The sequence below is a fragment of the Aegilops tauschii genome, chromosome 2, assembly GCF_002575655.3.
Source record: "Aegilops tauschii subsp. strangulata cultivar AL8/78 chromosome 2, Aet v6.0, whole genome shotgun sequence".
NCBI lineage: Eukaryota > Viridiplantae > Streptophyta > Magnoliopsida > Poales > Poaceae > Aegilops > Aegilops tauschii.
The window spans coordinates 635,471,788-635,543,876 of NC_053036.3; the positions used below are offsets into that span (position 1 = coordinate 635,471,788).

At 47.2% G+C, this 72,089-nt stretch overlaps 1 protein-coding gene across 6 annotated transcripts; it reads right to left on the bottom strand.

The window, feature by feature from the left end:
* Positions 1 to 23,675: 23,675 nt before the first annotated feature.
* On the bottom strand, positions 23,676 to 30,478 carry LOC109754507 (uncharacterized). Of its 6 annotated transcripts, none has more exons than XM_020313409.4 (13): positions 30,283 to 30,444; positions 29,354 to 29,451; positions 29,042 to 29,219; positions 28,733 to 28,924; positions 27,953 to 28,030; positions 27,228 to 27,529; positions 26,996 to 27,106; positions 26,433 to 26,923; positions 26,175 to 26,343; positions 25,727 to 25,966; positions 25,471 to 25,605; positions 25,264 to 25,383; positions 23,676 to 23,965 (listed from the first exon to the last, which is right to left on the bottom strand). In XM_020313409.4, exons 2-13 carry the CDS (start codon positions 29,354 to 29,356, stop codon positions 23,804 to 23,806), a joined length of 2,181 nt encoding a protein of 726 aa, XP_020168998.1. In that variant the 5' UTR covers positions 29,357 to 29,451; positions 30,283 to 30,444; the 3' UTR covers positions 23,676 to 23,803. The 6 variants fall into 6 exon arrangements, with proteins under 6 accessions (XP_020168998.1, XP_020169002.1, XP_020169001.1 ...); XM_020313413.4 differs by having other exon boundaries at positions 23,677 to 23,965; positions 28,733 to 28,914; positions 29,042 to 29,203; positions 30,283 to 30,478; XM_020313412.4 differs by having other exon boundaries at positions 23,677 to 23,965; positions 28,733 to 28,914.
* Between the last annotated feature and the right edge of the window lie 41,611 nt (positions 30,479 to 72,089).

The window sequence follows — 72,089 nt, forward strand, 5'->3', positions numbered from 1 at the left end:
CCCCTAGCTAGGCATAAAAGCAAGAATAAATCTAGGTATTATCGTCTTTGGTATGCAATCCATAATGTCTCTCACAATAGATTCATAAGGTAATTTAGTTTTATTTCTAGGAAAGTGTTCCATGCCTTTCCTTAATGGGAATTGGAATCTATTATTTCCTTCTTTCATATCAATAATTGCACCAATCGTTCTAAGTAAAGGTCTACCAAGAATAATAGGACAGGTAGGATTGCAATCTATATCAAGAACAATGAAATATACGGGCACATAATTCCTATTTGCAACAATAAGAACATCATTAATCCTTCCCATAGGTTTCTTAATGGTGGAGTCCGCAAGATGCAAATTTAAAGAACAATCATCAAATTCACGGAAACCTAACACATCACACAAAGTTTTTGGAATCGTGGAAACACTAGCACCCAAATCACACAAAGCATAGCATTCATGATCTTTAATTTTAATTTTAATAGTAGGTTCCCACTCATCATAAAGTTTCTAGGGACAGAAACTTCTAATTCAAGCTTTTCTTCATAGGATTGCATTAAAGCATCAACGATATGTTTAGTAAAAGCTTTATTTTGATCATAAGCATGAGGAGAATTTAACACAGATTGCAACAAGGAAATACAATCTATCAAAGAACAATTATCACAATTAAATTCCTTGAAATCCAAAATAGTGGGTTCATTGCTATGTAAAGTTTTGACCTCTTCAATCCCACTTTTACCAATTTTTGCATCAAGATCTAGAAACTCCGAATCATTGGGACGCCTTTTAACTAAAGTTGACTCATCTCCAGTCCCATCTTTATCAAGATTCATATTGGAAAACAAAGATTTAATAGGAGACACATTAATCACTTTTAGATCTTCATCATTATTACCTTCTAGCTCTTGCGGTTTGGTGGCCATCTTATTAACTAAGGTGGCCTGCTTATCCAAAATTTCGGCTATTAAGTTTTCAAGATGAGCAAACTGAGATTTAAAACCATAAAATTCCTTAGACCTATCATCGAGCTCTTTATTCATGTACTCCATAAAACCTTTTTGTTCTTTAAGCTCATTTCTGAAGAAATTATTATGCTCAAATTGCAAGGAGATAAAACTTCTAACGTTGTTTTCAATTTCTTCCACCTTCTATGGTGAGGATCAACACTTTTTGGAAGAGCCATCGCGACAATCAATCCAACACACAAGCAAACAAGAAGCAAGTGGAAAGAGACGGGCGGAAAAAGTGGGCGAATAAAACAGCAAAGGTGAAGTGGGGGAGAGGAAAACGAGAGGCAAATGGCAAATAATGTAATGCGAGGGAGAAGAGTTTGTGATGGGTACTTGGTACGTCTTGACTTGTGCGTAGATCTCCCCGGCAACGGCGCCAGAAATCGCACGTTGGCGGGAGATTAAATCTTGACTTGACTTGGCGTAAGCCTCCCCGGCAACGGCGGCAGAAATCCTTCTTGCTACCTCTTGAGCATGCGTTGGTTTTCCCTTGAAGAGGAAAGGGTGATGCAGCAAAGTAGCGTAAGTATTTCCCTCAGTTTTTGAGAACCAAGGTATCAATCCAGTAGGAGACTACACGCAAATCCCTCGTACCTGCACAAACAATCAAGAACCTTGCAACCAACGCGATAAAGGGGTTGTCAATCCCTTCACGGCCACTTGCAAAAGCTAGATCTGATAAAGGTAATAAGATAAATATTTTTGGTATTTTTGTTGTATAGAGTGGAAAGTAAAGATTGCAAAATAAACGGCGGTAAAAATAGCAAATTGATAAGATAATAATATGATGGAAGATAGACCTGGGGGCCGTAGGTTTCACTAGTGGCTTCTCTCAAGATAGCATAATCTACGGTGGGTGAACAAATTACTGTCGAGCAATTGATAGAAAAGTGCATAGTTATGAGAATATCTAGGCATGATCATGTATATAGGCATCACGTCCGTGATAAGTAGACTGAAACGATTCTGCATCTACTACTATTACTCCACACATCCACCGCTATCCAGCATGCATCTAGAGTATTAAGTTCATAAGAACAGAGTAATGCGTTAGGCAAGATGACATGGTGTAGAGGGATAAACTCAAGCAATATGATATAAACCCCATCATTTTATCCTCGATGGCAACAATACAATACATGCCTTGTTGCCCCTGCTGTCACTGGGAAAGGACACCGGAAGATTGAACCCAAAGCTAAGCACTTCTCCCATTGCAAGAAAGATCAATCTAGTAGGCCAAACCAAACTGATAATTCGAAGAGACTTGCAAAGATATTAAATCATGCATATAAGAATTCAGAGAAGAATCAAATATTGTTCATAGATAATCTTGATCATAAACCCACACTTCATCGGATCTCGACAAACACACCACAAAAAGAATTACATCAAATAGATCTCCAAGAAGATCAAGGAGAACTTTGTATTGAGATCCAAAGAGAGAGAAGAAGCCATCTAGCTAATAACTATGGACCCGAAGGTCAGTGGTAAACTACTCACACATCATCGGAGAGGCTATGGTGTTGATGTAGAAGCCCTCCATGATCGATCCCCCCTCCGGCGGAGCGCCGGAAAAGGCCCCAAGATGGGATCTCACGGGTACAGAAGGTTGTGGCAGTGGAAATAGGGTTTCGTCATGCTCCTGGATGTTTTCATGGTATATGAGTAATTGAGTATATATAGGCAAAAGAAGTAGGTCGGTGGAGCCACGAGGGGCCCACGAGGGTGGGGGGCGCGCCTCCCTACCTCGTGGCCGCCTCGTTGGTTCCTTGATGTACACTCCAAGTCTCCTGGATTGCGTTTGTTCCAAAAAGATCTTCGCGAAGGTTTCATTCCGTTTGGATTCCGTTTGATATTCCTTTTCTGCGAAACACTGAAATAGGCAAAAATCAGCAATTTGCACCGGGCCTTCGGTTAATAGGTTAGTCCCCAAAATAATATAAAAGTGCATAATAAAGCCCATTAAACATCCAAAACAGATAATATAATAGCATGGAACAATCAAAAATTATAGATACGTTGGAGACGTATCAGTAAGCGAGTGAAATCTGGATGCAAGACAAGGTGGACTAATTTTTCAAAGATGACACTTCATCAATGCATTAAAGTGATTTTAAGTGAATGAAATACAAGTTATGGCTAATACTTGAGACACAAAAGATGCATTTTTATGGGATCCCAAAACCACCAGATAACCGACCTAATTCCCCTATTCTACTTTGATGGGATGGGGGCCCTCGCCGGCGGCTTTTGGCGACGGGTGAGAAAATAATCAGGTATGACGAAAGTGGGCCTCTATCTACAGGTCATGGATACCTATGTGCCAGAAAGGTTACCAAACCATGGTTAATTGAGGAGGTTCAAAATTCACGACCGATAGCTTGACCAAAACCAGCCCATATCAAAGAACTTCGAGGGTTGCAGGGAAGTACACTTGGCCTCTGCAACACAGAATGGTGTCAGGAGCATGAGTGGAGGCACACGTCCAATAACAAAATTAACATGATGATCAATCGCCATGCCGAGAACACCGTCACACAACAATGTGATTCAACGTCAATCCCCTCTATTTGATAAACACCCAAACATAACGAAATCAAGTATGATCCTCTAAGAAAACTAATATCAACGAAGAAAGACAAGTGAATCCACCAGTTGCAGCTTTAGACTGACTAAATCCAAGTAACTAACCACGAACCACGAACATACAAGACATGTTTGTTTGTTTGTTTTGGTGGGGAAAATATATCACGTTTGTTATTGGAGACGATGTGCTATCTAATTAAGAACATGTGTTTTTCTCTCTCTTTGTCCCAAAATTGTTTTATGTACAGTTTGTGGCTTAAGGTAAGGTTTTAGTTTGCTCGTTCACTCGAGGCTAATTTAAATTAGTCCTTTTCAGTTACTGACACTTCCGTGCTAGAAAAGTGCAGTAGAGTGCGAAAGTACCTTTTTAATCTCGAGCTTAAATGCTCCTTGTGTGAACAGTAAAATCGAAAAAGAATAGAAATAAAATTTAAAAAATTCTGAATTTATTTTGTGGCAAACTTTAACGAATGTTTGAAGAGCATGCAAGGTTTCATCAAGAAATCACATTGGTGGAAGTCGTGGCCAAAAGAACAAAATCAGAGCTTCAAAATACGTTTGAAAGTAACATTTTCAAAGCATCAATTTTATTTTTTTACCAGCCCTCCACTAATGTGATTTAGTGATGAATTTATGCATGCACTCCAAAAAATCCTTAAAGTTTGCCACAAAAAACCATAACCTTTTGAATTTTGTTTATATTTTTATGATTTTACTATTCATCTAGGAGCATTTGAGCTCGTGATTAGAAACTCTACGTCCGGTAGAGCGTGCACTCTTTGAGGAAGCAAACATATGCACTTGTTGTCTTGTCATGCTGGGACTAAATGCTGGAGAATACAAGCATTAATTACAAAGCTAAATTCTCACGTACTCTGTATATGGTGTATATTAACATATACATTACTGGGTTTAATGAGATAGCTAACTGGGCTTACCACCCAGTGACAATATACTAAATAGTACCCTCAAAATTACACTACTATTATCTTGATAACAGGGAACCGGCTATGTGGGTTTGATGATTAGTAGTGGTTAATTAAGCACTTTGGTTAGCACAATGGTGACGGGATCCCATAACATTGTCCGCTGGCGTTCTCACCGATTTGTCCGATCAAATCTCCCAATGATAGTCCATAGATCGAACATCAAGATACAAAAACATGTGAGGATTCTAACCCTCGTGTTTATGTCTTCGAAAGAAGCAAAGCTTGAAGTGCATGCATGACCTTCTACTGATTGATTGAAAAATAGCACACCACATTGAAAAAATACAACAAAGATGAACAATAAAAGTCCACGATAAAACTAAAAGTTACGTAAACGTTCTTCGAGGTCGTCGTCTCTAGTTTCATATTTTACATATTGAGTTTTTGACTTTCCACGGGACTCAAAAGTAGACGACCAAACTGTGGTCACGGACACAACCCTCGCATGTGTAAGGGCATATTTATCCCTAAAGTGTTTTGGTGATTGATGACAATGCTTTTGCGGACTAATCTTGTGCGTTAAGTATCTTAGAGATTCATCCTTTGGCACGAGACGATTCCCTCCCCTCGGAGTTTGAAGCGAAGACGGTATAGCCCTTTCGGTTCAGTTTTGGTGGACTTGTGTCGTATGAGTCACCATACTATCAATAAGGGGTCCGCTTTGGTTAGGCTAGGGTGGAATCAACACGTACACATCCTTTTCACACCCTCTGAGTCTTCCCACTTCGATGGAGGTTCCATTCCCTTTTCTCTTGAGTTCGTTTTGGTCCCAGCGGTAGTACCGCGGTGCCAGCGGCAGTACCGTGTAGGAGTCACAGGCGGCAGTACTGCTCGGCAGCGGTAGTACCGCCGGTGGGTCCTCAGCCGTAGTACCGCTGCGGTACCAGGCCCCTACCGTGTCGACTCGAGGGGGTCGCTTCTCGTGTCGGATTGTGCGGCACTAAGCAGCGGCAGTAGAGCGGTAGTGCCGCTCATGAGCGGTAGTACCGCCCTACCACCGCGGCAGTACCGCACTGGGTCCAACTCCTGCTCTCTCGCCAGCCCTCATAGACTGCACGGTAGTACCGCGAGGGGGAGCGGTAGTACCGCTGGCCACAACGGTAGTACCGCCCCCACCTGCGGTAGTACCGCCCTCTGCGGGGCTGTTTAGGGGGTAACGGTTGGATTGTTCCCCCCTCTATAAAAGGGGTCTTCTTCTCCAAAGTTGACCTACCTCTTCCCCCAAAAGCTCCATTGTTGCTCCAAGCTCCATTTTTGCCCGATCTCTCTCCCTAGCCAATCAAACTTGTTGATTTGCTCGAGATTGGTTGAGAAGGCCCCGATCTACACTTCGACCAAGAGAAATTTGATTCCCCCCACTAATCCCTAGTGGATCTTGTTACTCTTGGGTGTTTGAGCACCCTAGACGGTTGAGGTCACCGCGGAGCCATAGTCCATTGTGGTGAAGCTTCGTGGTGTCGTTGGGAGCCTCCAATTAAGTTGTGGAGATTGCCCCAACCTTGTTTGTAAAGTTCCGGTCGCGGCCTTCAAGGGCACCAATAGTGGAATCACGGCATCTCGCATTGTGTGAGGGCGTGAGGAGAACACGGTGGCCCTAGTGGCTTCTTGGGGAGCATTGTGCCTCCACACCGCTCCAACGGAGACGTACTTCCCCTCAAAAGGAAGGAACTTCGGTAACACATCCTCGTCTTCACCGGCTCCACTCTTGGTTATCTCGTCCCTTTACTTGTGCAAGTTTCTTGTGTTATATCCCTTGCTTGCTTGTGTGCTTGTTGTTGTTGCATCATATAGGTTGCTCACCTAGTTGCATATCTAGACAACCTACTTTGATGCAATGTTTAAATTGATAAAGAAAAGGCTAAAAATTGTTAGTTGCCTATTCACCCCCCTCTAGTCAACTATATCGATCCTTTCAATTGGTATCAGAGCCTCATCTCTTTATTAAGGACTTTGCCGTCCGAAGAGTATGGTTGACACTGTAGATGGTGCGGAGGAGAACTCCGGTGTGAATCCATTCTCGTCTACAGCCGATGGGGGAACCACGCTCTCTCATGAGGAATTCAATGTGGCTTTGGACACATTGAAGACCTCCATGACGACCGAGGTTGAAAGCATGTTTAATAAATTCATAGAAGGGATTAAACTATCCACCACACCGTTGAAAGTGGGTGATCCCGCTAACAAGGTGACGGATGCTAACTCCGACAAGGGGGAAGCTACTAGTGAGAAAGCTCCTCCTTCTAGTGGTAAAAATGGCACCGGCATCTTTTCCCATGTGGAACCTCCACTTGTCTATGGTGGACCGCTTCCCTCCACTCATTTAAATCATGTCGGCCCTGCGCCTAAGGTTGAGAAGAATGTGGACTTTGATTCTTGGGTCTATCGCTTTAAACGTCATTTAAATCATGTGAATACTAATCTTTGGAGAATCATTGAAGAAGGTTTCTATCCGCATGACCGAAGCAACTTCACTCCTAGAGAAGCCGTGGATAATCAATTCAATGAGAATTCTCTCTTCATCATCCAAGAAGCAATTCCACCCGAAGATCTTCCTCATCTCCGGCCCTACTCCACGGCCAAATATGCTTGGCACCAAGTTGTTTCTCTCTACCGGGAAAGTGCAACCATTCAATGCTCAAACTATGAAGTGGTGCAAGATGAAGCCGATGAGTTTGCAATGAAAGAAGATGAAGAACCTCGTGAACTTTATCGGAGAGTAACCAAACTCGCGGTTTCACTCCGAGATCATGGAAGCAAGGACACGGATGACAATTGGATCAAACGCAAATTCCTCAAGGCAATGATGCCTTACCACAAAGCCATGTCCTCCGTCATTCGTCCAAGGCCGGACTTCCACACCTTGTCCTCAAGTGAAGTGTTGGATGAGTTCGTTGCTATGAGCATCTTGGACAAGACCGCCGACAATGCGGTACTACGCTCTCAACGAGTAAAGAAGCCCAACCTTGCACTAAAGGCCAAGGTTAATGTGGAGGAAGAGGACGAAGAGGAAGAAGAGGAGAGCAACCCCGAAGATACAAAGTATGCCTATCATGAACACATGGCTCTTGCTTCAAGGCAATTTTGGAGCAAGAAGAACTCAAGGCCCAACTTCAACAAGAACAATTCTAGTGGCACAAAGGTCAAGCAACGTGTGAGGACTTGCTATAATTGTGGCAATGTGAGCCACTTTGTTGCGGAGTGCCCTTATGAGAAGAGGGAAGACAATGGTGGCAAGCTCATCCGAAAGGACAAGGCCAAGTCTTTCCCCAACAAGAGCAACTTCACCAAGAAGACTCCTCCCAAGGCATTGGTGGTACAAGAAGAGTACAATGAGGATGATGGCGATGATGATGAAGATGGTGAATCGGTTGCCATGGCCTCCGTTGCCACTGCGACGACACCACGGGTGTCTCTCTTCGACTTACCCAATGAGAGAATCACCGCCAAGTGCCTCATGGCTAAAGCCACCAACAAGGTAACCCCCAACATCAAAACTACCATCATTAATCATCCTTCTTTGACGGATTGCATTGATGAACACGAGGGATCTATTGTGGAGGAGAATGAGTTTGAGTCCTTTATGAGTAAACTCAAGGGTAAATCCAAGAAGCACTTCGTTGCTCTCTTGGAACAACTTGGTGAAGCCAATGACATGATCGAGGCTCACGAAGATACCATCTCTAAGATGGAGGGGCATAGTAGTGACTATGCCGATGAGATTTCGGATCTTTCCAATGCTCTTGAGGAAGAGCGTGGTCTTCGTTTGGCTCTTGAGGAGTCACACAACGATGATCATGCTAAGTTAATAAAAGATCTTGATCATGCACTTGTTGTATCTCGTGTGCTAAATTCCGAGAAGGCCAAACTTGGGGTTGATCTTGCTAGACTCAAGGAGGAGTTTGATATACTTGACAAGGCTCACAAGGCCTTGAAAGGTGTTCATGCTAGCCTCAAGGAGTCTCATGATCAACTCCAAGTGAAGCTAACCAAGGAGAAAGCCACCTTTCCTCATATGGTGCTAATTGATAATGCAAATGCTACTAACCCTTGTTGTGAGCATGTGCATCTTGTTGAGGAGAATGCTAAGTTGAAGGAGCAACTTGAGAAAGGCCTTGTGTCATGCATTCAAGGTGAGAAGAACCTCAACGACCTTTTGAGCAATCAAAAGGAAGTTGTGGCCAAGGAAGTGATTGGGTTCGCACCCATGCCCAAGAACAAGAAGAAGAATGACAAGACCAAACGACCTCCCCCTCTCAAGCAAACCTTTGTGAAGGAGGGTGAGGGTGTTTCCAAGGAGAAGAAGAACAATGAGAAGGGTGGTGGTGTCAAGAAAGGCAATGCCACCCCTTCCAACAAAGCCGGCGACTTTAACCCTTCTTATGTGTTGTGCCGTGCTAGTGATGGGCATGTTTATGCCAAATTTGTTGGTTCTCCTTATGAGTACATTGAATGGTCTATTTGGGTGCTAAGACCCTTGTTACTAACATCAAAGGACCCATTACAAAATGGGTACCTAAAACCAAGCATTGATTTCTTGTAGGTGTTTGCTTCCGGTGGGGGATCATGGTTGCTCGATAGTGGAGCAACTAATCATATGACCGGGAGCAAGGACTTGGTGGTGGATGTTCACAAGATTCCATCTATGTCCACCAATGTCGAGTGGGGTGACGCCTCGTCCTCTAAGGTATTGGGACTTGGCAAGGTTGTCATTTCTCATGATCTCACGATCGAGAAGGTCATGCTTGTTGAGTCCCTTGCATACAATTTACTTTCCGTTCATCAACTTGCACTCATGGGTTTTGCCACTTTATTTGATATTGATACCATGGCCCTCTTGTGGAGCAAGACTCTTAAAGTAGCCTTTGTTGGGCATGTCGAGAACGGTCTCTATGTGATTAACTTTTCGGAGCGACCCACTAAGACCGCGACATGCCTAATGGCTAAAGCTGACGTGGGATGGCTTTGGCATCGCCGTTTAGCCCATGTCAATATGAGATCTTTGCAAAGTCTTCTCAAGGGGGACCATGTCCGTGGACTAATGAATGTTAGTTTTGCTAAAGATCGTGCTTGCAGTGCTTTTATCGAAGGAAAGCTACATGAGAAGGCTCACCCTCCCACGACTATCATTTACTCGAAGAGGCCTTTGGAGCTCCTTCATTTGGATCTCTTTGGGCGTCCATCCTTTGATAGTCTTGGGGGTAGGAAGTATTGCTTGGTGATTGTGGATGACTATTCAAGATACACTTGGGTATATTTCTTCAAGAGGAAGAGCGAGACCCAACAAACCGTCATTGACTTTGCAAATGAAGCCCAACGTCAACACAATGCAAAGATCTTGACTATTAGAAGTGACAACGGCACCGAGTTCAAGAACTACACCTTGGATGAGTTTCTTAGTGATGAGGGGATCAAGCATCAATATTCCGCACCGTACACCCCTCAACAAAATGGTGTTGCGGAGAGGATGAACCGGACGTTGATGGATGCGGCAAGGACCATGATGGCGGAGTTCAAGTCTCCCTACAACTTTTGGGCCGAAGCCATCAACACCGCGTGGCATGCATCAAATCGTCTCTATCTCCGCAAAGGCTTGAACAAGACTCCATATGAGATACTCACCGGTAACAAGCCCAACCTCAAGTACTTCCGGGTGTCGGGTGTAAGTGTTTCATTCTCAAGAAAGGTGTGCGTTTGTCTAAATTTGAGGCTAGAGCTTATGAGGGCATATTTGTTGGTTATGCTTCAAACTCTCATGCGTACCGTGTCCTCAATAAGTCCACGGGGCTTTTTGAGGAGACGTGTAACGTGGAGTTTGATGAGAATAATGGCTCCCAAGTGGAGCAAAGTGGCACTTGTGATGTAGGTGATGAAATTCCTCCTCAAGCCATAAGAAGAATGGGTGTTGGTTTTATCCTACCCATTGAGGAACCCCTTGTGGCCGAAGGAGAAGGACAATGCTCCACTCAAGTGGAGCCATCACCAACCCAAGGCCCACACGTTTTTGAAGGACAAAGTGAAGGCCCTCAACCTCAAGAACAAGACCAAGGGCAAGATCAATCCCAAGATGGTGTTGTAACATCAAGTGATGTCCAAGGTCAAGTTCTCTCCTCCGAGCAAGTTCAAGATCAAGAGATTCCTCAAGATCAAGAACAAGCTCAAGACGGCGCTAAAGATGATCAAGTGACTGCTCCTCGACTCACCCCCGAGGAGGAATTGGAGCGTCGTGCCGCCAAGATTGCTTCCAAGCTCTCCACCAAGGGTCATCTCATGAAGAATGTGCTTGGAAGCATCCAAAAGGGGGTAAGCACTCGCAGACAATTGGCAAACTATTGTGAACATCACGCGTTTGTCTCTTGTGCTGAACCCCAAAAAGTATATAAGGCGCTCGAAGATCCGGATTGGCTTAATGCCATGCATGAAGAACTCAACAACTTCGAGTACAACAAGGTGTGGATATTGGTCCCAAGGCCAACGGGGAACCACAATGTCATTAGAACCAAGTGGATATTCAAGAACAAGCAAGATGCCCGTTGGACCATCGTTCGCAACAAGGCAAGATTGGTGGCACAAGGCTACTCCCAAGTCGAGGGTATCGACTACGGTGAAACCTTTGCTCCTGTTGCTCGCCTTGAATCCATTCGTTTGTTGATTGCTTATGCTTCTCATCACAACTTTAAGTTGCAACAAATGGATGTGAAGAGTGCTTTTCTTAATGGTCCTATTAATGAGTTGGTGTATGTCAAGCAACCCCCGGGTTCGAGGATCCCTACTTTCCCGATCATGTGTATCAACTCGATAAGGCACTCTATGGCCTTAAACAAGCCCCACGTGCGTGGTATGACCACCTTACCGAGTTGTTACAAGATCGTGGATTTGAAGTTGGGCTAATCGACCCCACTCTTTTTACTAAGAAGGTCAAAGGGGAGTTGTTTGTGTGCCAACTATATGTTGATGATATTATCTTTGGTTCCCCTAACAAAGCTTTCAATGAGGAAGTTGCCGCACTCATGACCTCAAAGTTCAAGATGTCTTCCATGGGAGAGTTGAAGTTCTTTCTCGGGTTCGAAGTGAAGCAAAGAAGAGAAGGAACCTTCATCAACCAAGCCAAATACACTCAAGACATGCTCAAGAGATTTAAGCTAAGTGATGTCAAGCCGGCTTCCACTCCAATGCCCACCAAGTGCCAACTTGACATTGATCCCAATGGTAAAGCGGTGGATCAAAAGGTATATCGCTCCATGATTGGCTCCTTGCTTTACCTTTGTGCATCTAGACCGGATATCATGTTGAGTGTGGGAATTTGTGCACGGTTTCAAGCCGCACCTAAGGAAAGCCACTTTGTGGCGGTCAAGCGAATCTTTCGATATTTGGCTCATACCACAAACTTTGGCTTATGGTACCCAAGAGGAGCAAACTTCAAGCTTGTAGTATATTCGGACTCGGATTGGGCGAGAGACAAAGTGGATAGGAAGTCCACTTCCGGAGGGTGCCAATTCCTTGGTTGCTCTTTGGTAAGTTGGTCTTCTAAGAAGCAAAGTTGTGTGTCTCTCTCGTCCACCGAAGCGGAGTATGTGGTGGCCGGTAGTTGTTGTGCACAACTCCTATGGATGGGGCAAACTCTAAAGGACTACGGTGTCATTTGTGACAAAGTGCCTCTTTGGTGTGACAATGAAAGTGCCATCAAGATTTCTCTCAACCCGGTGCAACACTTCAAGACGAAGCATATTGAGATTCGGTATCACTTCATCCGGGATCACATTAGGCGAGGGGAGATCGAGCTCAACTACGTCAACACTCATGATAACCTTGCAGATATTTTCACGAAGCCCTTGGATGAAGCAAGATTTCGCGAGTTAAGGCATGAGCTAAATATCATTGATTCGAGCAATGTTGCTTGAACCCTTGCACACCCCACCATACTCAACTTGTTGTCTTGTTTAGGTGTAGGCATGGACATAGGGGGAGTGTTGTTCTCTCAATGAACTTTCCCCCCCCCCATTATGCATAAACTAATCAACCTCTTTCACATTAGCCATTTTTGATGGTACTTGTGCTTCAAAGATGAGTTTTGGTCATGGGCCCAAGGTTAAAATCTTCGCGGCACCATACCTTCGGACTCAAACATAGGTGGCCTCGGCCACCGCCCTCTCTTGGAGAGGTGTGTGCTTCTCGTCCCCTTGTGTTGGTTTTGCGTGTGTGTTTGCCCTCGTTTTATTTTTGTCGGTTTCTTTTCTTGAGCATAGCCGTGTTGGCCAGTCTTTTTGTGGCTGAGCGGTACTACCGCTGGGTGTGCGGTACTGCCGCTTATGATCGTCAAGCGGTACTACCGCCGACCCCAACGGTACTACCGCTGCGGGGCGGGCGACGGGGGGTTATGTCGGGGCAGGCGGAGTTGTTTTTCTCCCCCATACCCATTCGCTCCACTCGCCCGTCCTCTTCGTCGCTCCAGCGACGTCTCGCCGCGGGAGGGCTTCGGCCGGCCGCCGTCCTCGTGCCGTCCCTCTCCATTTCTTCCGGTGGAGTCGATCCCCACCGCGTCCTCTTGCCATGGATGCCGGTATTGCCCCCTTTCCCGTTCTCTCTTCGCCTAGATCTCACATCTAGTTGTTAGGGGCAATAGGCATTGTTCTTCTCGATTTTTGGCTAAGTCGAGGCTTGAGTAGGATGGAGAGGGCTTCTAGGCCGGTTGGGTTAAGGTTTGGTAGGTTTATTTTTGAATTTGGCATACCCGGTAGTGCCGGATCTATTCACGGCAGTAGGGAACCGCCGTTCCTTGTCTAGAGCGGTACTACCGCTCACCTCGCGCGGTACTACCGCTCGCGCGGTACTGCCGCGGTTAGGTCGCGGTACTACCGCTGCATGCCCAATTCCATCCTTTTCCTACCACTTTTTGATCGATGTTGTTTTGTTTTGAGGCTTATGCTCTTCCTTTCGTGTTGTTTCTTCTGCTTGTGTGTTTGGCTCCAGGTGATGAACATCCTGAGCAGCAAGTCCGCCGTGTCAACCCCGGACGTGCAACGTCAAAGCGCTACCGCACCTCTAAGTCAGCGGGTGCTTCCTCAAGTGCGCCACCTCCGCCTCAACTCCAGAAGAAACCTGCCAACAGGCCGAAGCCAAGGAGCAAGACTGTGACTGAGTTGACTGCCAAGGAGTTCTGGGAAAGGCGTCGCCGCAACCCCTATGCAGAAGACCAAGAACCCAATTTGGTCAACCGCCCGTTCTGGAACCGCTTTCAGTTTGCCATCTACTTTGATGTGATCAAGGCCAAGAAGAATCTCTATGTTGATGTACGCTCCATCGACACAGATGCCATGGAAAAGGACCCTGAGTACTTTGGCGAAGCCCTTCAGATGTGTTCTCAGCTGAACATTCTCAGAATCATGCAGTTCAACAAGGACTTTGATGCAGATTTGGTGGCTCAATTCGATGCTACTGTCCATCTTGGAACTGATGAAGAAAGGACTCTGACTTGGATGACAAATTGCAAGTTACTTTCTGTCAAGTGGAAGGCCTTGATGGAGTTACTTGAGGTGGAAGATCACGGGCTTGAGACTCCTGTCGGCTTCCGCCCTCACCGCAATGCAAACTCCACTCACAAGAAAGCCCTCTGGCCCTACTGTACTGTGAAGGTTCACCCTGTGACTAAGAAGGAAACCTATGAGCTGTCTGCCTTTCTGGATATCCTTCATCGCGTCTTCCGTGAGACTCTCTTCCCTCGTATCGGGAATCTGGATATGGTCCACTCCTATCTCGTGGACATGCTTCTCTTCTGCCAGCATGAGAAGGAAGCAAACACTGGCGAGTCCCTGGACATTTCTCATGTTATGTGGTCTGAACTTCTATCGGCCGTTTCTGAGCGCAAGTGCCCGATCTATGGTCCGTTCATCATGTTGCTCATTGAGAAGGCCTGGGCTCATGTCTATCCCAAGGTTATGCTGGAAACTCGAGAATTGGTTTCTCATGAGATCAAGCGTTGGAGGAAGAAGGACAATTGGGGCATCCCGGCTCCTAAATCTGGGGGTCCATCTACTGCTGCTGACATGGAGCCCGAGGGCAAGGCTGAGGCCGATGATGATGAGGACTATGAGCCCTCCGGAGTGGAGCCCCCTTGGGCGAAGAAGATTAAGCGCAAGATGAATAAACTTTTCTGCATGGAGTCTCATGGCCAGTACATGTCTCATGTCTCTGAGAAGAAGGCCCGCAGCCGTCACCAGGAGCTCATGCGTCAGTTGGGTGCGACCGTTGCCAGTGGTTCTGGGCCAGATCACTGAGGAGGAGGAGTGGATTCAGCAGCACTGCCCGTGGACCGATTCAGACACCGAGCAGTTTCCGACCGATGACGGCGGTGCAGACAATCCCGCTGGGCTATGATGTTTGAGATCCTCAGTTTGCTATCACCTGGAGCCGTAGCTTCGCTCTTTGCCTTTTTGGTGTCTCGATGCCAAAGGGGGAGAGAGTTTAGGGATTTGTCGTTGTCGAGTTGCGAGCGTGTGTTTGTGTGGCGTGTTTGTGTTTGCCTTGCTTGTCTTTCTCGCAAACTCTTTTCTAGTGTTGTTCCTTGCTTGCTCTGGGTTGGTTTGTGCTCGTGAGACCTTTCTTTCATATGGTGTAAGACATATGCACTCTATCGCATCGTATTAAGCTTATGTTATCCTGTGCTATTTTCTTTGTCTCTATTTACTATTGCTTAATTAGTGTTAGCCTAATTATTGCAAGATATGCATGGTCCATAAAATATAGGGGGAGTGTTGATCCTAGTATGTGTGCCGTGCAGTCCAAAGCACCTATCTAGATAGCACACATCTAGGGGGAGCCCGTCTATATTTTAGAGATGTGGGGTTTGCTTATGTCCTATTATTCCCTTTTGTGCAAATCCCGTATTGTCATCAATCCACCAAAAAGGGGGAGATTGTAAGGGCATATTTATCCCTAAAGTGTTTTGGTGATTGATGACAATGCTTTTGCGGACTAATCTTGTGCGTTAAGTATCTCAGAGATTCATCCTTTGGCACGAGACGATTCCCTCCCCTCGGAGTTTGAAGCGAAGACGGTGTAGCCCTTTCGGTTCAGTTTTGGTGGACTTGTGTCGTAGAAGTCACCGTACTATCAAGAGGGGGTCCGCTTTGGTTAGGCTAGGGTGGAATCAACACGTACACATCCTTTTCACACCCTCTGAGCCTTCCCGCTTCGATGGAGGTTCCATTCCCTTTTCTCTTGAGTTCGTTTTGGTCCCAGCGGTAGCACTGCGGTGCCAGCGGTAGTACCGCTTAGGAGTCACAGGCGGTAGTACCGCTCGGCAGCGGTAGTACCGCCGGTGGGTCCTCAGTCGTAGTACTGCTGCGGTACCAGGCCCCTACCGCGTCGACTCGAGGGGGTCGCTTCTCGTGTCGGATTATGCGACACTAAGCAGCGGCAGTAGAGCGGTAGTGCCGCTCATGAGCGGTAGTACCGCCCTACCACCGCGGCAGTACCGCACTGGGTCCAACTCCTGCTCTCTCACCAGCCCTCCCAGACTGCACGGCAGTACCGCGAGGGGGAGCGGTAGTACCGCCCCCACCTGCGGTAGTACTGCCCTCTGCGGGGCTGTTTAGGGGGTAACGGTTGGATTGTTCCCCCTCTATAAAAGGGGCCTTCTTCTCCAAAGTTGACCTACCTCTTCCCCCAAAAGCTCCATTGTTGCTCCAAGCTCCATTTTCGCCCGATCTCTCTCCCTAGCCAATCAAACTTGTTGATGTGCTCGGGATTGGTTGAGAAGGCCCCGATCTATACTTCCACCAAGAGAAATTTGATTCCCCCCACTAATCCCTAGCGGATCTTGTTACTCTTGGGTGTTTGAGCACCCTAGATGGTTGAGGTCACCGTGGAGCCATAGTCCATTGTGGTGAAGCTTCGTGGTGTCGTTGGGAGCCTCCAATTAAGTTGTGGAGATTGCCCCAACCTTGTTTGTAAAGTTCCGGTCGCGGCCTTCAAGGGCACCAATAGTGGAATCACGGCATCTCGCATTGTGTGAGGGCGTGAGGAGAACACGGTGGCCCTAGTGGCTTCTTGGGGATCATTGTGCCTCCACACCGCTCCAACGGAGACGTACTTCCCCTCAAAAGGAAGGAACTTCGGTAACACATCCTCGTCTTTACTGGCTCCACTCTTGGTTATCTCGTCCCTTTACTTGTGCAAACTTACTTGTGTTATATTCCTTGCTTGCTTGTGTGCTTGTTGTTGTTGCATTATATAGGTTGCTCACCTAGTTGCATATCTAGACAACCTACTTTGATGCAAAGTTTAAATTGATAAAGAAAAGGCTAAAAATTGTTAGTTGCCTATTCACCCCCCCTCTAGTCAACTATATCGATCCTTTCAGCATGGGAAGCGGCAAACCGCTGATTGGCCGCCACATTTGTCGATGAAGAAGATTGTGATCACATAACATTGAAACTGTTCAGCCCCTGACAAAAACTCACTCGGCACTGTCATTGTCATCACCACCACCATGACATACGACTGCATTAGCAAGGACAGAAGATGAAGCCGTGCAGACTTGTATTCTGTGCAACACTGCCCTGACCATCGAGACGTTGTCGCTAAGAACACTCAAGTCTAGCATAGAGGAACTGAAGTTGCACTTCAATGTTGGTCTTTATGTTTCCCCCACCTCTCGGTGGCAACACTAAGGCATCTCTCCTCATCCTACAGTGATCATTGTACCTCTAGGTCGGTGAGATACAATGGTGGCAATGCTAATGTTCGTCGACAATGATCATTGTACCTCTAACTCGGCGTCTGCATTGAGCTACATTTTGAACTACATGTCATTTTTTAGAGTATGGGTTAATTACTTGAGCATGGAGGATAAGCTATCCGTGAATTTCGAAGGCAGGAGCAGAAGGGGCTCTTCTAGCAGTGTGTGCATGATTCATTTCACGCGTGAAAGCACATTGTGTCCTACGACATGCACATCATCCATGAACGCAATATGAAGTCATTAGCATATCGGTGGTACACCATCTAGACCACCGTCGCCAAGTTTTGTGGCACGGTTGATTGGCTGGAGTCAAGGTGGCCATTGCGTGCGGCAGCCGTGGAGATCGTAAGTTTTGCTTCTTCTTGCTCAACTGTTTGATTGATTCATTCATTCACTCAATGTTGATCTATATATTTGTAGCCTACATGCGCTTCCGTGATGTACCACAGGATAGATGGCTGACCATTTATGCACATACACTGTTGGATGAAGCCCAAGGGGCAGTATGAGTGGGACGACATGATACATTTATAATAAACTTATTAAACATCCGGTTAATCTCGTTGAATTTGAACTATTTCTCATTGAATTTGAACTATTGTTGTACTAGACTTATTTCCATGCTATGCATGGATAATTTGTGCTATTTTTTATCTGAATTTTTATGAATTCCGTCATGTCTGATGAATTTCGCCCGAATTGTTGAAATGTATGCGACTAGCATTGGATGGCCGGCTCCCGTATTCGTGTCCGCGAACTTATCCCCCACTATCCGTGGATGGATGCGGTGTCTGGTTTACGAGTCAACGTTAGAGATGCCCTAAACACCTATTACCTTTGTTCCTAGCAAAGTGCTTAAAAGCTTGTATAAGTGAGATATGTATAACTTACGGAATAGAAGCTGACCTACTAGCTCCAAGTGTTTGACATTCATTATTTTCAGTTTGAAAATACTACAATACCCCATACTTTTCAGGGAGAAAAGCACTGGATCTTACTGGCTAGCACCATGAGGTGGTGGGCTAGCCAGCCTGGATTCGATCTAACTTTTTTGAATCAGATGTATATAGACATTTTTAGTGTGTTTGTTCATTCATTTCAGTCTGTATTTATTTTATATTAAAATATCCAAAATATTTTATATTTGTGAATAGATAGAGTAATAAACTAGTGCCTTGTTCCTCCTAGGACCAAGTAGATTTTTTCAATTTACACTTAAGGGAGTCACCCACCAGGCACGCATTTACAGTCGTCGTCGTCGCTAGCCTCCATACCTCAAGCCTGGACCACATCATCGGTGCTGTTGTTGAACATTAACACATGGCTATTTGTTTTTCTCCGCATGGTCACGGTACACCCATGCCGTGATGCACGTCTGGCCCCGCCTCCAAACCTCTCCACCACTGAATGGTCAATCTGTCAGTTGGGAAAAGAGAAGGAAATCACAGGTTGTAACTACTTGATTTCACTTCATGCATCAAACATAACAAAGCAAATGATCAGATAGAGTTTGCCATGATTTTTTATTACCAATGTTCTGAGGGATATGTTCCTTGATGTCCATGTCCACCATAGGCGGAGCTTAGCGCAACTCGGGGGAGGGGGGGGGGCGCCCCCCCCCCCCCCCAAAGTTTGCACATCTGCGAATAACTTCTTTTCTGTGAGATCATAGATTAAAGAGAGTAGCGCCCCCACCCCCTGACAGCTTATTCTAGGATCAACAAGCTGGCTAGGAGCGCGGAACTCGCCGCCGAGGATGTCGTCTAGGTGCGTGATGACCGGGTTGTAGGCGGGCTTCACCCACTAGCGCAACAGCGGGTCGGCAGGGTTCTTTGGGAAGGCGATTTTCTGCACCTACACCTTGTGGGTGTCGATACCGGTGTAGAGGTTGGGATGCCGCCCAGGAGAATCATGGCGGAGCATGACCAACAACCATTGGTGTCGAAGGAGGGCAATGGGGTCGAGCGCAGTGTGAAGGGCGACCCAGTTGACGAGGTTGTGGGAGACAGAGTGACCCCATGAGAGGTTTCCGATGCCCCCACGTCGCGCCCAATATGTTGTACTGGTAGAACAAGTGATACAGACTCTTGTGGTACTTTGGCCTTGTCGGTACATGCAACAGAAATGACTAACCGTAAGTTCCAACAAAGTTAGATCTACCAGAATAATCCTTCCCTACACAATGATGTGGTGTGCATGCATGGAACCACGGAGAAATTTTCCCCCTAGGCATAGCACTATTGCGTTAAAACACATGATGAAATAGAGTTTCGGTTTGCCAAAACCTCCCAAAAAGAAATTTTTGGAGAATTTTTTCCCGTGGGCGTAGCACTATTGCGTTAAAACACATGATGAAATAGAGTTTCGGTTTGCCAAAACCTCCCAAAAACATTGGCAATAATAATGTTCGGAGTGTCTATTAGCCAGGCACCTGAAAAAAATGTTTTGCATCTATCACTTTTCACCAGGACCATCATATGTTCATCCAACGGCCCCAAAAAGATAACAATATTCATCTTCTTCCCTTTCTTATTTCTCAGGCCCTAGCCTACCCCGCCCCGACCGCCGGCCTCCACCAGCTGTGATGTTGTAGCTCGCTACCGCTCACAGCGTCCACTACTAGGAAAATGGTTTTAATGATGGTATATGTTAGCGTTAAAAGTTGGATTGTGGTCATTAAAGACCTTTAATGACCATAATCTGGTGATCGTTGTAGGCTTCATCATTAAAATTAATAACGATCACATACCTTTTATGGTCGTTATTGTTGGAACGACGGGATGGTGTGTCATCGTTAATTCTAAGGAAAGAACGACCATAATTGTAGTACTAACGACCACCTTTTGTCATTGTTAATAATGTTCTAATGGTGATCGAAGAATTATTAATGACCACTTTATAGTATTAACGACCACTACTTTCACCATTTTGATATACTTCAGGACACTTATATTTAGTATAAATTTTCAGTCAACCACCTATAAATTGAAAACGACCACTTTATGCAACATTTGGCATTTCAATATTAACATCCACATTACAAATGAATCTAAAATGAAAGTAGCATAGCCTGTTTTATTAAGAGAAATCAGATAAATTAACGAAATTTTGACATACAATTCTGGAATTAAAATCCAATTTAAGAAATTTGAGTCAAATGCACTCCTTAGACTACTCCTAGTGGGAGTAACATAAGAAGTAACATGCATACCATATAAGCATAATAAGTGATGTGACAAATAATTAAAAGAGGAGAGCGAGAAATGGATTAACATAATATGTTACCATCACATAACACTTCAAAAATTATTCTACAAAGTAATAAATGAAGTTCTCTCTATGTGATCATACATACGACACTACTCACTATGGAGTAGTAACATAAACTAGTAACATATACATGATAATAGTCTAAGTTACTCTCCACTATGACTAGCCTTACTAACAATTTACATGCTCATGTCTAACTAAAAAACAAGACAGCTAGAAAAGATAAGTAAAATTTATTTATCTTCAATTGAGGGACGCCATTCTTGTTTGAATGGATATCATTCTTCATCGGTGATTACAATGCCTCCCGATGGTTCTATATATTACAGTGGACCATCAATCCTACGACATGTTGAGTAATTTATGAAAGTCAATACAGGTAAATAAATTGGCACTATAAAATCATATAAATTGGCGCTATAATAACAATTAATAGAAAAGAAGAACAAGGACTGCGATGTTACTATAATAACTATTCACCATAAAAAACATTAATTTGTTCTAAGTTGGCAAAGCATCTAACATTAGTAGTCATCGAAATGCAACCATCTACACTTACAGAACATATAACGACAGGGCAGATTCTGCTGCAATCTCTTACATATTCCTTGATAGTTTCTCTGATATAATAATAAACAAATTCATTAGGCAGTGAACTTACAAAGTGCAGATGAACTTACTGATGGCGGTAAAGAAACATCTTTTCCACTTAGAATTTTTCGCGATAAAGGGCGGCTTGGTGATACATTTATGAGAGGACAAGTGGTTAGACAATGCCACTCTCTGGGAACGGTATCCAGCCTTGTACCACATTGTACGCGATAAGAATGATACTCTTGCGCATGTGTTGAGCTCTTCCCCACCAAATATATCATTTAGGAGGGATTTGATTGCCCCCCGCCTTGTGTCATGGCAACATCTTCTATCCCGTTTGGATTCAATTAACTTGACACAAGGGCGGGATGCGTTTCGCTGCAATCTCACTACGTTTGGGTCCATCGCAGTTGACTATATGTACCTTGCACTCTCGCACACAGACATTCCAGTGGACAGTAACAAACTAATCTAAGAATCTAAAATGCCACTAAAAGTTAATTTTCATGCGTATCTTCGGAGAGAAGTTGTGCTAACTAAATACAATCTCCCTAGTCGCAACATGGATGGCAGCATAATCTCATGATCGGTCCACGTTCTCCGTCGACATAGGCATAATTTTGATCTCATATGTATTTATTGTTGCCACTTTTTATATTCTTTGTCAGACGGTTCGTTTGATGGATGTGTGCATCTTAGCTATGCAGAGACCGAGTATCGCTCTTTATACTTTGTATCCGATGCTATATTTTGATTTAATAAAAGCACCCTTTGTCGGAAAAAAAACACATCAAGGTTCACGCAACCTAGGCCTGCTTCTCGCTTCTCCTATGCCTGCATGATGTGGGTCACGATGCCGACCGCTACAGTGCTCCCTTGCGACCAAAGGAATGCCCGGCCCAGGGCCTTGAGGGTTGAGAGCTTCTCCACGCACATCAATCGACCAACTGACATGCTGACATGGCCAAGCTAGCAACCAAGTGATCAACGGCCTCAACAAACACGTGGATCGGGAAGCCAGTGTGGCATATGTGTGTATGGATTTACGGCTGGAGAAGAGTTTTTTTTGTTTGCATAAATCAGGGAGCTTTATTCCATAGCAACAGAGTTAATACAAGATCAAGAAAGGCGGCGATGCAACCAACAAATGGTGCCACGGGCTGTGCGAGCATAATTGACAAGATAATGAAAAACCCTGTTATGAGACCTACCTATTTTAAGTAGTTTAAACTCCCGCTCTACCATGAAGTTCTTGATTTTCTTTACCAGATTTCCAAACTGTGATTCGACGAGGGAAGCATTCGACATAGAAGATAGACCGACCACCGACTCCAATTGCACCAGAATAAAAAGGCTAGCCCAATGCAGGGCTAGCTGACCTTCTCATTATTATTACTTGAATCTCAGCTTCCAAGGTGTTATCGCAATAAAATAGAATTTGTTAGGCAGCAAAGACAACCTCACCCTTGTTGTTTCTTTGATCATGCTTGTCGCTGCCGAGCCATCTTCCAATGTGAAAGATCCGTCCATCAAAAGCGCAAGCCAATCCCGCGTCCTCTCATTAACAATTGGAGCAGACATATGAGAATTCTAACCCTCGTGTTTATGTCTTCGAAAGAAGGTAAACTTGAAGTGCATGCACAACTTTTTAGTGACTGATTCAAAATAGCACACCAGCTTGACAAATTACAACGAAGATGAACAATAAATTTCCACGATAAAACTAAAAGTTACATCAACGTTCTTCGAGGTCGCCATCTCTAGTTTCATACTATTTCACATCTTGAGTTTTTCGACTTTCCACGTTGACTCAAAAGCAGAAGACCAAACTGTGGCCGGGGACACAACCCTGGCATGGGAAGTTGACAAACCGCTGATTTGCCGCCACATTTGTCGACGAAGAAGATGATCGTGATCACATAACATTGAAACGGGTGAGCCCCTGACAAAAACTCACTCGGCACTATCATCGTCATCTCCGTAGCAAGGATGGAAGATGCAGCCGTGCGGACTTCTGTTCCGTGCAATGCCGCCCTCATACCGTCGGAGACGTTGTCGCTAAGAACACGCAAATCTATCATGGCAGAGCTGAAGTTGTGCCTCAGTGTTGATCTGTATGTTTCCCCCACCTCTCAGTGGCTGAGATAGAACTTGGTGAAGCGCGTGCACGTCGACATCAAGGGCATGATTACATACGCATAGGCCGTCTTAGATCGATCGACGGGTCCACTATTCCGTCCATTCCATCCGATACCGACTGCATACGGTCGGTTGGATGGTCCAAATCCCAGGGTCCAACACCCCAACACTCCAACTGCTGCGAGCCAACGACCTTCCGTTTTTTTGACACCGCGGACGCAGCCATCGTACTACTCCCGGGGATCATTATACACCTATCTCGGTGAGATCACGAGCTCTATCATTTTTTTACGGGTACATCACGAGCTCCTTGAAGGTGACTGATCACAAGTAGTAGCTAGCAGTGAACAAGTGAGCTCTGCTGCCGCCTTGAAGTGTTAAACAAATGTATGTATGCAGACGCCGAGTTAACTAATCCCGAACACCGGTGAAGCTGTTACAATATGTACGTATGGATGGTTGGTTCAATCGAATGGATGGTCTCATTATGCGCGCCGCAGGCTAGTGTATCTATAACTCGAGAGTTTGAGTTGAAGCAGCTCGATCGGCGGACGTGCTGACATGGGCAAGCAAATCAACGACGACCTCGACGGACGGGGACGGCCGGACGGGACGGAAGGTGGAGCTCGCAACGTGGACATGTCGACCTGACCAGTGAGCACGGCCCAATCAGATTAATAATAAAGTAAGATAAGGTAACGAGGAGAATAATGGTTCAATTTCAGAGGAGACGTCCATCGATCATTTTGTACGGCTCAATTATTTGGAGCTCTAGCTCTCTTTCTATATATGGATAGAGATAGATAAGTATATGGACGTGGTAGCAGCTAAGCTGGGGTGCATAATGGTGCCCGCGCCACATGCCCGGCGACGGTTACCCATGATTGTGTCGTCGTGAAAACCCATGTGAGCCATGGCCCTCCGACAAACGGAAATATCCTCAGGCCAGGCCAGCGCTCAACCGTTCATCGGTCACAACTCACAAGTGCCTATGTGCTTGCCAAAAAGAAAGACAGGCATTCACCGACTGGATCATGTCGTTTTGCATTGCACTGATGAGGTGCAGCTAGCACTCCCGTTTTGTTATGCTAGCATTCTACTGTGATGCGAATCGCGAAGGACCACGCGTTGAGATGCCGCTGCACTTGTCCAACTCACAAGTGCTACATGCTCGCGATAAAAGAGGATGTGTCGTTGAATCATACACTGACCGGATCATGTTACAGAGACAGAATGCACTGCGCTGATGAGGGACAGCTAGCCCTCCCACTGTGTCATACTCCTACATCATTGCTGGTACTGTAGTGCACGTGCCGCGTACCGTCAGCATGTGTGTCGGTGCGCGTGTAGCCGCCGAGGAGGATCGCAACGCGCGAGCTGCCACGCGGTCCACGCCCAACAGCAGCAGGAGGAATTCATGAGTGCCTGCGTACAGGAGATGCGGACGCGGCAGCAGCGCCAACGCCCAACCCAACAGCAACAGGAGGACCTCCTCATCTGTGCCTACAGCTACAGGGACATGCGGCGACGCGGACGGACGCATCCGGTTCGGGGATGCACATCGGATTCCCCAGAATTCGACGCGCCAACCACCAGCCGGCCGCGCACACTCACGCACGCACGAGCGCCCAGCCGCGTCCGACCGACCCAAAAGCAAACCGCACGGGTCACCTCCCGCGCGTGGCGCCCATAAACCCGCCGCCGTCCACGCGCGCGCGCACGGGGAGCGGCATTGCCAGTGCGCGAACAGTGAGCGAGTGGGTGCCGCTGCTTCGAGTTCGACCAGATCCTCCAACCAAGTAAACTGGTCTGCTCCGCCAAAAACATTCAGGCTCACGCACCCCTGACGACGAGTATGCGTGTGTCTGTCTATACAACTCTGCTCCTACAGGATGGACCTAACCAACGCGCCCTAAGAAGCCTGCTCTGCTCGCTCCCCCTGTACCTGCACGACGCGGGTCACGACGCCGACCGCCACGGTGCTCCCCTGCGACCGCAGGAACGCGCGGCCGAGGGCCTTGAGTGTTCCAAACTCCTCCACGCACACCTCCCTCTCCAGCCTCACCTGAACAAAACAGGCACCACAGACGATCACCACTAGGCACTCATTCAGTCTCATCTGCTGTAAGGGCGCACACGCAACGCAACGTACCTCGACGACAGCGGCCTGCCTTGCGGTCAGCATCCGCGGCTTCCTCGCCGAGGCCTTGCCGGTCTTCTGGTCCAGCAGCGACACGATCCTCACCAGGGACGCCGACACCTTCGCGTGGTGTGCGTGGAGCTCAAACTGGGGAGGAATTTTGGGCGGGTAGCGACCAGCACGTCAGTGCGTTGGGCGATGGCACGGCATTAGTAACTCTATGAGTTCTCTCACAATGCATGGTCAGTGGTTGGTTGCTACTACATACCTGAAGGCCCGGCAGTATGGGTACGGTGATGTCTAGCACCAGGATCTTCAGCTCCAGGGAAGACGCCACCGACACGGGGTAATCTGGATGGCACAGGACTCCACCCGACATCACATGGATAGGGTCGATCCCTTGCAGCCCAATCGCAATGTTGTCGCCGGCTCTTGCCGAGCTGAGACGAGAGGAGTCCCGCTCGATGATTTTCACTGTAGCTAGCTCTCCAGAAGGCATCACAAGAACCTGAAACAAGAGTCTTTTCAGATCACACAACAGCTCCAGAAGAAAAAGCAAGATAAGTAACTGCAATTATTGAGCAGAGTACATTTGTTTGGCAGCGCATATCGATATTGTCTAGCAGGCACTCTGCTCCGAAACAAACGCGATGGAATTCATAGTTCAGAAACCAACAAGTATGACTAACTGTGAGGACATAAATTCAGAGTTTTACCTTGGAATCGCTTCGGATTGCTCCACACACTACTTTACCGCAAACCGCCACTTGCCCCAGCACATGGGATGAAATAACATCACAAATTGGAAGCCGTAGTGGCTTTGAAACATCACGGTGAGGTGCTGCTGACGAGTCAATTGCTTCCAGAAGGCAAGTCCCATGAAACCTGACCAACATATATTGATTATACAAATGACCATAAGTTGGCGAAATAGAGATAAGCGATGAGGTCTACCATGCGGAATATTTTATTACCATGATGAGAGACGAGTATCTGAAGCTGCTGTCACCAGATTCTCATTTTCCATTGCACTCAAAGGAACCCAGGTTATCGCTGACTCTTTATAGCCACATGATCGGAGAAAAATGCCAAGTTGTGATTTCACATAATTGAAGCGTTCCGCCGAATATTCCACTGAATCCATCTTATTAACAGCAACTATCAAGTTCTCAACACCGAAACTTCGAATAAGCTGTGAGTGCTCCTTTGTCTGTCCAACCCCATTAACGCCCATACCCGACTCAAATGATCCTAGAGAGGCATCAACAACTAGGACAGCTGCATCAGCTTGTGTCACTCCAGATATCATGTTAGGAACGAAATCTTTGTGACCAGGGGAGTCGAGCATAACAACTTGGTAGTTTTTGGTGTCAAAGTATGCTACACCGACATTCATCGTGATACCACGTGCCCTTTCGTCAGCACTCTCATCCATGGCCCAAGCATATGCAAACGACCCTTTTCCCTGAAAACAAAGGTTATAAATACAGAGATGTGTACACATACGAAAACAGAGGCTGAAAATATTGATCATTACCTTTTCTTTCGCTTCTTTCTCATTCTTATGCATTTGCTTTTTTGAAATTCTACCCAGGGCATGCAGCAACCGACCACATAATGTTGATTTGCCAGAATCAACGTGACCAACCTAGCAATAAGTTCCAATTTAAGGCATCCAAAGAGATTAAGCACAGGACAAGACCAACTAAATACCTTTTAGGAAAAAAATACTAGAACAGCAAGTATGTAATGCATAGGTGGTCACTTACAATAGCAAGATTTAGTTGCCTAGGCATTTCTTGATCTTCTCCCTGTAGCATCCACGGTTCTGGCTTGTACTGTGAAACAGGAACTGGCTTCTTAATCTTGGCTTTACTGTTTTTTGGCTTCCTCTCTAAACTCAAATGTTGTAGCTCATTGTCCAAAATAAGAGTTTCGTTCCGAGTATTGGCGGCAACACTGCTACTATTTCCACCAAGTTCATCCAACTTCACTGATGAACTTGGGTCTGTACTTGTATCCTTCTCAGCTACAAGATCATCATCACCCATCACCATCTTTCCGGGGATATCTACACATGGAACAGATGTATCAGCTGGTATGAATGAGTCAATATGCAACACTACCAAGTACAAATAACACCAAAACTTGCAGTGTGGAAATTAACTTTAATTTAGAATATTAAAAGCAGATTAGAGACAGTAGATTGACACATTGATAGCAACATTGGACCAAATGTTATCTGTGCCAAGGTCCACAAACCAGTGCACGGTTCTTTGGTCACACTGGCACATAGTTGCTCTCTACATGATAACCAGATTCACTGGTTATGCTTAAAGATGTGAGATTAGTCATCCTTATCAACTACAAAAGTTCCACATGAGCTTGCAAACAAAAATATACAAAATAAAGTTCTCTTGATTCTCTTGAACTAAATGTTTAGATGCATCTTTTAAGTAGTCAAGAGAATAAGAGAAAATGCTACAAAGATTACCTTTTCGCAAATGTCTGGACGATTTTAAGCCTATAGAGACCATGTCATCAGGAGATGGTATATCAAACTTGAAAGGCACTGTCAATATCAACATAATGCAGTCATGTTCCAGGTGTCTCCACTAGTCTATCCAGGAAACAGAATGATATCAAGGAAACAGGTAATAATTAAGTATATTCCTAATACACATTATAAAACTATAAGATATGAACCTCCTATGAAAGAACAGCTAGTCCATCATATGAATGTTTACCTAAACTCCAAGCAATAGAATTAAACATTCGCATTGATATTGAAATTATTCTGAAGGCCTAGAGGAAGCATATTTCATAAGCCATGTATTAGACATAAAGCTCATATGTTCATGCTAAGTTACTGTGTACCCTCTGAAGAAGTTTTGGCAAATCTATCAAAAGACCCATAATCCACCAACCACTTTCTTGCTACAACTCTTGTGTAGAAGAGGTAAGAAGGTCTGGCTTGAGCTGCTAGCTATAATCCAGAGCACATGACAGTTAGTTTCCTTCACCATATATATTTTTGAATATAATCCTTCACCATATCTTGTAATGAATTAATGATAAGCAAAAGTTACCATCATTGTGGCTTAGTCAACATATGCTAATATTGCCTGCATTGAGGATTTAAACTAGCTAATGACATGTCTAGTTATGAATACACATTGATTTCTGTACATATTAGATGGAACATAAAGCTGCAAGAGTATGGATGATACGCTGCAGAGAGTAAATACTTGCTTTGTGTAGAGGTGTAATGTACCTATGTTATGGCGCTGCTTATGTGTCATGAATGTTTTGTGGAGGGTACCCAAGGAAGCTTGCATATGTCCTGTTGCGTTTTTGTTGCCTCGAAATCCATCGGAGAAAACAATGGCTTTTGATTTTGGACTGGATGGTGTGAAAAGAGATCTTGCCAGTACAGACACACCAGAATGCTTGTTTCTGCGTTTAGCTATATTTCAGGAGAGGAACTCAACTAAATTAACAGGCTAAACAACAACAGTTATACTATACCACAGGAATAAAAGCAAAATGAACCAGGGAATGCAACAATAATTATGTTACATACCTCCACCTTCAGGTTCATTGGTGTTATTGAAATACAGCGACAAATCCCGAAGAACGCCGCATACCTCACAGGACATACAACTCGTATCATTTTGCTGCGAGCAAATGGAGCACAGCCACGGCCCAGCATTTCTATGCGGCCCCTCGAGATCAGATTGGTTATCTGTTTTAGGTACAAACTGAAGAGGAGTTAGTTAGTGAGTAACTACCAATCCCCTGACGGTCTGGTTATATGAACATACTTCTCGTAGATGTGAAAAAAAAAGAGACACCATGTGTTTCCCCAGCCCAATTAGGCAATGTGGTAACTTACCATCTTTTGTTTTCAGAAAGCCAATTTTGCTGTCTCTGTGGTCACCACACGTATCATCAGAGTGCAGGTTTATATAACACAACCACGTGAGGCACGTCCTGGTTAGGAAACAGCAAGAAACATAAGCCTAACCACAGCTTATCAATGCAGAAACACAATGTGATCAATGATAAGTTATAAACAGTAAGCTAATAATTTGCTCCCGGTGGACTGAATCAGTTCCAAGGAAAGCAAACACGATAATGCTAACGGTTCCGCCTTTTGATGAAACGACACACAAATGCACCATCCACCAACAGTCCTGCCAATGTCCAATGTCCAAACATATTGACGAAAAAGGGGGTCATGACCCGGAACTACTGCTAACATCCATAGCTGAAGAATGAATGAAACACTATCGTACAGTGAGCCAAACATCCCATAGTTATATGCAACAGCCCTAAAAAAGATTGGCCGAAGGGGTCACAGAGGACTCGGAAATCAGAGGTCGGAACTACTGCTAACATGGATAACTGAAGAATGAACACTGTCGGACAGTGAGCATATCACTCATATGGGTCTGCAAACCAAACCAAAATTGACAAAATGGAGCGAAGGTGGCACGCGAACCGAGCATCGAAACTGGCCTGGCCACGACCAAACAGCCAGCCTCCGAGCACCATCACAAACTGCTCCAGAGGAACTCGCCCAGACGCCGCTGCCCAGGAGCCCAGCGCCAAGCCAAGACCTAACCCAGAGCTAACTAACCGCGGCGTCCCCCTCCTGCCCCGCGAGCTCCATCCACAGCTACTACAAAGCCACGCGTCTGAGCCCGCATCGGCGGAGCGTCTCCGTCGCACGCCCCGCTAATCAGCGCCCCGACGCAGCATCCCGCGCACGATACGAGAGGAACGGCGACGACAGGAACCGTCGGGGAGCGGGGCGCTTACCGGCTCCGGCCGAGCAGGGTCCGCCGGGGCGGTAGCGCGTCGAATCGCTCGCGGGCGCGCACCACGAATCCGAGGTTGGGTGCGGGAAGGTGCTTGATGAAAGTGGGTAAGAGAAGAAAGGGGATCGTTTTTTTTTCTCGCTCGGTGCTCTCTGTTGGACCTGAGCAATCCCGAAGCCGGAGCGACATGTTCCTCCATCCTCTCCGTTGGTCTGGCCCACAGTCATATCATCCGCTGAGCCCAACCTTGACGCGCTCCCTAAAAAAACAAGTTTGGCCCAATGTTGCCATCGAGAAAAAAAAAGTGTTTTTATTTGTTTCATTTTTCTAAAACTGTACAGATGCAAGCACTCATATATACGCGCATACACTCGACCTATAAACGCGCACACGCACAACCTACCCTATGAGAACTTCCGAGAGACCGAGCCAGTATATCATCTTGAGATTTACGAATTCACCGTAGACGCCTCGTAGTCGACGGGTACGTCTCCTCCCACTGAAAGCGTATCGCTGGAAATTCTGAAATAAATCTAAGAATAAATACGAGCACCATGACTTAAATCCTGGTGGACTGAAGATACCACTATTATCCTAACCATTCAATCACAGGTTGGTAAATAATTGTGTCCGCCTATTTGCCTTTGTCTATTTACCATTTTGCTAAATCAATCTATTTTTAAATGTTCTTTCTTCTCTGATTAATTTTTTTTAACATGACACATTTCAGTAACCAGAAACAGAGCCGCGACAGTTTTGCAACCTTATGGCATCTCCAAGGCGGACCCTCAAACCTTCACTATATGTCCGGACCGTAGTGTCTGACCCACTTTTGCCATCCAATGGGAACCTATATATGTCTGCTTAGGACATGTATTATGCTCCAGCGTGAACGGGTGCCTCATGAGTCCACGTCAGAAAAAATTGCCTATGTGGAAGAAAGAGAAAGAAAAGCAAATGATGTCAGAGGGAAGCGAGCTTTTGCAGAAGAGGCTGCTGCCTCGCCCAAAAGCAGAGGGAGAGCTGTGATGCATGTGTGATGGCCCACTGAAAAAGTAAGAGAGAGAATCAAGAAACAAAATGTGGTCCGGTGATTGCATCGTTGGCAGCCGGGGCAGCACCAAGGTGTAGCCTCCATAAATCACGCCCTTAGGGCATCTGCAACAACTTGTATGTTCGATCGTTGGTAAAAGTGTCCACGTCAACAGCCAACAACACATCATACAAACTCTTCAATGAGACGTATGTTAAGCGTATGTTAAAAATCCAGGCGGGTCCACTAAATGTTGAAGAAATGAACAGACTTGCCTCGGAGCTTGTGCATGGAGGGTTGCTTCAGGATCATACGATTTCATTCGCTCTCTTCTTTTATTACATGCCATGTCATCAAAACAGTCTATGTGGCAATTTTATCAACGATGATCATACAACCATTGAAAATGCCCTTAGCTGTCCGGACGTATGGATTTTGGTATCCAAGAGACAAACGTCATGGAGCTTTGTTGGAGTCCGAACATGCACGGTCTCCACCTACATGGAAAATAGTGGTATCCAAGAGACAAACGTCAGACACTGCGGTCCGGAAAATAGTGGAAATCCATGACGGTCTCCACCTACATGCACGGTCTCCCCCCACGTTTGAGGGCAAGAACTAGTGGAGATTGTTTTCCCGTGGAGTTTTTCTCCTCCCAACCGGATACTTTATGATTGGCATTGAATAACTCCCTCCCGTAGCATGTCCGCGGACCACGTCGGGACATAAAAACAGATATATACCGGAGGAATTTGCGGGTTGGCGTCGGAGATGCCCTTATGGTATATATAAATTCAAGACAACACATCTCAGTAATATGTATGGGTGAAGAGCACACCACAAATAATGGTGGACACCTTATAGCACGTATTGTCATCATTCATCAATGCAGTAAACTTTTGATGGGATTTTGGATGTTGGGCACTCGGTGTAGGGATGCCACATTAGTTAAGCATGGTTTATTACACAAAATAGTTCCCCTCATGCTTCAAGCATGAGCATTCAGCTGATTCACCAATCATGATAATAAGATGAACCCAAGAATAGATGGGAAAGTGAAGGAGCTTGCATATCATGCCTTTTACGCTTGCATGCTCCCTCTATATAATCTCACCAGGTATTTCTTGCCACGGGAAAACAATCTCCAATTCTCCAGGAGAAAAACTCCACGGTTCCATTTGAGATATTGCAGTAAACCAAAGTGAATGCTACGTCGTTGTACATGTGTGTTCCAATACACAAAAAATGCTTTAGATTCCCACAAAGTGCTCGTAGGTGACTACTGATTGGTAAGGGCTATGTGTTTGTATGATTGCGTTGCCGAGCATCTCACCGCGGGGGACGACGGCGACGGAACAGATGGCCATGGCAAAGCTCGGCCCACACGTCAGGATCTCTTCCTGTTACCCCATGAATAGTCATCCCATGTGTCCAAAACGACGCATGTACATGGCAATTGATGTCTACTACCCACTTCTATTTTTGTAACTTTCTTAGGCCTCCAAGAACAGAAAATTTAGAACAACATCAATTTCCCTCAACCGGATGACCTAAAATTTATCAATCTATAGGAGGCATAGGCATAGGTAGAAAGTGTTCTACTCTCAAGCAACCGTGCAATCAAGATACAAATAGTCGCTGGTGTCTCCAACACACCTCATACAGTTGTTAATTGTATCGCCCCCGAGATTGATAATTTGTATGATAGATTGATAGTTTAGATGGTAACAATATTTTTATTTTTGTATTTCGGCCCATGTAGCCATCGAGAAAATAAATGTGTTTTCTATTTGATTTAGCCATATGTCTAAACAAACGGCTGCTCTAAAACGAGTTTCAATTATAATAGTGTTTTTCCATCCATATTTTTCCGAACGGCGTGTACCACACAGAGTATTAAAAGTAAGAACTTTACAAGAAAACCCTTGTCAAAACAAAAATGACGATAGGGCCCAAGGGGAATTCATCCCCGTCTCCGACCTGCAAGAATTGATAGTGTGGCGTGTGCATGCTCGATGTCGCACATGCTTTGCATCACCAGATCCAGAGAGTCAATATAATTGTGGTCGAGAAGTCACGAGACTTGCTAGGAGACGCCAGTGATGATGTAAAACGCAGACACTTGACCCGGAGAAGAATGTCAAAGTTGGGCAAGGACACTCAACCACATTTCGATGCCAAAAGTGTTGTTGCAGGATCTTATCGAAGACCACCAGCACCATCGCAAACCGAGGTGGAAGCAACATAGTCAACGACTCTCCCAGGAAAAATGACACCGGAGCAAGCATCATCACACGTCTCTCCCAGGAAAAATGACACCGGAGCAAGCATCATCGCACCGACGGAGCTACATCATGGCTGGATGGGCGGCCATGGTCCGCCCAGCCCAGAGCAAAAACAGTGGGGCCAATAGCTCCTGTGCGACGTTTTTCATGCGAATTGAAAGGAGTGCGACGTTGTTGGAATGAATGGCTGTGATGCGATGTTTTAGAAGCAAACAATAGCTCCAATGCGACATGGCTCTGTTTAACCATGAAATGAAAAACAGGAGGGGTTAGCGATTCGAGTTATGACACGCGGGCCCTAGCAGTTACTCGCATGCGGGTGGGACCCACAACTTATCCACGCAAGCATGCCCGTGCTCATCAGCGTGCCCCGACCCAAGCCAGCCACGAGCCCGAGCCAGCCCACCCACCCCCCCCCCCCCCCCCGCCCTCCATTGCTTGCCCTGCCCCTTTCCTTTCCCACCTTCTTCTTCCTCTGCTCCGGCAACGAAGCGCGCCGCCGGCGAGTGATGTCTAGCTCGACTTCGGCCTCCCGCCAATCATGGACGCAGTACGGTCCACCGCCGTTGACAAGATGCCCCGATTGCCCGCGCATGGAGCCTCTGAAGCGTTTGACTTGTGTGAGGGAAGAAAATGGCAATCGTGGGCGCGAGTTTGTGAAATGCTTGAGCAAGCCACAGCCGGGGCAGGTTAGATCTGTGTTCTTGACCAATCCTATGGTCTAATTTCTCCCGATTTCTTTATTTTTTCCTCGAATTAGGGCGGTGGATCTGGGTGGTGGATCTAGGATTCATGCGCCGCCGGCCCCCTGTTTTTCAGGTTCTGAATAAATGTGGGCATTTTGAGTGGCTCGATGACTATGTTGAAAGGTTGAAATTGGAGGGATCAACCGGAAGCCAAGAGCTCAATTTTGGGGGGCGGCTTGCCGTGGAACAAGCCCCCAATTTGGCGGCCAGAGCCGATCCGATGATGCACAGTGCAGAACTGAAGTGTGAATTGAAGAAAATTGGCAAGCAACTAAAGCATCTGATCGATTTGAAGCAGCAAGCAAATATGATGGCTGGAGCATTTTATGGTTGTGTCATTGCTATGGGTTTATTTTACTTGATGTTCATCAATCGCTAGAATTTGTTATAGTTTCAGTTAGTGTGTCAACTAGTTTCAGGGGTGCCCAGTAGTTTGAGTTAGCCAGGGATCATTTGTTAGATGAATTTGAATTAGTGTGAAGCAAAACTTGCTTGAATTATTGTAATGATATTCTCAGGGGCCCTATTCAGTGTTCATGCTCTGTTTCCTCTGTTTTTGTTCTTCAGTTAACAAAGTACACACCCAAATTCAGTTTCTAGTAAAAAACAAAACTGGGCTGCCGAATAGATGTTGGGCCGTGAGAAAATGGGCCCTGAGAAAATAACCATGGCCAAGACCAGCCCACCCGCGTAGGGGCACCAGCCCACCTCTAACTTCGGCAAATAAAATGGGGCCCAATAAAATGTTACTTGTTTTTATTTTGGCCTTTTTCTTGCACTAAATTTTGTGATGGATCATTTTTTGATGCACTAAAACTAAATGTTAATTGTTTTTATGCATGTCTACGGTTCCATGAACTAAATGAGTTGCATGCTTGCATGAAGTGCCCGAAGTAAATTAGTTTGCATTTCCTAGTTGCACCCATGTCCATATATAGTGGATTTGCATGGGGCTCCTAGTTGCATGTCCATGGTTTGGCCAATATTTTGAAGATGGTGTGTGTGGTGATTGGGGTGTAGCAACCCATAGCAATACACGAATAATAAGCAAGAACAACCCATAGCAATCCACAAATAATAGCACGAAACACACAATATATATAGTAGCATAACGATTATATAGAAGCATAACGATTGCAACCCATAGTTCCACGATAGCCTTACAACTCCATGATAGCCTTACAACTTAAAGTACTAATAAAACTTAATATAGTAGCATAACGATTACAACTTAAAAAAACTAATACGATAGATCTATAGCAAGCTAGATAGATCGGGGGGCACCAAACGCAACGCGGGTTCTTCTTCGGGTTCTTCTTCTCCTCCTCCTCCAGGCCACCTCGCTCCTCCGGGTGCCTCCCTTCACTCCTCCCCGTTGTTGGGGAAGATGCCGTTGAAGTCAGTGAAGATATTGTAGGTTGTGAAAGCTATGAACTCACAACCAACCCAATACGCTCGCCCGAGGAGATGGAAAGCATCGAAAGGGTTAGTGAACGTGGTGAGGAGCCCAACCACAACGCCGCTGTGGTTGACCTCCTCAAGATGGTACATCCGAGGAGAGCCGCGGGGGAGGTGGCGGAAGCCGGCCGCAAGGAAGAACTCCGTTAACTCCCTTGCGCCCCTCCACCTCGAGGTCGCCCAAACCCTAAGGGTTCTCTCTACATACACTCCGGCCGGGTAGAGCCTTTCCGGCACGGTTGGGGGGAAGCGGTAGGTGGGGCCGTTGTACTGCATGGTGGCGGGGTGGCTCGAGGGCTCGATCGGGTTTGATGGAGAAGAAGGAAGAAGGAGGGCAGAGGAGGCAGAGGATGGGGTGTGGATGAGGAGGGAGAGGAAGACGATAGTGCCCGGCTTAAATAGCCCAAGTGCGACGTGGTTTCACCCCGTAGAATTAATGGGCGGGCGGCGTTTGGTGGCGCCCCATGAAAGTGTGTACACGAGCGTGGGAAACGGGCTGCGATCCTTGTCGCGGGTCAAGGGGGACGGGCTCACGGACGCGTCTGTGCCGTCATGGGTCAAGGGGACACGCCTGCATGAAGTTCTCTGCGTGTGCCGCCCGTGCATTCATGCCGTAGCCCATTAATTTGCACATCTTTGCTAGGGCCTGGCTAGAGGGCAACGTTTGGTCGATGGGAGACGTGACAATAATGGACGCCTTCATTTGCCCATCTTGTAATGAGCAGCACGCCGTTTGAACTGGGCATCGATACCCACATCGATACCCCATGCCAGTATTGCGTCCTCAAAGAGGAGCACGCCATGTACAACACGCAATGCAACGTTGGCTTTTTGGTTGTCTTCATCGGGCTGCTGCGTTGTGGCTGGGTGCATGCTTTCATGCGACGATGCATCAATTGTAATGGTAGGCATGCGACAGGTTACTGCGTCGATAGGGGTGGCGGAGCAGGGCTACGTCGAGGGCATGCATGCAACGCACGGGCGCAGTTCTGCGGGTGGGCATGCATGCTGCGGGTAGGCACGGGCACGCATGCAACGATGGAAAGGGCACTGCGTAGGCTTGGTCCATGCACCGCGATAACTCTTGCCGTTGGATTCAAATGAACGGTCCTGATGCCCCAACGAGAGAGGCTGATCCAAACCCCACTGATTCAACCAATCAGCGCGTCTCATGCGGATCGATGCACACTGTAGCTAACCCTAGCGCCTGATCTCAACCGTCCACGCACAACGATCGACGACCCGGTAGTGTGCGGGGTTTTGAGGGGTTTTGAGAGGGGTTTTGAGGGGTTTTGACTGATTAGGGTTGAGCATAACTAATTAAAAAAATCAAAAAAATATAAAACTTGCGCACATAGTCTTATTATGTCGTATAGTAACGAGAAAAAAAATATAAATATGGTTTACATACATTTTTACGAAAAATCCTTCACAAAATTGTCATTCCTCGAACAATGTAGTATGGAGTTCAAGGGAGAGAGTAGTGGGAACCCGAGAGTAGGTGGCGTTTTGAAAATGAAAAGTGTGAAAACCTCACCAAAACTTCATTTTGGATTGACTAAGAAAGATCTTAACTTACTTTTCTCATTTTCATGTTTTAAACTTGTTTTATATATAATTTTCTATTAAACCTTGTTTTTTCAAAAAAAAGAAAATAATAGAAAATTAATTCAATAAATAGTGAGACTTTAGATTTACACTATATAGGTAGAATAGATGTGTAGAAAAATTATTTGGCTGGTTTAGATAAGGTGCCAAAAAAACTTGCTTAAATATGAGGCCGTTTATCCTACCTTTGGAGGTCATTTGAGACACACTTTTCATGACTATGAGTTCAACTTACCAAAAGGGCTCGGAATGATCAGCAAGCAAACATATTTCAGTTGAGGTACTTTAGATAGCATTAAAACATCAATATCCTATCCCTAATTCAAATTTGAGTCCAAATTTGAATTTAAATTTTAATTTTATTTGGCTGGTTTAGACAAGGTACCAACAAACAAGTTTGAATAGAAATACGGGGATACATAGTGACTACCAGTACGCACCAAGTTACAAATATTATTACATGCCCCAAATTTTCAAACTGTTCTCTGTTCTACCTCTTCCTACCACGTCGCGTGCCCTTCTTCGCCTTAGCACTTCTTGTTTTTGGTTCTACTACACACACAAGTTCACTGATCATCTTGGTTTTCTTCACTGGTCTTTCCAACACCTCGCCAACACCCTCATGATCAGTGTCTTCAGTCTCAATGTTGACAGCAGTTTCAGTTTCTTTGGTGTGTACCCCAATATGGGTTTCTTCAGTCTGAACCTCGACACGCTCAGGTTCAGTTTCTTCGGTGTGTACCTCAACATGGGTTTCTTCAGTCTGAACCTCGACACACTCAGGTTCAGTTTCAACCTCGAGAGCAGTTTCTTCAGTCTGAATGTTGACTGCAGCAAGATTTTCTTCAGTCTGCTCAGGCTCAGGCACACTTCTCTTCTTTCTACCGCCATTGACTCTTGCTTTTTTTGTTGGCCAACACTGTTCAACAACAAGGGGCTGACTTGCTCGCTTCCTCCTGGGCATTGGGAAAATGTTATAGATATAGTAATTGGAAAAAAGCACCAAATCAAAACACAAAAAATACACAAGAACATACTTTGGCTTATCAGGAGTGTAACGGCATTTGACAGACCCCACTCTGTGCCCAAGTTCCTGGCACAACTTGCATCTGTTTTTGTTACCTTTTTGGGCCCTTTTTGGCTTTCCATCTTCCTTTCCCTTCTTACTACTCCCACCTTTCTCAAACCATGCCTTGAATCTACTCTGTTTAGGCCTGCCAGCCTTTCTTTTCGTCAAGGGAGGACACATGGAAAATTCAATGTCCACTTCAGGCCACTGAGACTGATCTGTAAGTGCTGGAATTGGAGTAGCATATGCAGCTTTGAATCTTGCTACCGAATAATATTCATGCAAATATGGGTGCATGTTTATCTTCGGTTGGGATGCTAAGAAGAGAATGGCATGCTCACATGGTTTACCAGTGTGTTGCCACTCGAGGCAAGTGCAATCATGCAATTCAGTGTTAACAACATGTCTCCTTCCAGTTTTGTTATCTCTAACTTCAGCACCCCAAGGTGAAGATTTTTCAACAAACAAATGTGAAAGACATCTGCTCCTATTGACCACCTGTTGTACCACTGCTGGAAGCTTATCACCTTGCAGACAATCACCTATCCTTCTTCTCAATTCCCACAACCGCATGAGCATGATCCTGATTTGGTCAACCATGTCATGCACAGGCAAATCTTTTAACTCCTTCACCTTGTTGTTGAAACTCTCTGCCAAATTGTTGTTGATGTGGTCACACTTGATGGCAGTGTTGAATGCTGACCTGTACCATAACAAAGAATGGTAGTTGTTCAACCATGGACCAAACTCATCACATGCTGCCATTATCTTATCAAGATGATATTTGTGTGTCTGTCTAGTGTAAGATCTTGCTGCTGGCCACATGCGCCCAAATTCTTCTCCTCTAAATTTTTTGATCAAATTCATCCACAAATGACTGAAGCACTCCCTCTGCTCAGCATGTGGGAAAACATTTTTCACTGAATTTTCAAGCCCCTTACATGCATCTGTGTGTATAGCCAAAGGTGACACTGGCCCTAGGCATCTTTTCAACTGGATCATGAACCATGTCCATGAAGCCTCTGTTTCTGACTGAAACAAGCCAACAGCAATAGGAAACATCCAGTTGTGTCCATCTAGAGCATTGCATGCTGCCAACTGACCATTCCACTTGCCTGTCAAAAATGATGAGTCTATGCTCAAATATGGACGGCACCCTGCTTTGAACCCATCGATGCAAGGCTTCAAAGCCATAAAAAACTTGGAGAACTTGACTTCACCTTCGGCTGATACCTCTGTATCTATCTCCACAACACTACCAGGTGACCTCTTTTCCACCTCTGCTTTGAAGTTGTAAAGCATCCTAAATGTATTTGCCCAATCACCATATAAATTTTTCATTGCCCTTTGTTTTGCCTTCCACACTGTGGTATATTTCAGTTTAATGGGGTACATCTTTTCCAAGTCTACTTTAAGTTTCTTGGCAGTAGTGTTTGGTGTTTTGGCTAAAATTGGGGTGATCTTTTCTGCAACCCAAAGTTGTGATGTCATGGTTGATACTCTCTGTGAACTTGTAATACAAGTATGTTGATTGGGGATTTGGTTAACCCTGACAGTACTTCCATCAGGTTGCAGTCTAGCAGATATGTACCACTTGCAAGGCTTCACACTACCATCAAATCCTCTGCACCTCGCATAAAACTTCTTTCTATCAGTCCAAACAGTCTTGGCATCAAACTCATGTTTCACTGCATAAGTAATGAAACACATCCTAAACTCCTTCATGCTTGGGAACAACTTGCCTACTTCAATGACAGGGTTTTCTTTGTCATACACATGCACCAGCTCATCATCATGTGCATCATCTACTTCATCCGCAGCTTGTTCCATCAACTGTCCATCTACTTCTTCATCAGCATTAGCAGGCAAACTAGATTCGCCCCTCTCCTGCTTATCTCTGTCATCGACTGGAATGCCAAAAAGTTTGGCCATCTCAATGTCAGGCATTGGTGCAATGACCAAATCAGTAGGCTCATCTAATTCAACTACATTCCAATCAACAGTTGCTGCAGTTTCAGTTTCAGTTCCAGTCACCTGTCCCTCTTCGGCTATTACTGTAAGTTCAGTACACATGGGAATCAATGGCCTCTGTGTAGCCCAATCATCATCTACCATCTGCGCAGCCAATTGTGATGGCACATATCCAATCTTCGAAAAAATGTTCAGATCAACGAGCTCAGCGAAAAAATTAGCCCGTTTGCTTGTCCAGCCATTTTGCCGATCGATTTCTTCAACAATCTGTTCACCATCTTCTATTCTCACATACTCTCCTTTCCAATCATCAAACCGCAACAGTGATACTTCTTGCTCTGGACCCCAAACTATATTCTCCCCAATTTTTTCCACCCATTTCTTCACTGCCGTCTCTCCCATGTTCTGTAGAACTTGTGGATCAATCTCTGTAAACTCAACCTCCCATTTAACAATTGTGTCTCTCTCAATGTTCTGTATGCTACCATCAACTAATTTTGCCTTTGATGGAAAGAAATTGACTATCAATTTGAAGGTCCGAGCGGCAGCATCCCCTCTGTCAGTGGCGGACAGTGTGAGCCCGTGAGAAAGAGCAGACGAGGCTACCCCCTAATTGCATGCAAAATTGGATCGGAGAGAGGCGCATTACCTATTCGAAGTTGAATCTGGCGGCTCCATCTCAGTATGCTCACGGGCTCCCCTCACAGCCTATCGATTCCGCAAGCGAAAACAGAGGAAACGAGCTGAGATCTACGGGCCCGAGAGAGGAACGGGAGGGCGACTAGGGTTTGAATTCACTCACCATTTTCTGAGGACGAAGGCTCCGCCGCCGTTGAGAACGAGGGCTCCGCCGCCGCCACCGAGAACGCAAGATCCGCCGCCACCGGAGAAGAAGGGGGGCAGAGTGGCGGGCCCGGCACGATCGGGCGGCAGGGCACGGTCAGCTGTTTTGAGGAACAATTAAGTTGGACCCACATGTCCTAACATAAACGGGCGGGCTTGGTTGACGACCAATTTAACCACATTTAACACCCCATGTGGCCCTGGGCTATTTACACGCTCAAATGTGTCGCACCATAGCCATTCGCTCGAACAACGTTGCACTCCTGCCAATTCACCTCAAAAACGTCGCACAGGAGCTATTGGCCCAAAACAGTGGGGGTTTGATATTAGACTGGGCCAATTTGAGGAAAATGGCGGGCTGTTCTGTGTATCGGCCCGCCCATATTTGGCACTGTAGCTCCGCTACTGACCATCGTGCTGGGAGCGAGTCCGGTAGGTACTTATTCCATAGCGTCCTCCCTATCAAGAACGGAGCAGTTACCGGCTCCGGCCAAGCAGGGTCCGCCGGGGCGGCAGGGCGCCGAATCGCCTGCGGGCCCGTGCCACGAATCCGAGGTTGGTGCGGGAAGGTGCTTGAGGAGAGTGGGGAAGAGAAGAGAGAAAGGGATCGTTTTTTTTTTTTGCTCGCTCGATACTCTCTGTTAGATCTGGGCAATCCCGAAGCCGAAGCGACATGTTCCTCCATCTTCTCCGTTGGCCCAGCCCACAATCATGTCACCTGATGAGCCCAAGCTTGACGCGTTCCCTAGAAAAACAAGTTTGGCCCATGTTGCCGTCGAGAAAAAAAAAGTGTTTTTATTTGTTTCAGTTCTAATAACAGTGCCCACCTATTTGCTTTGTATATTTTATCATTTTGCTAAAAAGTCAATCCTTTTTAAATGTTCTTTCTCGTCCGATTTAAAAATAAATTAGCATAGCGCATTTCAGTAACCACAAACCCGCGAATAGGGCCATGACAATTTTGTAACCTTATGGTATGAATTTGAGACACCTTATAGCATGTATTATCATCAATGCAGCAAACTTTTGACGGAATTTTAGATGTTGACCACGCTCAGTGTAACATTTGTACAGATAAGACATAAGTTAAGCATGGTCGCCAATGCATCAGTGTGCAGATGATTCACCAGTGCACGCTTTTTAGCCTGGAAAAGATGAACACCGGTTAATCATGATTGTAAGATGAACCCATCAGTAGATAAGAAGTGAAAGAGGCTGCACGTCATGCATTTTACGCTTGCATGCTCCCTCTATATAATCTCACCACGTATTTTCCTCTCGTTCCTGCCATGGGAAGCCAATCTCCACTTCTCTAGGAGAAAAACTCCGCAGTTCTATTTGAGATTCCAGGAGTAAACCAAAACGAATGCTACATCGTTGTACATGTGTGTTCCGATACGCAAAAAATGCTTTGGATTGCCACAAAGTGCTCCTGGGTGATTACTGATAGTGAGGGCTATGTGGGAGGCGGACGTTTGGGACATATGGTGGTAAATGCTCATGGAATCTGCCCCGCTGTCGTGGACCTTGTTGTTAGATAGGAAATATGGGATTGCATGCATGGATAATTCATTAATTAGGTGCATGGTGCACATATATAGGAACAAGGGATGTCGACCTCTACTTGTCTCCCAAGATGTACAAATATACGGGGAAGAGAGGAGGTATGACATAATAAATACAATGCCCCAGTCCTATACATGTATACATGTTCAACACCGCCCGCAATCGAAGCGTCGCCGGAGACATAGAGACTGGACCGAACTCCTCAAAGGTTGATGTCGGTAGGCCCTTCGTCATAACATCGGCGAACTGCTGAGCGGTAGGCGCATACAAAACTCGAATCTGCCCAGGCGCTACCTGTTCACGAACAGAGTGAATGTCCAGCTCAATGTGCTTTGTTCATCGGTGATGCAGGGGGTTGGCGGAGAGGTAGACGGCAGAGACGTTGTCACAGTAGACAATCATGGCCTTGTGAATCTCACAAAGCAACTCCTGGAGCAACTGACGGAGCCAAGAGCACTCGGCAATGGCGTTAGCCACTGCTCGGTACTCCGCCTCAGCACTCGAGCGAGAGACCATGGGTTGTTGCTTGGATGACCATGAAATCAGCGAGGACCCGAGGTAGACACAATATCCAAATTTAGAGCGACGATTGTCGGGGCAGCCAGCCCAGTTTGCATCTGAATAGGTAACGATGTCGGTGGAGGAGGAAACCGTCAAGGTGAGTCCCATGGTCATAGTGCCGCGTATATGCCGAAGAATACACTTCACCAGAGTCCAATGGGACTCGCGTGGAGAGTGCATGTGGAGGCACACCTGCTGGACAACATACTGCAAGTCCAGTCGTGTGATCGTCAAGTACCGCAAGGCGTCGACGATGGAGCGATAGAACGCGGTGTCAGGCGCAAGAGAGTCCTCCAAAGCAGCCACCTTGGCCTTTGTGCAACGGGCGTGGCAGCGGGCTTGCAGTTATGCATGCTAGCCCGTTCAAGTAGGTCATGGGCGTACTTCTGCTGATGCAGAAAGAACCCATCGGCGTGCCAGATGACCTCGATGCCGACAAAGTAATACGGAGGCAGCAACATGGGGTACCCGCCGGTTGGGGTGGGTGGCAGGAAGAACCCCGCATGCGGCGGCGATAGCTGGACCGCCGAATAAGCCTGATGGCTAGCCGATCGGGGGTCACGGAGACCAGGAGCTGCCGGCCGCGGCACCGGCATGGACGACGCCGGTCCACAGATTGGTGCCATAGGTCCAAGGTGGGGAGGGCTGGTGTTGGTGAGGCGCCCCCTGTACCCCTGCTGCGGGTTGGAGTTGCTGGAGAATGAAGATGCCGGGGACCCTATGGCGGTTGCATGGAGAGGAAGGTAGGGTTTTGGCGGCGGCTGGAGAGAAAGAGGGGCGGCGGCCGGGTAGGGAGATGGGTTAGGGTTTGTGGTAGGATGAAGAGGAAGGGAGCAACAGTGGCAAGAGAGGCAAGTGGCTGCGGTGGGAGGAGGTAGGGCGGCAGCGGCAGGAGATCGCGGAAGTAAGAGGTGAGGGTTTGTGTAGGAGGGAGAGGGAAGGAGCAACGATGGCAAGAGAGGCGGGCGGCTGCGGTGGGAGAAGGTAGGGCGGCAGCGGCGACAGGGTGTAGCGGTGACATGAGATCTTGGAAGCAAATGAGGGATCGACTTGCTAAACTGACACCCTGTTAGATGGGAAAGATAGGATTGCGTGCATCAATAATTTATTAATCAGATCCATGGTGCAGATATATAGGTACAAAGTGTGCCGGCCTCTATTTGTCTCCAGGATATAGAAATATATGGGGAAGAGAGGAGGTAGGTATAATAAATACAATTCCTTGGTCCTATACTATACATGTACGACACTCGTGATATGAGTATTACCTATACGGAAGGAGGGAAACGTTAGGGTATGAACTGGTAATGTATATTGACGCATAAACAGTATGTAGCGCGCCCAAGTTAGCACAGAATATTTCGGCGTGTGGGCAGATCTTGCATTTAACTGATTCAGCCCAATAATAACTTGGGTTCTGTTCCCCATGATGCCGTCCCCCCTGTAACGAAGCTTCCGTTCTGTTCTGCCGCCATGGAAAGGAGTAGGTGGCTCGAGCAGAGTTTTTTTTAGGGCAATTTTAGTGCCCGTTGTTGCTGATCTATGTATCTTGTTTGATTGTCGACGCGCGCACGCTGACTGAAGGTTATCCCCTAAATTCAGATTCTTTGAAGAGGGGGCGCCAGATTCTTCCTCCGAGCCTGTTTTGGATCATGAAAACGTGGGATTTCTAAAAACTGCTCTCGAGGAATCCAAAAGCATGCCACAATGAACAAATTTCGTCCCTCAAACACTTGCGGACGTGCCCGGTCAGCTTTCGGGTGTGTACGTTTTTTTTTCAAGAGTACGCCAACGACATACCTTAACTTTATAGAAGAGGGAGAAACCAATTACAAGAGAAGGAAGGATGCACACAACCACCCTCGGCCACACCCATTACACCCCACACAAACTAAAGCCTACTCTCTTGTACGTTTTAACCCCTCATTTTGCTTACACCCAGCCACGATCCCTCACCTTTTTTAGACATTTCAGCTAACATGTTATGGGCGACACCACTAGAGCACGCCCACGCACGCAGAGGATGCCCTCGCCAATGAAACGGACGAGCTGGGCAGCCGCGATGGCCAGCACACGCGGCTGCACGCACACAATAGCGGCAGCCAGCCCCGCCAGCACGCGGCGGCGGCTCCACGCGTTTGTTGCTCCACGCAGGCACGCAGCGGCGGCCAGCATGCGCACGCACAGCCAACGTGAACGAGGCGGCTGCATGCGCGCACACGGCCAGCACGCACGAGGCGATGCACGCACGGCTGCGGCCGGCCAGCATGCGCGCGCACAGCACAGCAGCAGCCCGAGCAGCACGCACGCTGCACACGCTGGACTAGCAGGCGCGCGAGAGCACCATCCCCAGGCCGCGGCGCGCGAGTCTGGCCCCGGCTACTGCGCGCGCGGCGGCCCGTCAGCACGCCCGCTGGTGCACGCGGCCGTGCGAGGTCGTTAGTCGCCTCCCTCCTCTTCGTCCATGTCGTCTCCAGGAGCCTCCTCCGGCCACCCGGCCCGTCGTCGTCGCGAGGCACCACCGGCGTCGTTGCGTGCTCTACGTGAGAGAGATCAGTGAGGAAAAAGGCTTGGGTGGCTGCAGGTGGACCTGAGCGAGGTGCCAGGCCGCGTCCGGGCGCGTCAGGTCGCCCTCATATCGTCCCTATATTTGGTTCCAATTTGAGGGGTGCCGATCAATCTGGACATTTAGAGACAAAGTGAGGAATTTAGTTAGATCACTTTTTTTGACCGGGCACTGACCGGACGAATGTTTCGGACGTTTGAGGGAATAGAGGGTTTGGCTGTAGATGTTCTAAGCTGGGCCTTAACCTAGTATGTGTAACTGGATCCGTGGAGGCCAGTAAAAATCAAGCTGTCCTGGACAGGCGTTTTGACAGTTGATCTGCAAGTGGTTCAGTTCTTTGTCGTATGGACGGACTGCTCGAATCACCTGTAAAAGAAGGAGTCAACATGGTCAAGATGGCGAACTGCCGAATTTGAGAGCAGTTCATGTCGACAGACAGTCAAGCGACAGACAGATCAGGGATGGTACATTTGTGAGAGCAGGACACCACAGTCCACACAACTATACTCTGCTTAGTACTCCCTTCATAAAGAAATATAACAGCATTTTAGATCACTATTTTACGGAGGGAGTACATGCGCCCCCAAATTACATTTTCCATCTCACAGACACATCGATCTGTACACTCGAGAATTTATTAGTATCTTGTCAAGCCGATTCCAGGAATCATGGGCTAGGTTCGCTGCGTATTGCGCATCGTGGTCTCTGCCTGGGGGTGAGCGTCGTGCCTGGGCTGGACTTGTCCCTCATCCCTGTTTCCGCCATTATGCCTGGAAGGTTGTGAATGCACCGATTTTTCGCATTGTGCTAGAGGCACATATCCGCTTCCTTGACTAGGTGGCTGGGGAGGTGGCATATCGCGATTCCGACGTGGCACGTTTTCATGGCTCCACCTTGGCTGCTCGTTATGGCTACGGTCTCGACGTGGCTCGTCGTAGTTCCGCCTTTGTTGCTCATGTTGGCTGTCCTCTCGACACGGGTCATTATCGCAGTTCCGTCGTGGCTCTGGATCATGGCTACGGTCCCTGTTGCGATTGGCTCCATCGTCTTGCTTCCTGTATGGTGCAACGCCATTTTTGCGGTGTTCCCTCTTTTCTCTGCCATGGTCGCGGTTTCGAGTAGACCCTGTCCTAGACTTGTCTCGTCCCCTGGGAGACGATTTTCTCCTTGGGCCCTGATACGTTTCAAATGTATCTATAACTTTTTATTATTTCATGCTTATTTTATACCATTGCAATATGTTTCCACTACATTTTCCTCGCTGGATCTGGTTGGCGGCGGTGGCTGGCCGGCTGGTGATGTGGGCATGGTCACCTAGGAGCTCTCCCCAACCTGCGTGGTTGTCCCCCTGTGCACAGTGCTCGGTTGTCAGGATTCGCCTTTCCCTGTTGAGGTGGGCGTTGGTGGTAGGTGGGTGGTGGCTTGGAGGTCCGGCGGGGTGGCCGTAGGTGGTTGCATGGGTCGCTAGTGCAGCCGTGGCTGCCCTGGTGGTGAAGGTTTGTGGTCGCTCGCGGGGTGCAGTTAGTGGTAGTGCCTTGTCTTCTCTTGGGTCTGAACGAGCGGCCCGCGGGTTGCCGACGCGATGGGGATGGCGATGATCTGGGGCTCGTGCTCGGGCGGGCCAGCTTTGGCTCCGAGGCGGGTCGAAGGTTCTGCTCCAGGTAGATGGGGTAGGCTCGGTCTGGGTGGTGGCCGCGGAGGGTCCGTTGCTCCTCCCGCGGGCACAGTGGGTTGCGGTGGTGGTCATAGCATCGGTGCGTCGTTGCTCAGATCGATGTTGGTGACCATGGACATGGCTTCGTTCGAGTTTGCCATGGACGTGATCGGCCGCGGCCGTCGGCAGTCACGGAGTTGCCCCCCTCCCCCCAGTACACCTGGATTGGCTGGGGACTCAAGCATGAGTACCTCCTATGGTGGAGGCGCTCACCCAAACTCGGTGGCTGATGCCGGGCTAGGATTAGAGGGCTGTCTCTGCTCGTTCTACCGTGGTTAGGTGTGCTGAGAAGTGGGCGGTGTATGGCGTTTCGCGACAGGGGGTTTCACGGGTGGCTTTCCGGCGGGTTCCATGGTAGCGATGGTGACTCCACCTCTTGGTCGTGTGGGCGGTAAGGGGTGTACTAGCGAAAGGCTCTGGCTTTGCCCAGATCTAGTGCGGATGGATCAACTCTCGTTGTGGTGGTGATTGGGACTTCTCTCAGTGGTGGTGGTGAGTGTCCGAGCAAAAGCTCACGTTTTTGGCGCCCGCGACGGTGGCGCCTGTGGGTGCTGCTTGCTTCCTGAAGATTTCATCGTGGGGCTTGCCCTTGTGCGAGAGTTCCGGGTGAAAACCTCTGTCTGGTCGGACTCGGCAACAGCGACACTTTGCGCTGTCACCCTCTTGGGGGCGTTATAGTGGAGCTCAGGAGTCCTCGGTCAGGCCGCGGCGAGGCGTTAGATGCATTCTCACAACTAAGGTTTCAAAGCTTATCGTTCCTACAAGAGAATACTTGGCACTATTTCTTTTTATTTCTTTTCTTTCTTTTTAACCTTCTTTCTTTTGCTAGTACCAAGCTTCTCCTCGATGCTTCGCTCACGTGTATGCAAACACTCACTCGCCGTGATACAAGTGCAATACCGACAATGTAATGAGCTAGTCCAAATAGGATACTATATGCAAAAGTAAGAAGGGGTTCTAAAGCGGAAGCAAGTTATACCTAAGTTGATGATGAACCCGGACTTGCGGCCGAAGGGCTTCATGTTGAGTTGCGTCATCGAGTGGCTGATGTAGATGATGTTTCTAGCTTGCTGTAGGCTTTGGATCACTCAGACCTAGGCCACAAGACCAATGCAAACGCCCAAGAACAATTCGAAGAAAGTTGCAAAGTTGCAGAAATTTCTGTCAGTCTGAGCCGGAGATTCCGGTCTCCCAGGGCCAGAGACTCCGGGGTCAAGGCCGGAGACTCCGTTCTTGTCTCTGGCAGGCGGCCAAGAAATCCTCAACTCGATGGAAAATTGGACGAATTCAGGAAAAGCAGCAAAATAGAAACGTGTCAATGGTCCTTAGGCAGCAAATCCATGGAACAAAACTACTCAAAACTCAACGATTCGAGTGATCAATCAAATTCCCTTTTGAGGCTATTTTTGGATTTTCGAAGGAGAGAAATTTTTTGGTGGAAAAGTGGCAAATCCGTGGCAACCTAAAGCTCTGGTACCAAATTAGTCCACATTTTTAACTAGCGGCCATTTTCTGGGGGCCATTCACTCCTCAACCGTAGATAACTGTAGCAGTGGAAAATTTGGAGTAATTTTTGGGAGTATAAGGAAATCACCTGGGAAAGAAAATGAGTACATCTAAATTTCTAGGAATTGAACGTGATGCAAATTTATTTGGGAGTAACTTTCAGTAGATATTTGCAAAAACTTTCCATGTGCATTTCTCAATATGTCAAGTGCATTTCTCACTAGGAATAGTTTGAGGCAAGAAAATTAATCAAGCAATACACTGGGTGGGGGTAAATTATAGTGGAGTTAGATTCAAACTCCCGTTAGGAGCTCCAACCTCTCTCTTCCCTGGCGTCCTTCACCTGCCAACCTCCCGGTGCTCCCCACTCCGTCACCCTGGGAGCCGTCGCGGGTGAGGATGGGGCAATCCCTGAGGGCGATGGGGTCACAGGGGAACATTCCCTCCTCGCTGCCATCCCTACTGCCCTACGCCACGACGTCCCCCATCTCGCCGCACCTTTCTATCTCCAACGCCGCTCAACACTGACCAACCCATGGGCGCGGAATCCGCCACCTCTGCTGAGGTCTACGAGCCCCGCAGCTGAAGATCTAATCAGGAACCACCCCCGCTGAGGACGACGGCTACCGCCCTACCCGCCATGCACGGCCATCGCCCAACCACCGCGTAGCCACCCCCGTCTACTGGTGGTGATCTTTGTGCCTCCAACCGATGGCGACAAACCATGCCGCCATTCATGGTATGTATCGCAACAAGATTCCGGACCTTCTCGAGCAGTCGGACCTCAAGGCGAAGAGGATCATGGGGGGCCGCCGAGAGCAGCAAAGAGCAACCCGTGCTTGGAGTATGTGAGCTGCGTGGTGTTCCCGTGGCTTGTGGATTTTGAGGTGGCCAGGGAGAAGGATGTTGGTGTTAGGACGTTCAGGAGCGTGGGGAGGTTTGTGGAGGAGTATAAGCGGGGTAAGCTAGATCCTGGTGACGTGAAGCATGCAATGGCGATCAATAAGATGTTGAAGCCTGTCCGTGGTCACATTGGAAGCGACACGAGCTTATGCGTTCCTTAAAGTTGCTTCGCAGAGAATACTTCTAAAGTCTCGCAGCAACCCACGTGGAAGGTACCTAGTTAAAGATGAAACCCAATGACACCAACAGTGGAAACCAAAGATGAACGAACAACAGTGACGCTGTTTTTATTAAAGTACAATACATAGTTTAAGCATAATAACATACATGGGATAATACATACTTTATTTAATTCCGCAAACATCACGGCCAGGGTACCGTTCACGCATGTAAGATGATGTATTCATAACTACCATGGACATGGGTGGTTACTTGGCACAGTCATCCACAACCACAAAGAGCGTACCCGGTGACTCATCGCGTGCAAGCAACCTATTCACGTTGAATGTCTTCTCCTTCTGGGACAATTTTTTTTGCTCGATTTGGGTGAAGGCGACTTTGTCCACAAACCAACCGGGTTTGTTACCTTTGCCATTAGACTCGAGCAACATCCTGCAAGGTTTGGACGGTAAGCACTTACCGCTGCCTTCAAATTTGTCGGTGTGGCCTTTCTCGAAGTTGTTGTGGCCCTTCTGGCCCCAAGGTTTCAGGCTCTTGATAACCAGCTTCTTGCCATTTGCGGTGCTCACTGACAGAGATACACGAGCATCGGTGCCCGCATCTTCTCTATCTCCTGTCGTGACCAATATAATGAATTTGCAAGGTGCATAGGCACTGCTTACAGTGAGAGCGAGGAGAAATAGGGCGAACAAAATCTTCATTCTGGCCAGTGCGTGTAGGATGGCGCTAGTAGTAGTACCAAGGATGGTGTGATGAAGATGAGCACAAATGCGAGGTCTATTTATAGCTGTACGTAATGAGGTCTGTGCAGGTATTGTACGTGCCAAGTGAAAGAGCGGGATGATCAGAGCGAGTTGAGGATGGCGTGGTCAGTAGATTACTTTTCAAACAAAATACATGTACGTGCCAAGTGAAAGAGTGGGACGATCAGAGCGAGCTGAGGATGGCGTGGTCAACAGATTACTTGTCAAACAAGATATGGGTCTTCCAGCATTTGCGTGGTCATTGCAACCATGGTGCAATCAGATAACTCAAAGCGAGCTGAGGGTGGCGTGGTCAGCAGATTAACTGTCAAACAAAATACAAGTCTTCCAGCATTTGCGTGGTCATGTGCGTGTGAGCGCTGCACATGCATCAGGATGGAGTAACATTGTTTGCTCCGTTGATTATTAATTGTTGCTTGCTTGCTTTGGTTTGCCTGATTGAATGTACTAAATGACGCGTGTCCAATAGGATATGATCACAGTTTAGGACACGCAAGCTGTCAAGATTGAATGTACTAAAATGATGCATAGTATAAGATCACTTGGGCCTCCTGCAAGACTCCCGATTCCTAGAGATATGGACTACCCGATTATCCAAGTAAACTAACCTTGGTAAAGTCCGTTGCTCAAGCTTTACCTACATATACCATGAGTATTTTCAAGATGAGTGCAAGTTTTTGTGAAAAATATGAAAAGTTGGTGAGATACTTCTGGTGGGGAGACGAGAAGAACAAAAGAAAGGTACATTAGATGTCTTGGGAAAAAATGACAAAGCCGAAATGTGAGGGTGGTCTGGGCTTTCGTGATATGCGTATCTTCAATCAAGCTCTTCTTGCTAACCAAGCATGGAGACTCGTTCAAAGACCGAATAGCTTATGTGCCAGAGTGTTGAAGGCTAAATACTACCCAAAAGGAAAATTGTTAGATACGGTTTTCACGGCTGATGCTTCACCGGTATGGAGAGGAATTGAATATGGGCTTGAACTCCTAAAACAGGGCATGGTTTGGAGGGTAGGTGATGGAAAGAGTATCCAAATAATGCGGGATAACTGGATTCCTCGTCATTCGGGCCTCTCCATCCAGACCATGAAGTGTAGGAGCAGACTCAGATGGGTCCATCAATTAATTGATCCTCAACCTAAGGAATGGAACAAGCAAATCATTGACAATTTGTTCTACAGTTTTGATGCTGAGGAGATTTACAAAATCAGACTTCCCGCTATTCCTATGGAAGATACTCTCGCATGGGACTATGAAAAAAATGGTATGTTCTCGGTAAGAAGTGCCTACAAGCTGGGTAAGTCTTTGCAGGATGGACCGGGTGTAAGTTCCTCGACAAACTATGGTAATGGCAGGGAAAGCTTATGGAATTTAGTGTGGAAAGCTAAAGTTCCTCACAAAATTCGTATTTTCGCTTGGAGAACTGCCACTGACTCTGCCACAAAGGAGAATAAGCACAAAAGGACACTTGAATTGGATGGAATCTGCAAGGTCTGTGGAAACGCAACTGAAAATGCATTCCATGCTACAGTGGCCTGCACAAAGCAAAGAGCACTCAGAGAGGAAATGAGGAAATACTAGAATCTGCCGGATGAAAAATCTCTTATGGCCTTTTCCCCCGAGTGGCTGTTACAAAACTTAAGTTTGTGCTCGGGAGATATGACAGAAAAATTTCTACTAGTTCTGTGGAGATCTTGGCATATAAGGGATGACGCCATTCACAGTAAAGGAGAAGCTTCTATCAGAGATTCGATGTTGTTCCTAAAGTCCTACTGGGAGTGCTTGAACTCTAAAATCCCTGCTGTAAATGATAGTAAAGGTAAACAGAAACTGCATGAAGTTTCAGTGCCAGCTCCTAGTATCCCTCAAACTGACACTGGCTGGACAAAACCTCCCGAGAAGTACATTAAAATCAACGTTGATGCGTCCTTCATACCGTCCTTGGGTTTAACTGATGTGGGTGCCATTGGTAGAGACAGTTTGGGTGCTGTGTTATTCTCGGCAGGCTGTCGTTTTCAGGGTTGCACGGATGCGGAGGAATCTAAAACTTGGGCGCTGTCCTTTGGACTAAGACAGGCTAGCAATTTGTCACTAAACCGTATTCTAGTGGAATCTGACTGCACCGCCGTGGTGTCTGCAATATCCGACTGCAACATTAGCAGAACCAGGTGGTGGGCAAGCTATGAGGAGTCAAAGAGATTGATGAGAGGTTTTGAGTCTTGTAATGTGACCAAAACTTATAGGGAGTGCAATGTGGCCGCACATGAGTTAGCTACGTACGCTAGAATCCATGGTGATTTCCTTTTCTTAGCTGATGTGCCACATAGTGTGAAACATGTAATCATGTCCGACTGTATTCCTGGATAAATGTAATGCAAGGCTCCCTTTATCCTAAAAAAAACAATTTGACACGCGGGACATCCATCTCATTAGTTAAGTGATAATGCACTTAATTAGCGGTACGCCACGCTGCTCCGCCGGTCCAAGAACTTGCTGAGTATTTTTTTAAAAGGAGGTTAAACCCCGGCGTCTGTATCAATTGATGCATATAGTCATCTTTATTAATTATTCCACGAAGGTCTGACAAAAACATATATCAAAACACCCGAATCCACCACTCACACCTACAAACCTGATAATGCAGAGTGCTCTCACTCCCCATATCTATAACCGATGTCGTCGCCGATCCATCCATATAACGTATCAGAATCAACAACCGGTGTGGAAAACCTAAAGCGTACAACACATGCACACGTTTTAGAAGCCGCCATCATCATCGAACCACTGTCTCATCTTCAGAAGAGAGATCCGCATCATCCTTGCTAGTCCGACCAACCGTCGACGCCACCACAGCGGCCAACGACGCCACCGCCCAGCGCTTGTCCATCTCGACTCGGAGACTCTGGAAGATCTGTCGTGCGTAGCACCTGCCGACCAGACATGAGAAAGCTAGCACCTGTCGGCCAGGCATGACTTGACATGTCCACCGAAGCTCCGTGCAAGATGAATCCGCTCCGCCTCCTGCCTCTGCCTTCTAGCGCTGCTCCACAAACGATACTCCCAAGAGAGAAACAACACCGTAGTGCCGCCATCGTCGGATCTGGAACACCAGATTCGAGGGTTTCCTCCGGAGCAGCACGAGTGGGTTGACAGTAGTTACTCGATGATGCCTTCATCAAGGTAACGGCTCAAAACGCCGCCATTGCCTACCGTTAGATCGGTTTTAACCGGCAACCATGTCTCCCCGACTCGTAGCCGGGACTAGATGACGGATCTCGAGATCCGACCACCCTCAGGCCGACCACCACCGACGGAGGAGATGACCACCACCTTCTTATGACGTCAGCCACAATGCGCACTGCATGCATATGCTCTAGGATCCACCACTACCATCTTCCGTTGTCCCATCTTCAGGAGGGATCATTGCATAGACCTGCTAGGCCCATCTGTCGTTGACGTCACCACGACACCAGACAACGCCACCAACCCACGCGAGTCCATAAAACCGCGTCCAACATCGAGACTCCATTGCTCCACGCCGCCGACACCCCCCGTCCTCAATGCGGTAGTTGCAACATTGCTCCACTTGTTGGCACCTCCATTGAACCTCTGCTAAAAAACAATGCCCTCAAGAAGGAAAACGAGACCATAGTCTTTGTCACCATCCGATGCGGAAAACCCAGATCTAGAGTTTCCCCAAGGACAGATGCCCCCTGGAGAAGAGGGGCACTCCATCTGCACATAAGAACGAATCCAAATGGTGCCCACCAGTACAAAGCTCCCATGGCAGCGCCTTTAGGAAGGACACGACGCTTTGAGCTCCGTCACTGCCCACCGCGGTTAGGGTTTTCACCTGCGAAGCAGTAAGGTGGGAAGAGGTAGAGCGGACCCGAACGACGTCTCGAAGCAATAATATCGGCACCCACATGCATCCTCATCATGGCTGGCTGGAACATACCATAAAATTACCCCGATCTGGATCCCCACCTCGCACTCCGCCCACAAACCGGTGATCGTCTACCTAGCCAGCACGGCCAAGTCCGGTGAGATTGGAGCGGACCTAGACGGGACAGTAGGCAGTGGACGCCGCCGTCAGCCCCCGGGGCATCGCTGCCATGGCCTGAACCCGCCGATGGTCCTCCGGCTGCCCAAGCCGACCTCCGGTAGCCCGCTAGCCCTGCCGTACCACTGGATGGGGAAGCCTCACCAAAAGGACCGCTGTCCCTGGTCCATTGATCGCATCCGGAGAAGGGGCCCGTCGCTGCCTTGTTTAGAGCCATCCGGACTTTGCCGGAGAGCGCCTCAGGCGGCGACGAGGGAAGGAAGGTGCGGCTAGGGAGAAATGGGGCGTCGTATGAGGTGGCGGCGGCGCTAGATCGCGAGTCACGAGTGCTCTTCTGGTCGCGAGTCGCTAGCCTCCCGATCCATTTTTGAGGTGGTCAGGGAGAAAGACGTTGGTGCTGGGACATTCAGGAGTGTGGGGAGGTTTGTGGAGGAGTATAAGCGGGGTAAGCTACATCCTGGTGATGTGAAGCTTGCACTTGCAATGACGATTAATAAGATGTTGAAGCCTATCCGTGGTGCTGGTCACTTTGGAAGCGACGCGGGCTTATGCACAAGGTTTGTGGAGAGCGTGTGTGTGGATTCTGAGCCCTTCGTAGTTTCTTGTGTTAATCGTTTATATGATCGAAATTCCATGTCCGAATGAACGCATTTGGGACTTATGTGGAACAATTATATATATGTAGTCCACGTCTAATAGCTGCATCCACACCGATTTAAGAGAATGTTGTCTCTAGCACCTGCATCCAAACTGATTAAGAGAAAATTACCTCTAATAACTTTCTCTGTCTATCGTGCCTAGACATGGTCGTTTTTTTCACACTATTTGCTCATTGTCGTTGTTTCCTTAAAGTAGCTTCGCAGAGAATACTTCTAAAGTCTCGCAGCCACCCACGAGGAAGGTACCTAGTTAAAGATGAAACCAAATGACACCAACAGTGGAAGCCAAAGATGAACGAACAACAGTGATGCTGCTTTATTAAAGTACAACACATAGTTTAAGCATAATAACATACATGGGATAATACATACTTTATTTAATTCCGCAAACATCACGGCCAGGGTACCGTTCACGCATGTAAGATGATGTATTCATAACTACCATGGACATGGGTGGTTACTTGGCACAGTCATCCACAACCACAAAGAGCGTACCCGGTGACTCATCGCGTGCAAGCCACCTATTCACGTTGAATGTCTTCTCCTTCTGGGACAAATTTTTTTGCTCGATTTGGGTGAAGGCGACTTTGTCCACAAACCAACCGGGTTTGTTACCTTTGCCATTAGACTCGAGCAACATCCTGCAAGGTTTGGACGGTAAGCACTTACCGCTGCCTTCAAATTTGTCGGTGTGGCCTTTCTCGAAGTTGTTGTGGCCCTTCTGGCCCCAAGGTTTCAGGCTCTTGATAACCAGCTTCTTGCCATTTGCGGTGCTCACTGACAGAGATACACGAGCATCGGTGCCCGCATCTTCTCTATCTCCTGTCGTGACCAATATAATGAATTTGCACTGTGCATAGGCACTACTTACAGTGAGAGCGAGGAGAAATAGGGCGACCAAAATCTTCATTCTGGCCGGTGCGTGTAGGATGGCGCTAGTAGTAGTACCAAGGATGGTGTGATGAAGATGAGCACAAATGCGAGGTCTATTTATAGCTGTACGTAATGAGGTCTGTGCAGGTATTGTACGTGCCAAGTGAAAGAGCGGGATGATCAGAGCGAGTTGAGGATGGCGTGGTCAGTAGATTACTTGTCAAACAAAATACATGTACGTGCCAAGTGAAAGAGTGAGACGATCAGAGCGAGCTGAGGATGGCGTGGTCAACAGATTACTTGTCAAACAAGATATGGGTCTTCCAGCATTTGCGTGGTCATTGCAACCATGGTGCAATCAGATAACTCAAAGCGAGCTGAGGGTGGCGTGGTCAGCAGATTAACTGTCAAACAAAATACAAGTCTTCCAGCATTTGCGTGGTCATGTGCGTGTGAGCGCTGCACATGCATCAGGATGGAGTAACATTGTTTGCTCCGTTGATTATTAATTGTTGCTTGCTTGCTTTGGTTTGCCTGATTGAATGTACTAAATGACGCGTGTCCAATAGGATATGATCACAGTTTAGGACACGCAAGCTGTCAAGATTGAATGTACTAAAATGATGCGTAGTATAAGATCACTTGGGCCTCCTGCAAGACTCCCGATTCCTAGAGATATGGACTACCCGATTATCCAAGTAAACTAACCTTGGTAAAGTCCGTTGCTCAAGCTTTACCCACATATACCATGAGTATTTTCAAGATGAGTGCAAGTTTTTGTGAAAAATATGAAAAGTTGGTGAGATACTTCTGGTGGGGAGACGAGAAGAACAAAAGAAAGGTACATTAGATGTCTTGGGAAAAAATGACAAAGCCGAAATGTGAGGGTGGTCTGGGCTTTCGTGATATGCGTATCTTCAATCAAGCTCTTCTTGCTAACCAAGCATGGAGACTCGTTCAAAGACCGAATAGCTTATGTGCCAGAGTGTTGAAGGCTAAATACTACCCAAAAGGAAAATTGTTAGATACGGTTTTCACGGCTGATGCTTCACCGGTATGGAGAGGAATTGAATATGGGCTTGAACTCCTAAAACAGGGCATGGTTTGGAGGGTAGGTGATGGAAAGAGTATCCAAATAATGCGGGATAACTGGATTCCTCGTCATTCGGGCCTCTCCATCCAGACCATGAAGTGTAGGAGCAGACTCAGATGGGTCCATCAATTAATTGATCCTCAACCTAAGGAATGGAACAAGCAAATCATTGACAATTTGTTCTACAGTTTTGATGCTGAGGAGATTTACAAAATCAGACTTCCCGCTATTCCTATGGAAGATACTCTCGCATGGGACTATGAAAAAAATGGTATGTTCTCGGTAAGAAGTGCCTACAAGCTGGGTAAGTCTTTGCAGGATGGACCGGGTGTAAGTTCCTCGACAAACTATGGTAATGGCAGGGAAAGCTTATGGAATTTAGTGTGGAAAGCTAAAGTTCCTCACAAAATTCGTATTTTCGCTTGGAGAACTGCCACTGACTCTGCCACAAAGGAGAATAAGCACAAAAGGACACTTGAATTGGATGGAATCTGCAAGGTCTGTGGAAACGCAACTGAAAATGCATTCCATGCTACAGTGGCCTGCACAAAGCAAAGAGCACTCAGAGAGGAAATGAGGAAATACTAGAATCTGCCGGATGAAAAATCTCTTATGGCCTTTTCCCCCGAGTGGCTGTTACAAAACTTAAGTTTGTGCTCGGGAGATATGACAGAAAAATTTCTACTAGTTCTGTGGAGATCTTGGCATATAAGGGATGACGCCATTCACAGTAAAGGAGAAGCTTCTATCAGAGATTCGATGTTGTTCCTAAAGTCCTACTGGGAGTGCTTGAACTCTAAAATCCCTGCTGTAAATGATAGTAAAGGTAAACAGAAACTGCATGAAGTTTCAGTGCCAGCTCCTAGTATCCCTCAAACTGACACTGGCTGGACAAAACCTCCCGAGAAGTACATTAAAATCAACGTTGATGCGTCCTTCATACCGTCCTTGGGTTTAACTGATGTGGGTGCCATTGGTAGAGACAGTTTGGGTGCTGTGTTATTCTCGGCAGGCTGTCGTTTTCAGGGTTGCACGAATGCGGAGGAATCTAAAACTTGGGCGCTGTCCTTTGGACTAAGACAAGCTTGCAATTTGTCAATTAACCGTATTCTAGTGGAATCTGACTGCACCGCCGTGGTGTCTGCAATATCCGACTGCAACATTAGCAGAACCAGGTGGTGGGCAAGCTATGAGGAGTCAAAGAGATTGATGAGAGGTTTTGAGTCTTGTAATGTGACCAAAACTTATAGGGAGTGCAATGTGGCCGCACATGAGTTAGCTACGTACGCTAGAATCCATGGTGATTTCCTTTTCTTAGCTGATGTGCCACATAGTGTGAAACATGTAATCATGTCCGACTGTATTCCTGGATAAATGTAATGCAAGGCTCCCTTTATCCTAAAAAAAACAATTTGACACGCGGGACATCCATCTCATTAGTTAAGTGATAATGCACTTAATTAGCGGTACGCCACGCTGCTCCGCCGGTCCAAGAACTTGCTGAGTATTTTTTTAAAAGGAGGTTAAACCCCGGCGTCTGTATCAATTGATGCATACAGTCATCTTTATTAATTATTCCACGAAGGTCTGACAAAAACATATATCAAAACACCCGAATCCACCACTCACACCTACAAACCTGATAATGCAGAGTGCTCTCACTCCCCATATCTATAACCGATGTCGTCGCCGATCCATCCATATAACGTATCAGAATCAACAACCGGTGTGGAAAACCTAAAGCGTACAAAACATGCACACGTTTTAGAAGCCGCCATCATCATCAAACCACTGTCTCATCTTCAGAAGAGAGATCCGCATCATCCTTGCTAGTCCGACCAACCGTCGACGCCACCACAGCGGCCAACGACGCCACCGCCCAGCTCTTGTCCATCTCGACTCGGAGACTCTGGAAGATCTGTCGTGCGTAGCACCTGCCGACCAGACATGAGAAAGCTAGCACCTGTCGGCCAGGCATGACTTGACATGTCCACCGAAGCTCCGTGCAAGATGAATCCGCTCCGCCTCCTGCCTCTGCCTTCTAGCGCTGCTCCACAAACGATACTCCCAAGAGAGAAACGACACCGTAGTGCCGCCATCGTCGGATCTGGAACACCAGATTCTAGGGTTTCCCCCGGAGCAGCACGAGTGGGTTGACAGTAGTTACTCGATGATGCCTTCATCAAGGTAACGGCTCAAAACGCCGCCATTGCCTACCGTTAGATCGGTTTTAACTGGCAACCATGTCTCCCCGACTCGTAGCCGGGACTAGATGACGGATCTCGAGATCCGACCACCCTCAGGCCGACCACCACCGACGGAGGAGATGACCACCACCTTCTTATGACGTCAGCCACAATGCGCACCGCATGCATATGCTCTAGGATCCACCACTACCATCTTCCGTTGTCCCATCTTCAGGAGGGATCATTGCATAGACCTGCTAGGCCCATCTGTCGTTGATGTCACCACGACACCAGACAACGCCACCAACCCACGCAAGTCCATAAAACCGCGTCCAACATCGAGACTCCATTGCTCCACGCCGCCGACACCCCCCGTCCTCAATGCGGTAGTTGCAACATTGCTCCACTTGTTGGCACCTCCATTGAACCTCTGCTAAAAAACAATGCCCTCAAGAAGGAAAACGAGACCATAGTCTTTGTCACCATCCGATGCGGAAAACCCAGATCTAGAGTTTCCCCAAGGACAGATGCCCCCTGGAGAAGAGGGGCACTCCATCTGCACATAAGAAACGAATCCAAATGGTGCCCACCAGTACAAAGCTCCCATGGCAGCGCCTTTAGGAAGGACACGACGCTTTGAGCTCCGTCACTGCCCACCGCGGTTAGGGTTTTCACCTGCGAAGCAGTAAGGTGGGAAGAGGTAGAGCGGACCCGAACGACGTCTCGAAGCAATAATATCGGCACCCGCATGCATCCTCGTCATGGCTGGCTGGAACATACCATAAAATTACCCCGATCTGGATCCCCACCTCGCACTCCGCCCACAAACCGGTGATCGTCTACCTAGCCAGCACGGCCAAGTCCGGTGAGATTGGAGCGGACCTAGACGGGACAGTAGGCAGTGGACGCCGCCGTCAGCCCCCGGGGCATCGCTGCCATGGCCTGAACCCGCCGATGGTCCTCCGGCTACCCAAGCCGACCTCCGGTAGCCCGCTAGCCCTGTCGTACCACTGGATGGGGAAGCCTCACCAAAAGGACCGCTGTCCCTGGTCCATTGATCGCATCCGGAGAAGGGGCCCGTCGCTGCCTTGTTTAGAGCCATCCGGACTTTGCCGGAGAGCGCCTCAGGCGGCGACGAGGGAAGGAAGGTGCGGCTAGGGAGAAATGGGGCGTCGTGTGAGGTGGCGGCGGCGCTAGATCGCGAGTCACGAGTGCTCTTCTGGTCGCGAGTCGCTAGCCTCCCGATCCGTTTTTGAGGTGGTCAGGGAGAAAGACGTTGGTGCTGGGACATTCAGGAGTGTGGGGAGGTTTGTGGAGGAGTATAAGCGGGGTAAGCTACATCCTGGTGATGTGAAGCTTGCACTTGCAATGACGATTAATAAGATGTTGAAGCCTGTCCGTGGTGCTGGTCACTTTGGAAGCGACGCGGGCTTATGCACAAGGTTTGTGGAGAGCGTGTGTGTGGATTCTGAGCCCTTCGTAGTTTCTTGTGTTAATCGTTTATATGATCGAAATTCCATGTCCGAATAAACGCATTTGGGACTTATGTGGAACAATTATGTATATGTAGTCCACGTCTAATAGCTGCATCCACACCGATTTAAGAGAATGTTGTCTCTAGCACCTGCATCCAAACTGATTAAGAGAAAATTACCTCTAATAACTTTCTCTGTCTATCGTGCCTAGACATGGTCGTTTTTTTCACACTATTTGCTCATTGTCGTTGTTTCCTTAAAGTAGCTTCGCAGAGAATACTTCTAAAGTCTTGCAGCCACCCACGAGGAAGGTACCTAGTTAAAGATGAAACCCAATGACACCAACAGTGGAAGCCAAAGATGAACGAACAACAGTGACACTGTTTTATTAAAGTACAACACATAGTTTAAGCATAATAACATACATGGGATAATACATACTTTATTTAATTCCGCAAACATCACGGCCAGGGTACCGTTCACGCATGTAAGATGATGTATTCGTAGCTACCATGGACATGGGTGGTTACTTGGCACAGTCATCCACAACCACAAAGAGCGTACCCGGTGACTCATCGCGTGCAAGCCACCTATTCACGTTGAATGTCTTCTCCTTCTGGGACAAATTTTTTTGCTCGATTTGGGTGAAGGCGACTTTGTCCACAAACCAACCGGGTTTGTTACCTTTGCCATTAGACTCGAGCAACATCCTGCAAGGTTTGGACGGTAAGCACTTACCGCTGCCTTCAAATTTGTCGGTGTGGCCTTTCTCGAAGTTGTTGTGGCCCTTCTGGCCCCAAGGTTTCAGGCTCTTGATAACCAGCTTCTTGCCATTTGCGGTGCTCACTGACAGAGATACACGAGCTTCGGTGCCCGCATCTTCTATATCTCCTGTCGTGACCAATATAATGAATTTGCACTGTGCATAGGCACTACTTACAGTGAGAGCGAGGAGAAATAGGGCGACCAAAATCTTCATTCTGGCCGGTGCGTGTAGGATGACCCTAGTAGTAGTACCAAGGATGGTGTGATGAAGATGAGGACAAATGCGAGGTCTATTTATAGCTGTACGTAATGAGGTCTGTGCAGGTATTGTACGTGCCAAGTGAAAGAGCGGGATGATCAGAGCGAGCTGAGGATGGCGTGGTCAGCAGATTACTTGTCAAACAAAATACATGTACGTGCCAAGTGAAAGAGTGGGACGATCAGAGCGAGCTGAGGATGGCGTGGTCAACAGATTACTTGTCAAACAAGATATGGGTCTTCCAGCATTTGCGTGGTCATTGCAACCATGGTGCAATCAGATAACTCAAAGCGAGCTGAGGGTGGCGTGGTCAGCAGATTAATTGTCAAACAAAATACAAGTCTTCCAGCATTTGCGTGGTCATGTGCGTGTGAGGGCTGCACATGCATCAGGATGGAGTAACATTGTTTGCTCCGTTGATTATTAATTGTTGCTTGCTTGCTTTGGTTCATGCCTGATTGAATGTACTAAATGACGCGTGTCCAATAGGATATGATCACAGTTTAGGACACGCAAGCTGTCAAGATTGAATGTACTAAAATGATGCGTAGTATAAGATCACTTGGGCCTCCTGCAAGACTCCCGATTCCTAGAGATATGGACTACCCGATTATCCAAGTAAACTAACCTTGGTAAAGTCCGTTGCTCAAGCTTTACCCACATATACCATGAGTATTTTCAAGATGAGTGCAAGTTTTTGTGAAAAAATATGAAAAGTTGGTGAGATACTTCTGGTGGGGAGACGAGAAGAACAAAAGAAAGGTACATTAGATGTCTTGGGAAAAAATGACAAAGCCGAAATGTGAGGGTGGTCTGGGCTTTCGTGATATGCGTATCTTCAATCAAGCTCTTCTTGCTAACTAAGCATGGAGACTCGTTCAAAGACCGAATAGCTTATGTGCCAGAGTGTTGAAGGCTAAATACTACCCAAAAGGAAAATTGTTAGATACGGTTTTCACGGCTGATGCTTCACCGGTATGGAGAGGAATTGAATATGGGCTTGAACTCCTAAAACAGGGCATGGTTTGGAGGGTAGGTGATGGAAAGAGTATCCAAATAATGCGGGATAACTGGATTCCTCGTCATTCGGGCCTCTCCATCCAGACCATGAAGTGTAGGAGCAGACTCAGATGGGTCCATCAATTAATTGATCCTCAACCTAAGGAATGGAACAAGCAAATCATTGACAATTTGTTCTACAGTTTTGATGCTGAGGAGATTTACAAAATCAGACTTCCCGCTATTCCTATGGAAGATACTCTCGCATGGGACTATGAAAAAAATGGTATGTTCTCGGTAAGAAGTGCCTACAAGCTGGGTAAGTCTTTGCAGGATGGACCGGGTGTAAGTTCCTCGACAAACTATGGTAATGGCAGGGAAAGCTTATGGAATTTAGTGTGGAAAGCTAAAGTTCCTCACAAAATTCGTATTTTCGCTTGGAGAACTGCCACTGACTCTGCCACAAAGGAGAATAAGCACAAAAGGACACTTGAATTGGATGGAATCTGCAAGGTCTGTGGAAACGCAACTGAAAATGCATTCCATGCTACAGTGGCCTGCACAAAGCAAAGAGCACTCAGAGAGGAAATGAGGAAATACTAGAATCTGCCGGATGAAAAATCTCTTATGGCCTTTTCCCCCGAGTGGCTGTTACAAAACTTAAGTTTGTGCTCGGGAGATATGACAGAAAAATTTCTACTAGTTCTGTGGAGATCTTGGCATATAAGGGATGACGCCATTCACAGTAAAGGAGAAGCTTCTATCAGAGATTCGATGTTGTTCCTAAAGTCCTACTGGGAGTGCTTGAACTCTAAAATCCCTGCTGTAAATGATAGTAAAGGTAAACAGAAACTGCATGAAGTTTCAGTGCCAGCTCCTAGTATCCCTCAAACTGACACTGGCTGGACAAAACCTCCCGAGAAATACATTAAAATCAACGTTGATGCGTCCTTCATACCGTCCTTGGGTTTAACTGATGTGGGTGCCATTGCAAGAGACAGTTTGGGTGCTGTGTTATTCTCGGCAGGCTGTCGTTTTCAGGGTTGCACGAATGCGGAGGAATCTAAAACTTGGGCGCTGTCCTTTGGACTAAGACAAGCTAGCAATTTGTCACTAAACCGTATTCTAGTGGAATCTGACTGCACCGCCGTGGTGTCTGCAATATCCGACTGCAACATTAGCAGAACCAGGTGGTGGGCAAGCTATGAGGAGTCAAAGAGATTGATGAGAGGTTTTGAGTCTTGTAATGTGACCAAAACTTATAGGGAGTGCAATGTGGCCGCACATGAGTTAGCTATGTACGCTAGAATCCATGGTGATTTCCTTTTCTTAGCTGATGTGCCACATAGTGTGAAACATGTAATCATGTCCGACTGTATTCCTGGATAAATGTAATGCAAGGCTCCCTTTATCCTAAAAAAAACAATTTGACACGCGGGACATCCATCTCATTAGTTAAGTGATAATGCACTTAATTAGCGGTACGCCACGCTGCTCCGCCGGTCCAAGAACTTGCTGAGTATTTTTTTTAAAGGAGGTTAAACCCCGGCGTCTGTATCAATTGATGCATACAGTCATCTTTATTAATTATTCCACGAAGGTCTGACAAAAACATATATCAAAACACCCGAATCCACCACTCACACCTACAAACCTGATAATGCAGAGTGCTCTCACTCCCCATATCTATAACCGATGTCGTCGCCGATCCATCCATATAACGTATCAGAATCAACAACCGGTGTGGAAAACCTAAAGCGTACAAAACATGCACACGTTTTAGAAGCCGCCATCATCATCAAACCACTGTCTCATCTTCAGAAGAGAGATCCGCATCATCCTTGCTAGTCCGACCAACCGTCGACGCCACCACAGCGGCCAACGACGCCACCGCCCAGCTCTTGTCCATCTCGACTCGGAGACTCTGGAAGATCTGTCGTGCGTAGCACCTGCCGACCAGACATGAGAAAGCTAGCACCTGTCGGCCAGGCATGACTTGACATGTCCACCGAAGCTCCGTGCAAGATGAATCCGCTCCGCCTCCTGCCTCTGCCTTCTAGCGCTGCTCCACAAACGATACTCCCAAGAGAGAAACGACACCGTAGTGCCGCCATCGTCGGATCTGGAACACCAGATTCTAGGGTTTCCCCCGGAGCAGCACGAGTGGGTTGACAGTAGTTACTCGATGATGCCTTCATCAAGGTAACGGCTCAAAACGCCGCCATTGCCTACCGTTAGATCGGTTTTAACTGGCAACCATGTCTCCCCGACTCGTAGCCGGGACTAGATGACGGATCTCGAGATCCGACCACCCTCAGGCCGACCACCACCGACGGAGGAGATGACCACCACCTTCTTATGACGTCAGCCACAATGCGCACCGCATGCATATGCTCTAGGATCCACCACTACCATCTTCCGTTGTCCCATCTTCAGGAGGGATCATTGCATAGACCTGCTAGGCCCATCTGTCGTTGATGTCACCACGACACCAGACAACGCCACCAACCCACGCAAGTCCATAAAACCGCGTCCAACATCGAGACTCCATTGCTCCACGCCGCCGACACCCCCCGTCCTCAATGCGGTAGTTGCAACATTGCTCCACTTGTTGGCACCTCCATTGAACCTCTGCTAAAAAACAATGCCCTCAAGAAGGAAAACGAGACCATAGTCTTTGTCACCATCCGATGCGGAAAACCCAGATCTAGAGTTTCCCCAAGGACAGATGCCCCCTGGAGAAGAGGGGCACTCCATCTGCACATAAGAAACGAATCCAAATGGTGCCCACCAGTACAAAGCTCCCATGGCAGCGCCTTTAGGAAGGACACGACGCTTTGAGCTCCGTCACTGCCCACCGCGGTTAGGGTTTTCACCTGCGAAGCAGTAAGGTGGGAAGAGGTAGAGCGGACCCGAACGACGTCTCGAAGCAATAATATCGGCACCCGCATGCATCCTCGTCATGGCTGGCTGGAACATACCATAAAATTACCCCGATCTGGATCCCCACCTCGCACTCCGCCCACAAACCGGTGATCGTCTACCTAGCCAGCACGGCCAAGTCCGGTGAGATTGGAGCGGACCTAGACGGGACAGTAGGCAGTGGACGCCGCCGTCAGCCCCCGGGGCATCGCTGCCATGGCCTGAACCCGCCGATGGTCCTCCGGCTACCCAAGCCGACCTCCGGTAGCCCGCTAGCCCTGTCGTACCACTGGATGGGGAAGCCTCACCAAAAGGACCGCTGTCCCTGGTCCATTGATCGCATCCGGAGAAGGGGCCCGTCGCTGCCTTGTTTAGAGCCATCCGGACTTTGCCGGAGAGCGCCTCAGGCGGCGACGAGGGAAGGAAGGTGCGGCTAGGGAGAAATGGGGCGTCGTGTGAGGTGGCGGCGGCGCTAGATCGCGAGTCACGAGTGCTCTTCTGGTCGCGAGTCGCTAGCCTCCCGATCCGTTTTTGAGGTGGTCAGGGAGAAAGACGTTGGTGCTGGGACATTCAGGAGTGTGGGGAGGTTTGTGGAGGAGTATAAGCGGGGTAAGCTACATCCTGGTGATGTGAAGCTTGCACTTGCAATGACGATTAATAAGATGTTGAAGCCTGTCCGTGGTGCTGGTCACTTTGGAAGCGACGCGGGCTTATGCACAAGGTTTGTGGAGAGCGTGTGTGTGGATTCTGAGCCCTTCGTAGTTTCTTGTGTTAATCGTTTATATGATCGAAATTCCATGTCCGAATAAACGCATTTGGGACTTATGTGGAACAATTATGTATATGTAGTCCACGTCTAATAGCTGCATCCACACCGATTTAAGAGAATGTTGTCTCTAGCACCTGCATCCAAACTGATTAAGAGAAAATTACCTCTAATAACTTTCTCTGTCTATCGTGCCTAGACATGGTCGTTTTTTTCACACTATTTGCTCATTGTCGTTGTTTCCTTAAAGTAGCTTCGCAGAGAATACTTCTAAAGTCTTGCAGCCACCCACGAGGAAGGTACCTAGTTAAAGATGAAACCCAATGACACCAACAGTGGAAGCCAAAGATGAACGAACAACAGTGACACTGTTTTATTAAAGTACAACACATAGTTTAAGCATAATAACATACATGGGATAATACATACTTTATTTAATTCCGCAAACATCACGGCCAGGGTACCGTTCACGCATGTAAGATGATGTATTCGTAGCTACCATGGACATGGGTGGTTACTTGGCACAGTCATCCACAACCACAAAGAGCGTACCCGGTGACTCATCGCGTGCAAGCCACCTATTCACGTTGAATGTCTTCTCCTTCTGGGACAAATTTTTTTGCTCGATTTGGGTGAAGGCGACTTTGTCCACAAACCAACCGGGTTTGTTACCTTTGCCATTAGACTCGAGCAACATCCTGCAAGGTTTGGACGGTAAGCACTTACCGCTGCCTTCAAATTTGTCGGTGTGGCCTTTCTCGAAGTTGTTGTGGCCCTTCTGGCCCCAAGGTTTCAGGCTCTTGATAACCAGCTTCTTGCCATTTGCGGTGCTCACTGACAGAGATACACGAGCTTCGGTGCCCGCATCTTCTATATCTCCTGTCGTGACCAATATAATGAATTTGCACTGTGCATAGGCACTACTTACAGTGAGAGCGAGGAGAAATAGGGCGACCAAAATCTTCATTCTGGCCGGTGCGTGTAGGATGACCCTAGTAGTAGTACCAAGGATGGTGTGATGAAGATGAGGACAAATGCGAGGTCTATTTATAGCTGTACGTAATGAGGTCTGTGCAGGTATTGTACGTGCCAAGTGAAAGAGCGGGATGATCAGAGCGAGCTGAGGATGGCGTGGTCAGCAGATTACTTGTCAAACAAAATACATGTACGTGCCAAGTGAAAGAGTGGGACGATCAGAGCGAGCTGAGGATGGCGTGGTCAACAGATTACTTGTCAAACAAGATATGGGTCTTCCAGCATTTGCGTGGTCATTGCAACCATGGTGCAATCAGATAACTCAAAGCGAGCTGAGGGTGGCGTGGTCAGCAGATTAATTGTCAAACAAAATACAAGTCTTCCAGCATTTGCGTGGTCATGTGCGTGTGAGGGCTGCACATGCATCAGGATGGAGTAACATTGTTTGCTCCGTTGATTATTAATTGTTGCTTGCTTGCTTTGGTTCATGCCTGATTGAATGTACTAAATGACGCGTGTCCAATAGGATATGATCACAGTTTAGGACACGCAAGCTGTCAAGATTGAATGTACTAAAATGATGCGTAGTATAAGATCACTTGGGCCTCCTGCAAGACTCCCGATTCCTAGAGATATGGACTACCCGATTATCCAAGTAAACTAACCTTGGTAAAGTCCGTTGCTCAAGCTTTACCCACATATACCATGAGTATTTTCAAGATGAGTGCAAGTTTTTGTGAAAAAATATGAAAAGTTGGTGAGATACTTCTGGTGGGGAGACGAGAAGAACAAAAGAAAGGTACATTAGATGTCTTGGGAAAAAATGACAAAGCCGAAATGTGAGGGTGGTCTGGGCTTTCGTGATATGCGTATCTTCAATCAAGCTCTTCTTGCTAACTAAGCATGGAGACTCGTTCAAAGACCGAATAGCTTATGTGCCAGAGTGTTGAAGGCTAAATACTACCCAAAAGGAAAATTGTTAGATACGGTTTTCACGGCTGATGCTTCACCGGTATGGAGAGGAATTGAATATGGGCTTGAACTCCTAAAACAGGGCATGGTTTGGAGGGTAGGTGATGGAAAGAGTATCCAAATAATGCGGGATAACTGGATTCCTCGTCATTCGGGCCTCTCCATCCAGACCATGAAGTGTAGGAGCAGACTCAGATGGGTCCATCAATTAATTGATCCTCAACCTAAGGAATGGAACAAGCAAATCATTGACAATTTGTTCTACAGTTTTGATGCTGAGGAGATTTACAAAATCAGACTTCCCGCTATTCCTATGGAAGATACTCTCGCATGGGACTATGAAAAAAATGGTATGTTCTCGGTAAGAAGTGCCTACAAGCTGGGTAAGTCTTTGCAGGATGGACCGGGTGTAAGTTCCTCGACAAACTATGGTAATGGCAGGGAAAGCTTATGGAATTTAGTGTGGAAAGCTAAAGTTCCTCACAAAATTCGTATTTTCGCTTGGAGAACTGCCACTGACTCTGCCACAAAGGAGAATAAGCACAAAAGGACACTTGAATTGGATGGAATCTGCAAGGTCTGTGGAAACGCAACTGAAAATGCATTCCATGCTACAGTGGCCTGCACAAAGCAAAGAGCACTCAGAGAGGAAATGAGGAAATACTAGAATCTGCCGGATGAAAAATCTCTTATGGCCTTTTCCCCCGAGTGGCTGTTACAAAACTTAAGTTTGTGCTCGGGAGATATGACAGAAAAATTTCTACTAGTTCTGTGGAGATCTTGGCATATAAGGGATGACGCCATTCACAGTAAAGGAGAAGCTTCTATCAGAGATTCGATGTTGTTCCTAAAGTCCTACTGGGAGTGCTTGAACTCTAAAATCCCTGCTGTAAATGATAGTAAAGGTAAACAGAAACTGCATGAAGTTTCAGTGCCAGCTCCTAGTATCCCTCAAACTGACACTGGCTGGACAAAACCTCCCGAGAAATACATTAAAATCAACGTTGATGCGTCCTTCATACCGTCCTTGGGTTTAACTGATGTGGGTGCCATTGCAAGAGACAGTTTGGGTGCTGTGTTATTCTCGGCAGGCTGTCGTTTTCAGGGTTGCACGAATGCGGAGGAATCTAAAACTTGGGCGCTGTCCTTTGGACTAAGACAAGCTAGCAATTTGTCACTAAACCGTATTCTAGTGGAATCTGACTGCACCGCCGTGGTGTCTGCAATATCCGACTGCAACATTAGCAGAACCAGGTGGTGGGCAAGCTATGAGGAGTCAAAGAGATTGATGAGAGGTTTTGAGTCTTGTAATGTGACCAAAACTTATAGGGAGTGCAATGTGGCCGCACATGAGTTAGCTATGTACGCTAGAATCCATGGTGATTTCCTTTTCTTAGCTGATGTGCCACATAGTGTGAAACATGTAATCATGTCCGACTGTATTCCTGGATAAATGTAATGCAAGGCTCCCTTTATCCTAAAAAAAACAATTTGACACGCGGGACATCCATCTCATTAGTTAAGTGATAATGCACTTAATTAGCGGTACGCCACGCTGCTCCGCCGGTCCAAGAACTTGCTGAGTATTTTTTTTAAAGGAGGTTAAACCCCGGCGTCTGTATCAATTGATGCATACAGTCATCTTTATTAATTATTCCACGAAGGTCTGACAAAAACATATATCAAAACACCCGAATCCACCACTCACACCTACAAACCTGATAATGCAGAGTGCTCTCACTCCCCATATCTATAACCGATGTCGTCGCCGATCCATCCATATAACGTATCAGAATCAACAACCGGTGTGGAAAACCTAAAGCGTACAAAACATGCACACGTTTTAGAAGCCGCCATCATCATCAAACCACTGTCTCATCTTCAGAAGAGAGATCCGCATCATCCTTGCTAGTCCGACCAACCGTCGACGCCACCACAGCGGCCAACGACGCCACCGCCCAGCTCTTGTCCATCTCGACTCGGAGACTCTGGAAGATCTGTCGTGCGTAGCACCTGCCGACCAGACATGAGAAAGCTAGCACCTGTCGGCCAGGCATGACTTGACATGTCCACCGAAGCTCCGTGCAAGATGAATCCGCTCCGCCTCCTGCCTCTGCCTTCTAGCGCTGCTCCACAAACGATACTCCCAAGAGAGAAACGACACCGTAGTGCCGCCATCGTCGGATCTGGAACACCAGATTCTAGGGTTTCCCCCGGAGCAGCACGAGTGGGTTGACAGTAGTTACTCGATGATGCCTTCATCAAGGTAACGGCTCAAAACGCCGCCATTGCCTACCGTTAGATCGGTTTTAACCGGCAACCATGTCTCCCCGACTCGTAGCCGGGACTAGATGACGGATCTCGAGATCCGACCACCCTCAGGCCGACCACCACCGACGGAGGAGATGACCACCACCTTCTTATGACGTCAGCCACAATGCGCACCGCATGCATATGCTCTAGGATCCACCACTACCATCTTCCGTTGTCCCATCTTCAGGAGGGATCATTGCATAGACCTGCTAGGCCCATCTGTCGTTGATGTCACCACGACACCAGACAACGCCACCAACCCACGCAAGTCCATAAAACCGCGTCCAACATCGAGACTCCATTGCTCCACGCCGCCGACACCCCCCGTCCTCAATGCGGTAGTTGCAACATTGCTCCACTTGTTGGCACCTCCATTGAACCTCTGCTAAAAAACAATGCCCTCAAGAAGGAAAACGAGACCATAGTCTTTGTCACCATCCGATGCGGAAAACCCAGATCTAGAGTTTCCCCAAGGACAGATGCCCCCTGGAGAAGAGGGGCACTCCATCTGCACATAAGAAACGAATCCAAATGGTGCCCACCAGTACAAAGCTCCCATGGCAGCGCCTTTAGGAAGGACACGACGCTTTGAGCTCCGTCACTGCCCACCGCGGTTAGGGTTTTCACCTGCGAAGCAGTAAGGTGGGAAGAGGTAGAGCGGACCCGAACGACGTCTCGAAGCAATAATATCGGCACCCGCATGCATCCTCGTCAT

Bases quoted from the DNA above. Each gene is read 5' to 3' on its own strand.
- LOC109754507 (XM_020313410.4), bottom strand. From the start codon at position 30,470: ATGTCGCTCCGGCTTCGGGATTGCTCAGGTCCAACAGAGAGCACCGAG. The intron at 28,925-29,041 runs GTATGTAACATA...CCTGAAATATAG, and splicing joins CAATGAACCTGAAGGTGGAG to CTAAACGCAGAAACAAGCAT. The intron at 26,924-26,995 runs GTAATGATCAAT...CTTTGTTTTCAG, and splicing joins AGAAAGAAGCGAAAGAAAAG to GGAAAAGGGTCGTTTGCATA.